The sequence below is a fragment of the Talpa occidentalis genome, unplaced genomic scaffold (assembly GCF_014898055.3).
Source record: "Talpa occidentalis isolate TD23 unplaced genomic scaffold, MPIMG_talOcc4v2.1 talOcc4.9, whole genome shotgun sequence".
NCBI lineage: Eukaryota > Metazoa > Chordata > Mammalia > Eulipotyphla > Talpidae > Talpa > Talpa occidentalis.
Window position 1 is genome coordinate 62,568,620 of NW_023605305.1, and position 72,089 is coordinate 62,640,708.

Genomic DNA, 72,089 nt, shown 5'->3' on the forward strand with positions numbered 1-72,089 from the left:
ATCATAAAAAAAACCTGAGCAAAGGAACTGAATAGACATTTTGGTAAAGACAACATACAAAGGGCCTGCAGGTATGTGAAAAGGCCTGGGACATCACTAATCTTCAGGGAAATGAAAACCAAAACTACTATGAGATACCACCTCAGGTCTCTTAGGATGGTTATCATCAATAGCACAGATAATATGTATCATGGAGCATGAGAAGAAAAGGGAACAACTGTGCACTCTTAGTGGAAACATAAATTGGTGCAATTACTATGGAACACAGTATGGAAGGTCCTCAAAAAATTAAAAACAGAACTACATTATGATTCAGCAATTCCTCTTCTATGTATATTTTCAAAGGAAATGAAAACACTATGTTAAAGAGGTATCTGTACCTCCATGTTTATTGTAACATCATTCATAATATGGAAACAACCTAAGTGTCCACCAACAGAGGAATATGTTTTAAAAATCAGGAGACTGTATATCTATATACACGTGTATAATATTTGTGTACATTTATGTATGTGTAAGTTTTCTCCCTATAATAAATGGAATATTATTCAGCCATGAGAAAGAATGACATCCTGCCATTTGTCATAACGTAGGTCAATCTTGAGAGTATTGTGCTAAGTGAAATAAGTCAGACATAGAAAGACAAATACTAGATGATATCCCAGGTAAAATCTAAAAGAAAAAGCTGAACTCAGCAAAATAGAGTGGAGTAGTGCTTATCAAAGGCAGTGGGTATGGGAGAAATCAGGAGATGATGATGAAAGGGAAAAAATTACAGTTTTAAGATTAAAAAGTTCTGGGGAATCTAAGTACAGTGATTATAGCTGATAATACTGTATTATATACAAAAAGTTGCTAAAAGAATATACCTTAAATGTTCTCACCACAAAAAAAGATAATTATATAACAAGATGGAGATGTTAGCTGATGCTGTGGTAATAGTCATTGCAATATATAAATGTAACTAGTAACACACTCTACACATTAAAATTATACAATGTTAATTGTCAGTGATATCTCAGTAAATCAGGAAAAATTAAAATTAAAAATCCCTACTAAACCTTAAAGCTAAATAAATAAATAAGCAAACAAATTGTGATGAGGGATACACAAACCTATGACTACGATTTAAGAGTGAATTGTACGGGCCTCCCCGGTGGTGCAGCGATTGAGCGCTGGGTTGCCAGGCTGCCCGAAGCCTCTGCAGCGCCGGCTTGATCCCCAGCTGCTCCCTGGCCACTGGAGGAGGATCCCACATGGCGCGCAGACCTCTCCTGCCGCCCGCTGCTCCCCTCAGCAGTGTACTTCGGCCCTTCTGCCTACTCTGCTCCCTGCTCTGGCTCTGGTGAATTCTCTCACCCTCCCGCGCTTCTGACTGTACCCAGTGCTTGTATAAATGAATAAATAAATCTTTGGGAAAAAAAAAAAGTGAATTGTACATTTCAAAGAGTGAATTTTATGGTATGTGAATTATGTCTCAGTAAAGTTGTCATTAAAAATTAACAAAACTCTAACTGGGAAAACAAAAAATAAGGAGATACTAGTAGTCTAATAATATATAGACAAAAAGCAGGTGCTATGAACTGAATATTTGTGTCCCTTCAAAATTCTAATGTTGAAGGCCTAGCCACTGGTGTGAAGCTGGAGCATTTGGGAGGTAATTGATATTAGGTCATGAGAGCGGGACCCTCTAGATGGGATTAATGCAGGAGCAAGCACAAGGAAGGGCCACGTGAGGACACAGTGAGGTGACTGCAAGCTAGGAAGCAATTCTCATCAGGCTCCTAATCTGCCACTTTGATCTTGAGCTTCCCTACCTCCGGAACTGTGAAAAATAAATGCCCGTTGTTTAAGTCACCTAGTCTATGATATATTGGTATGGGAGCAGAAGCTAGGATAGTAGGATATATAATTCAATACAGTTAGATCTATGTAACACAAGAGTAGAAAACAAGAAAAAAAAAAAAAAACAAAGAAAAAAAAGGCCTAGCATGCTCATTCTGTTCTAAGTGATAAAATATTTTGAAAAATTTTTCTAAAATGTTTACAAAACATATCTTAGATCTTCCAAGTGTTCATGGACAAGATTTATTAAGCACTTGCTCCAAGCCAAGAACCATAGTATCAGCAGGTCCTCACAGCCACTTGATGGGATAGGAACTATAAGCCCCTCTATTTTACATATGGGAAAAGTGAAGCCCAGAGAGGTTAAGTCATTTGTTAAAAGTCACACAGCTAGGGCCTCCCTGGTGAAACAGCGGGTTGAGCCCAGCGCTGTGAAGCTGTCTGCAGCACCAGTTTGATTCCTGGCTGGCCAGGGAGATTCCCCACATGGCAAGGCAGACCTCTCTTGTCTCGCCCGCTGCTCCCCTCAGCAGTGTATTTCAGTCCTTCTGCCTGTTCTGCTCCCTGCTCTGTCTCTGGTGAATTCTCTCACTCTCCCATGCCTCTGGCCTGTACCCCAGTGCTTATAAAAATAAATAAGTCTTTAAAAAAAAAATCAAACAGCTAGTACTTGACAAAGTAGGTATTCAACATTTAGTCTATTTGACTCTACAACTCATACCTCCAAGTTCCAAAAGTAATAAGCTTTATGTTCTTTCTTGCCCTCATCCTATATTTGGACTGCAATTAATGTTAAGGTACTGCAAAATATTAACCTTTGTTTGTGTACTTGCAACTTGCTGCTGATATGAAGACAATATGCCTGCAGCAGTGGCTAAATGTCCAGACCACCCTTAGGGAATGAATTCCTCAGTCTGAGGACATGAATGAATTCTTAGATATTATTTAGTAACTTGTTTCATCCAAGGGGCTTCCTTCATCGCTTCTGACTTTTGCTATTATCTTTCTCATTGGCTGATCCACTGAATCATAGAACCCCAAGACTGAAAGAACAACAAAGACCTCCTAGTCCAATTCCCCCAAGTGATGCTAGAGAGCTTTAACCTCCCCAGCAAGGATACTCTATTCCTTGAACAGCTGAGGCAATTGCTGCCCCCAGCATAATGATCCCAGCATGACCTAAGAATTACTTTCAGGGGATTTATTACTAACCTATTATCTGCAAAAATAAAAGGAAGAAAATATTGTGCTGTTCTTACTTTTCTCATGAAAAAGGAATTTCAGTGTGCTGCAATAAATTGCTATCCTACGTATTCAAGATATGGGTAGAAAACATCACCAATACTCAGCCAACAAGCATCCTGCCTCAGGTCAGCATCCCTCTGACCATAGGATTCTTCCTCAGTCTGTTCCTGCTCTAGCCCTCACATCTCAGCAAATAGCACCTGCATTCCATGCATTGCTCAAGCCAGAAACCCAGGAGTTATTCTTGTTGCCTCCCTCTTTCTCACCCCCACAGCCAATCTGTTACCAAATCCTGTTGATCATACCTCCAAAATACATCTCAATTCCATCTACTTCTCTCTATTGCCACTATTCATGTCCAAATAGCTATCTTTTCCCATCTGGATCCCTGAACTCTCCATTTTCACAATACTCCCTCCTAAACACACACGCACACTCACACACACACACACACACACACACACCCACCCATCCATTAATCATCCCATACCAAGGTGATTTTTTTAAAAGATTTACTTTATTTATTTATGCATACAAGAGCTGGGATATAGGCCAGAGGTGCTGGGGACTGGGGAGTGAGACGATTCACCAGAGACAGTGGGGAGCAGAACAGGCAGACTGACTGAAATATACTGCTGCGGGGAGCAGTGGGCAAGACAGCAGAAGTCTGCTGTGCCATGTGGGCAGCTCCCTGCCTGGGGACAGAACTTGTGCTGCTGTGGCTGCAGACAGCTTCATAGTGCTGAGACTTAACCCCTTGCTCCACCAGGGAGGCCCAAGTGATTTTATTTTTTTTAGAAATAAATGCTTAATAAATGCTTAAATGCTCTAATGATATCACCTACCTCCTTCCACCTGCTTCCAAGGCCCATTATGATCTGGTTTGAGATACTTCTTGGCTTCATTTCACACCTCTCTCCCTCTTTCATCAGATTTCAGCCTCAACAGACAGCTTTTGATCCTTGCCTGTCTCCGAGCTGCCATCACCTACTGTCCTGAAATACATTACTGGCTCTGTCCATCCCCTCCTTGATTTTGCTTTGGCCAATCCTAGTCATCCTTCAAGCATCAGCTTCAATATCACTTCCTCAGTGGGGTTTTATGTGATTTCTCATTCTATATCAGCTCCCTTTGGAATCCAGGGATCTTTTCTTGCAAAAAGCAAAAATCTAAATTTAACTGATTAAAATAGTTTTCCTTAATTAAATAAACAAGCAAGAAGTTATTTAATTTGTTATTTAATAAACAAGCAAGAAGTTATTTAATTTTCCTTAATTAAATAAACAAGCAAGAAGTTATTTAGTTATATAACCTAACTATATACATATAACTATATATATAATTATAACTATACTCAGCAGGTAGACACAGTATTTGAATCATCTTTGTATCCACATCTCCTATATCTTCAGCACAGTGCTCAGCAGCCAAAGGTGTTTAGTAGATATCTGATTAATGAAGTTACAAATGCTTGAAAAAGTGAAAACCAGGGCCTCCCCTGGTGGCACAGTGGTTGAGCACTGGGCTGCAAATCTGCCCGCAGCCTCTGCAGCGCCGGTTCGATCCCCGGCCTCCAGCGAGAGTCCCACATGGCACGCAGACCTCTCCTGCCATGCCCGCTGCTCCCCTCAGCAGTGTATTTCGTCAGTCTACCTGTTCTGTTCCCCGCTCTGGCTCTGGTGAATTCTCTCACCCTCCCACGCTTCTGACTGTGCCCAGTGCTTGTATAAATAAATAAATCTAAAAAGAAAAGAAAAAATGAAAACCATAGTTCCCCCATTGTTAAGACAGAAAATAAAAATCTCTTCTCTCTCCAGGTTGCTTGGCTTCTAAGGGATGAGCGTGGAAAGCTATGTACTCTTCAGATTTTACCAGAAGTATAGGGGGAGCAGTGGAAAAACGGAAAGGGTAGGTGAGATAGGGGTAGAGGGCAAAAACCTAATGGAAAGGAAAAAAAGAAAGCAAACAAAGGGTGACAAACAGAGACCCTATCTCTTTTCTGGGCTATATTGTCTGAAAGGAAGCGAGAGTGCATGTGGGTCCCTCCTTCTAAGCCCTCAGTGGCGCATGGCTGCTACAGTAAAACCCCATCAGTGTCTCAACCTGTCCGGAAGCCACCTGGGAACACCCAGCAGAGCAGGCTCTCTGCCATTGGAACCCCAGATCTTCTATGAGTCGTTTTCATGCTGGCAGATCCCTTACACAGACACTCTCTTTGAGTAATGGATCCTTCAGTCAATTAATACCCTTTAGGAAACCAGACCAACATAACATCAGCTGCTTGCATTTACTCGAAAAGAAAGGAGCGTGCTTTTATGTGGTTCTAAGGCTTCCTGTTTGCACAACCTGGAGGGAAATTATTAGACCCCCCCTTTTTTTTTAATCATGTTGTAGTTTTAGAGTCTGCCAACTCATTGAGCAGGGGAGGATGTGGGCATAGCGGATGATCTCAGCCGTAAAGTGAGCGGTGAGACCTTGCTATTATCTCAGGCTCCAAGTGGCCAACAAAGGGCCCTGCTGTCTAGAAATCACAGACACGTCCTCCCTGGACAGGCAGCCAATGTCTTCTCAGCTGCACCTCCCAGACAGAGCTAGTGTCCATTCGAAGGAGGGCTTTTCGCACAAGGACCTACAGCAGATGTTATGGTGAAAACCTGAGGCAGTGAGTACAGAGCTCTGCCTTGGTCAAGAGCAGCTGTTGCCCGAGGCGGTCAAGAGCAGCTGTTTGCCCTGTGCAAACCTATCAGAGTACAATTTATTAAGGTTAAAAACTAAGCCTCAACTCCTGACCCAGCAGGCAGGTTTGGGAGGCTTGAATAGATAGGGAAATGAATAAGGTTGCCTCGGGGACAAGGCCATGAGGACAGACCGCCATGTTCAGAAAAACCAGCCCAGCTCCAGGAATGCAGAAACAGAGACCATATTTCCGTGTCAAAGGCAAGCGCCCCAGACCAGACATCCCAGCAGAGAACTGGTGCAAACTGGCACCCTAAGTTAGAAAGCCCATGAAAGCAGAGTATAAGAACCTCGAATCCTCCTTCGGGCTCAGACCTCACCTGTCTCACCTTAGCAGTGTTTTTCAATAAATCCACATTTTCTGTTCTCCACTCTGTCTCTGGTGAATTCTATCACCCTCGTGCCTCTGGTTTCACCCTGATATTTCTCCCCACTACAAGACCCTGGACTAGACCTTCCCATGTGCATCACCTGTTTCATTTATTTCATATTATTTCAGCCTTCCAATAGCCTTCTGTCACCTTGATCTTTACCTACCATTGAGATGGTAAAACTGAGATACAGTGTAGACAAGCACCACTGAAAAGCAAAGCCAGCATTCCATCCTGCTCACTTTTTGCTTCACCATTCGCTCCATCATGCGAGCAAACATCACCTTTTCCATTCTGAGAATCCACCTAAGCTATTAAGTTAGGATAAGTCATGAGCAAACAGCATGGAAATAGGAAATCCCTGCAGCTAGTGTATAAGTTATGGGGTGTCAACACTCTCTGGGTGGCACCTCAAGGTTCTGGGCTGCCTTCCTGAGGCCCAGGACAGGATGGGAAGATGTGGATCTCTAGGGAGAGGGGGAAATGGAGTCCCTGTTTTGGGGCTAATGAAGTGTAACCACTGCACCCCAGGCAGTGGGGCCTTCCAAGGTCTTGATTCCTTTTATGCCAGGTCCAGACTAAGGCCGAAAATTCCTAGTGGTCATAGTAAATTTTCAAAGGCTTAGTCGGATCAGTAAAAAGAATGCCTCAGAATCTTCACTAATGCAGCGAGGTCTGTTTCCAAGACATGGGGCTTAGAGGCCAAGAATCTTACTGAATATCATCTGGGTTGCTTAACAGAGGGAAATCACAGCAAGTTCAAGGTGTCGGTGACTGTGATGGAAATGGGCTTCAGTGAGCATGAAATTAAATCAAATAAAAGCGTGGAAAACCTTGAAAAATCCCTTCCTTTCTTAAATGAAAACCACAGAAAATGCATATGAATAATTCCTTGATGTTTAATTTTTTCTCTCAAAGTAAATCCTTTCAAAGGGTTAGAAGATTTAAGGGCAGCATTTGGCCTTCCAGACACACCCCACGTGTAAATAATTAAGCCAGTATCTATACTTTCAAAATTATTTTTACTACCATGTTTACCTAAACAATGACTTTTCAAAAGTGACCCTTGGTTTTCTTATAAATGTGATAGAACATGATCTATGGCATAAAGACAAACATACATAAAACATTGTGGAAATATTCCTATACTTTAACTTCTTGAGTTAGTTTGAGCCTGGTTAATATATTTTGTTGATACTGAATATTAGTAGGTCCATTCCATAATACTATGCAGGGCTCTAAAATGAATGCTGAAATTCTCATCCAATGAAACATTCTATGTCTGAGGAAGAATATTACAAGTTATATTTACGTGGGTAAAGAGAAAGATCTGCTCAGTTCAAAAAATTGTATTTGCTGAACACCTATGAGTCACACAGGTGCCAGGAATTGGATCAAATATTAGAAATAGTCAAAGCTGAACAAGTTAAAATACTGCCTGTTGTGCTCCCCAACTTCTGTCCTCCAAGCTCAGGCAGGAAGAGGAAATGACATTTTAGGCAATGATTTTCTTTTTAAAGATTTATTTATTTATTCATACAAGAGCTGAGTTACAGGCCAGAAGTGTGGGAGGTGACAGGATTCACCAGAGACAGAGTGGGGAACAGAACAGGCAGACTGACTGAAATACACTGCTGAGGGGAGCAGCGGGCTAGTCAGGGGAGGTCTTTTGTGCCACATGGGTAGCTCCCTGGCTGGGGATTGAACTCGTACTGCTGAGGCTGTGGCTAGTTTCATAGGTTGCATCTTAACCCTTTGTGCCACTAGGGAGGCCCTTAGGCAATGATTTTAAGTTGCACATTTTTTCAAATTTCTGAAATCAGGGCACATCCTACAACTGACAATATGTCAAAATGTAACTGACTGTGTTTCTTAGTGGCACATGAAATAATAAAATAACTTACTCTCCATTACAAGGAATAGATAAAATATGGTAATTACTGCATAAGACAGAACATCTACAGTGTTAAAATAGAGAGGTCCCAAATCCCCCTTTCAAACCTAAATGAACTACTCCTCCCTTGGAAGAGGATTTGTAGTGGAAGACTACAGATCATAATGGGTAAATAAGGTGGGAATGATTATACAAACATTTATGAAATATTTTTGATAATAATAAAACAATGAGATATAATGTACTTTCTATAACTTTAATGAATATAATGGATATTACGTGATTTGTTTTCATTTACTTTGTTGAAAAATTTCAGGAGCCCCTCTATGGGTCACAACAAGGTAGGTGTGAATTTGATTCACATACCTGCAGATAATATGCACATTGAGAGTATTTTATTTTTTGGAATTTGCTCTTTGACCCAAATATTCAATATCATTGCATGGTTCAAAGTTATGATCCTGTCCATACGCCACTGATTTCCCAGAGAGGATGAACAATGTAAAGGCTTACAATGAAAAGCAAACAAAGACAATGTGGGGAAAACATTTTTTCAGTGTTCTAAATTTAGGGTATCTGATAGGCATTTCCCAGTCAACATGTTTTTCCATCATACAAAGTTACAAATTTTTTTCTTGAGATGAGAACTTTTAAGATCTACCCTCTTAGCAACTTTCAAATACGCAATACAATATTATTAACTATAGTCACTATGCTGTACATTATATTGCCACTTAGAATCTATGCAGAATGAACTCTTTCCTTTAACTTAGATATTGTCTTCTGCCTTCTCTTATGTTCACCCAAATGTATAAACTCTAAATAAGTAGGCAGGCAGTAAACCTGGGTGTTCTGCTCCCTCAAAAATGGGAAAGGGCTTTAGGAGTCTACGGATTTATAATTTTTCCCTCCCTTACTAGGTTGTGTATTTTTTGGTAAGAATTATAATTCAAGTTACTTTTTTTTTTTAAACTTTCTCAAAGGAAGGGAAAATTTATTGTGCCCCATGGTGAGTTTCTCGGACCCAAGGTGGGGTTCTGTGAAGTTGCACCCGTTGTGGGGGGAGATGTCCTTTTATAGGGTGAGGAGAGGTTAGGCATCGACCTTTCAGTTTTATTTCTATTTTTCATATTTTGGAGTGAGTTGGCTTTGCAGGTGAGGAAGGGGCGCTGCTTTCCTCTCTTCTCCTCTTCTTTTATTGCAACTTTCTTCTTCAGGCAGCTTGCCAGCATCAAAGGTTTTTCTTAGGTGTCCCGGTTTTGTTTTTTGTTTTTTTATTCCCCATACAATTGCAACCCCCTTATTTTGACCCCAATCCCTCCCCTCCCCGCCCCCCACTCCCCATAGTGTCTCTGGTTCATAGTTGTTTGCTGATTTTGGTTTTTACTTTCTTATAGTTATTCTTTTTCCTGGTGCCTTATTTAAGTTTTCTAGATTCCTGCTATGAGTGAGACCATCCGGTATTTTTCTTGTTCTTTCTGGCCTATTTCGCTGAGCTTGATCCCTTCCAGCTCCATCCATGTTGCTGCAAATTGCATGTGTTTATCTTTTTTGAATGCTGAGTAATATTCCATGGTATATATGTACCACATCTTCTTGATCCAGTCACCTATTTTGGGCATTTGGGTTGTTTCCAAAGCTTAGCTATTGTAAATAGTGCTGCTATAAACATAGGGGTGTAGGTGCTCTTTGGAATTGATGTTTCTGTGTCCTTTGGGTAAATACCTAGGAGTGGAATTGCTGGATCATATGGAAGCTCTATGTTTAGTAGGTCCAGAAATCTCAACACAGCTCTCCATAGTGGTTGGACCAGTTTGCACTCCCACCAATAGTGCAGGAGAGTTCCTTTTTCTCCACAACCTCGCCAACATTTGTTGTTGCTAGTTTTTTTAATATGTGCCATTCTCACTGGTGTGAGATGGTATCTCATGGTAGTTTTGATTTGCATTTCCCTTATTACAAGTGATGTTGAACATTTTTTCATATGCCTGTTGGCCATTTGCATTTCCTCTTCAGAGAAGTTTCTTTTTAGCTCTTCTGCCCATTTTTTGACTGGATTATTTTCTTTGTTTTTGTTGAGTCTCATCAGCTCTTTGTAGATTTTTGTGATCAGTCCTCTATCATTAGTGTTGTGTGCAAAAATGTTCTCCCAGTCGGTGGGGTTTCTCTTATAATTCAAGTTACTTTTAAATCTCTCTTTGCATGTATTTTTTTTTTTTCATTTGAAGCAGCCATTTGTTATGGGCTTATAAAGTAAGTTTTCTGTTTTTTAAAATTTGGGCCTTATTTTTCCAGGTGATTCACTCATTCATTAAACAAGCAGTTAAGTGTATATACCAGGCATATCCACAGGTATTGGGGATAAAAAGAACACAAGCACGTTGCCTGACCTTAAAAAATGTTGAATAGTAGGACAGGCAGATATGTGAAAACATAAGAACACAAAAGCGTTGCATATGGTGTGAGAGAAGGATTCAGGGCAACAGCCACAAATTCCAGATCAGATGTAACCCACACAGTGTCTGTTTAGTACAATAGGGTTTTTGAAAATCATGAATTGGTTTTTACAAATTAATCTTGATTTCTGGCTTCTCTTACAAGAAAAAACCAGAAGATCTGGCAACTCTGAGCCAGTGTTCCAAAATGGCAACAGTAGGCTAGAGCTGAGTCAGAAGCCACCCTTCAGCCCTTTCAGAGGGAAGGTGGGAAGGAGAGGAGGGAGACAGAATTGCTCTAAGAATGTGGAAATGGGAGAAGCAATGCAGAGGAATATTTTGTTTGTGGTCCATGCTTAACTAACCAGCTAACCATATACAAACCCATCAAGTGCCGACACTTCCATCCCCTCGTTCTGCCCAGAACAATGGTCAATCAATGTGAGATGCATTAGAACATTCTCAAAGAGTTTACCATTGGAGGAGACTATTATATAGGTCATTTTACAAATGAGGAAGCAGGAGTCTAGAGAGGGTGAGTAATTTGCCTGATGCTAACTCAAGTCTATAGTGGCTGACAGGTCATATTAAAGGCTGGGGGAGGAAGGGGCATTGTGACACAGAGCAGTATAGTGGGCATCTGTTGTTTGCCTGCCCAGAATCCATTTCTCCTCTCTCTGGAGACAGTACCTTTATTTCACCTGGGGAGCCTCCTCTCTTTCTTATTCTGTTTTGGTCCTGGTGAAATGGAGTTCACTTGTTTCTGGGATGGCATGTGACCCAGGCCTGGCCATCTTTACCCATCCTCCTGCAGTTATTGAGGAGATGGGGGTTGAGAAGACAAGATGCATTTCCGAATGATGCTGTTGATACCCAACCTAAGGTAGCACAATGTAAAGAAAAGCTTTTTCTTTTTCAATTCCTTGAGTAAATTTCTTAACTACTTTGAACTTCAGTTACCACATCTGTAAATGGAAACAGCATCTTTATCACAAAGAGCTGTAACAAAATAATATATGTAAAATGCCTGGTACACAGTGGGAGCTCATTAATGTTGGCGTCCTTTCTTTTTCTTCCAAATAAAGTCAGATGGATGTAGCATTACTGTAATTAAAATGTAAGAAGTGCATTGGCAGACTTTCCTTACAACATATTGAGAACAGCTTTTTCAGTAGCTACCTTATGTGATTTCAGGGAATTGGGGAGGGAAAATAAAATAAAAAATGTGGCCTGCTTTCCTGGAACAATTCAAGCCCTACCCAGTGCCTGCCAAGCCTAGCCCATAAGTCTATGTCTGCACCATCTATTATCTCACCTCTCTATAGATAAAGTGGTTTTTTTCCCCACTCACTGGCCATTTTATTTTTAAAACTGTTACTCTTTTAAATCCTTGGCAACCATTAGCTGACAGTTTGGATCATAACGTAATAATAGCGTTAGTGAGTACTTGCATGACACTTCCCTCTTTTAAAGCACTTTACAAATCTGAGCTAATTAGCATGAATGCAAACACGCCAGCTTTTTATGGATTAATATTTCGATTATACTTTGCTTTTTCAATAAAAATTCAGTGATCTTTTTTCACCAGAATTGGGGAAAAACGAGAAATGGATAAGATGCCTATCCAATGAATTCAAACACAATGTAGTTGAAATAAGAGACATTGTATTGACTCAGTGATCCTCTAGCATCCTCTGGTTTGTAAGGATTTGCAGGTATGACATCTCCTCCTAATTCTGTTTTTAAGATCAACAAAGGAAATACAGTGTATTAATGGGAAATGGAAAAGGAATATGTAAACCCAAAACAAGGTTCCAACCTTTAATATACACTTTCTATCATTTTTAAACTTAAGAATGTCAAAGCAATCAAAAAATTGTCTTCTTGTGATTTATCCTTAAACCAAATGAGAAAGTACAAAGTTGGCTCACACTACCTGAAAGGCTTATAAGATTGATGTGGCCACCAGCCAGTCCCATATTTCCTTACCTTGAGAATTACAACCACCACATGTCTATAAAGCTCACATCAGTGTAATCAGTTCATTCATTTTCTTCTATGGAAAGATAATTCACAAAATGTGAAGGTTACTTTGTGCATGTGGAGTTTGAACAAGGAGAGTCAGAAACTTTCCAATGTAATAACTTGGTGCTATTAGTCATGGTTTTTTGTGACCATATATTCAACAGATATTTGAGTGCCTGCTATGCAGCCAGTGCTGTTATGGACATAGGAATAGAGCAATGAAAAAAACAAAATAAAAATCTCTTCTTTCATGGAGTTTACCTTATCATGGTATAAGTAGTTTAGCTAGTGGGATAGAAAATATTAGAAACTTTTCTCTACTTCTATTGGAACCAGAAATCTGTAATACTTCCTTCTTCTTAGACATTGCTTGGGAAGGCACAACCACTGTGAATTTAGATGGGTGAATTCATTCAGGCCTGAATATTCTCCCATTTCTTTCAGTCTACTTGGCTATCTCTGCTGTGACGAAGTGATTTCATCAAATTCAGAAGACAAGCTGATGTTCTTTATTTACAAGTCATGAAGGTCAACTATATATAACCCTAAGAGTATAAAACATATATAATACATACAAAAACTAGATAGACTGTCTGATATGGGAAAAATAGCACTAGTTTTGATGCTGTCTTTGGTGTGACCTCTTGCTTCATTAATTCTAATCTAATTTTATATATGTCCTTTAGCAAGTTAGTGAAACCTCTCCTTTCTTTGCTTTAAAAAAAAGTAGTACAAATAATACACGAATAAACTTTCATTGTTCACAACTGCTATTTTGGTGATTACTTTAGAGTTTGTAGTATACATTTTTAATATATTACAGTGACAACAAATTTAAGTAATATTATACCACTTAGTATATAGCAAATGAATAAAATAACCTGGTAAAACATGTTTATGTTTCTCCCTTTCCAGAAATTGTGTTATTATTGTCATATATATTTCTTATGCATTATAAATCTCATGTTATATTATTATTATTTTTGTTTAAATAATCAATTTCCTTTTAAAGAAATTTAAATATAAAAATAAAAATCTTGATATCTATTTACCATGTAATTATATTTTCTTGAGCCTTTTCTTCTTTTATGCAGATTCAGCTTTCCATCTGACATCATTTCATTCTAAAGGAAGGACAAAGAAGATGAATGTCCTTTAACATTTCCTGTAGTAACTATAGGTTGATGATGAGTTCTTTCCAATGATGTATATTAAAAGGTTTAATTTGGTCTTTATTTTAGGAAGATTTTTTACTAAATAATTATAATTCTCTATGTTGACTGAATGTTTCAGATGTGTGAATAATTTTTAAATGTTGACTTAATGGTTTTATTGCTTCCTCTTCATCTTCCACCATCACTTTCATCATACAGCTGATCTTACGTCCTGAGTACAAACAAAGGTGAGATAGGACAAAGTAAGGACAGGTGGCACGTGATCTCATTTCATTCAAAAATACGTTGGTCTCTTCTGGTAGCTCCTGGCATAAAGTCCGTAAAATCCTTGCAATTTTCTATGATAAGAGCACTAGGAGCATCTCTTGTTCTAATATTAGGTCTTTGATCATGTCCCTGACACAGAGTTCCTAAAACCCTTGTAAATTCCTAAGTATCTGATAAGAACACTAGGAGCATCTTTTGTTTGGAGGCAACTCTGGATAGGATCCTGGATGGGGACTAGTCACCAGAAATACCAAACCATGATTAGAAACTTGAAAATTTTCAGTTATGCTGCCCACACTTCTAGAGAAGGGAGAGAGACTGGAAATCGACCTAATAGTTGGTTATGGCTATATGCTGAAATGTCCATAAAAATCCCAAAAGTATAGGATTGGGAGAGCTTCTAGGTTGTGAACACATGCAACTCCACAGGGGTAGAAGACCCTGTGCTTGAGGCCCCCCAAGACCTTGACTCATGTATCTCTTCATCCGTATCCTTTATCATATCTTTCAATAAACCCTTCAGTGTGTTTCCCTAAGTTCTATGGCCTGCTCTTATAACTTAATCAAACCCAAGGAGGGAGACATGAGAACTTCCAATTTGCAGTCAAGTTTAATAGAAATTGTGGGTAACCTGCTCCTGTGTGTGGCATCTGAAGTGCAGTTGGAACAGTTTCGTTAGGCTAAACCCTTAACCTATAAATTCTGACACTCTCCAACTTGACAGTGTCAGAACTGAATTAAAATAGGACAGCCACATGGTGTAATGGATGTCATGGAGAATTGTGTGGTCACCAGAAGTGTCTGAAGTAAAGTACCCTATGAGAAAATAAAGAAGAAAACAAGGGAGTAAGTGCTGGATTTTCCCCACATCAAAGGAAAAACTGGGTTTTTCCTATTACAGGCACCATGCATAATGTTTGTAATATACAGGCTAACAGTAGTCTTCATCCTTAAAGAATTCACTGTCCAGTGCTGAAGACAGACAAGGAAACAGTTAAAATAATATAAGTAATAGATGCTAGGGTAAAATAATCCAGAAGGCAGATATCTAAAATCTTGAGATAATAAATTCTCTAAAAGAAGTGGCACTTATCTTTCACAGTTTCCAACAACACAATTTGTAGAAGATGAGTGCTCAGTGAAAAGTCAAAAAAGGCTGTGTCCTTTGACAGACATTTCAGCCTCCTGAGCCTCAATTTCTCTCTCTCTCTCTTTTTTAAAGATTTATTTATTTATGCATACAAGAGCTAGGGTACAGGCCAGAGATGCGAGGGGGTGGTGAGAGGATTCACCAGAGACAGTGGGGAACAGAACAGGGGAGCAGCGGGCAAGACCGGAGAGGTCTGCTTCGCCATGTGGGGAATCAAACACGTGCTGCAGAGACTGAGGATTGCTTCTTAGTGCTGTGCTTAACTCCTTGAGCCACTAGGGAGGCCCATGAGCCTCAGTTTCTTCATCTGTAAAGTGTGACTGATGATACCAGCCCTGACTATTTCACTGGGTTAGCGTATAAACCAATGGTCATGAGAGTGATTTTTAAAATTCATTGTAAAGATCTCTAAAAATAAAATATGCTAACACAAGTTATTCATAAATGCCTGTTAAATTTTAAAATAGAAGTTGTTCAGCAGTCTACGTAAGTTCCTTTTCTTTTTTTTTTTTTATTTCATACATTTTTTACATTATTTTTCATTTTTGCACAATGTATGCATTTTCATGTTGGTTATAGTCCCCATACAATTCCCACCCCCCTTGTTTTGATCCTACTCCCTCTTCCCCCCTCTCCCTACAGGAGTGTCTCTGGTTTATAGTTGCTTGTTAAGTTTGCTTTTTACTTTATTATAATTAGGTTTTTTTCCTGATCCCTTATTTAGGTTTTCTAAATTCCTGCTATGAGTGAGACCAAGGGAAGGGAGGGAAGGAGGGGAAAGACCTTTCTAGAGTTCCAGGAATATATTTTCCATTATCCCTATTTCACAAATGCGAGAAATGAAGCGCCAAAGAACTTGCCGAAGAGCACGATCTCTCCCAAAGCCCAAGACAGGGACACGCAACAAGTCTCTACCTGCCGGCTAAAGTCAAAAGGACGTGCCGCTGGGGACTACGTACCCCCGGAAGCCCCGCCTCCCCGCCAAGGGAAGGGTTGAACCAGTGTTCAGCCCCGCCCCGTGACGTTTAGGCCCCGCCCCCAGGCCTTCCACCTCTCGCGGGAACTCTCGGGAGGACGGATGGGGTCAGGTCCCATCATGGCGGCTGAAGAGGCGGATGTAGATATCGAAGGGGACGTGGTGCCCGCGGCGGCACAGTCTGGGTGAGGCGTGGAGACCGGGTCGCAGGGACGGGGAGGGGTGTTTGTGCGAGGAGCTTACCCCAGAAAGGCAGCGGGTCGGGCAGGTGACAAGGGAGTGGAAGCCTATTCTCTGGGCCAGGATCTTCTGACGGCCTGGGAGGTGTCGCGCCCGTCTGGCCTGCCGGCTACTTCCTCTGCCTAGCAGGCGGGGATCCGGGCTAGTATCTCGTACATCTTTCACCTTTGCCTGGATGCTGTGAGAGTGCCGACTTCACCTAGCACGTTACAGTTTCTAACAGTTAGACTCCTCCTTCCGTTATCTCCACCCCAGAATCCGCCCCCCTGCCCCCGCCAGACAATAACTAGAAATAGGGCGGCTCCTGGACGGGACCACAGCTCAGGGATCCTTGTTACCTCGCTCGCAAGCCTTGTGTCCTTCGGCGAATCGTTTCTTCCCTACTGGCCATAGGTGTACTCTTCCTGCTATGGACAATTGTGAACAACTTGTGAAAGGCAGTTCAGCTGAAAGTGAAAGGACAGGACTTGAGAGTTGGACAGTTCTCGGTTCTCAGGTATTGGCTGGCTGTGCCAGTTGCTGTCAGTGTCACTTTGTGCCAGACATTTAGCTCGTCAGAGCCTCAGATCGTACATGTATAAACTGAGAATCGGGACGTGTATCTCATGGTGGTTGTAAGGATGAAATGAAATAATTATGGGATTTATTTTAGCTTATAGTAGGTGCTCTGTAAATGTTTTATTTTATAATCTGTTACTCTCCGGGGTGTTGTTAGGACCCAGTGAGGGGGGTCACAATTTATTTAATATCAATTAAGTAAAGCCAGTGTGGTTTTAAAGAACAACCTCCAGCTTAAGAGATCTAGTCCTTTGACTTCTTGCCTTCTGAGTAAGAAATTGTTATATACCACTTTTACAGTGTACTTCCAGAATCACCTTTTCGTCTAGACTGTTTGGGAACAGAAGGCCCCAGTTCTAAATTCAGTTGACTGTGTTACTTGTAGCTATGAACAACTCCATTAGAACTCTGTTAGTTTGAACCATGTAAAATTGCCAATCTGGGACCATTTTTGACCTATAAAATGGCAATTTCATATGGTTTAACCTAATAACAAGGCCTCTTTAAATTATGGAAAAGAGTACCAACCCTGCCCTTGAGAGACTAAAGTAAGGGATTTAAAGTTCTCCTAAACTCTAAAGCACTATAAGGATGTGAAGTGTAACTCAAATAGTTTCTTGAGGCAAAGCTTCCAAAAGCTATATAGAGAGTAGAAAGCCTGTAATAGCAATCATTGTTCACATTTGTGTAGCTGAAATTAATTTTGACCAACCACTTTTGCATAAATGATATAATTTACTTTTCCCAACAAGTCTATGAGGTAAGTAGGCAGGAATACTTATCTGCAGTCCAGAGAGAAATAAATTGGTCTTGAAAACACTAAAGATCACTGGAAAGCATTAACTCTATCCCTTTTTCATAATTTGGTTGTAATTTTTCTAATTGTGTATAAATTTTCTTCCTTTTCTTCCTTCCCCTCCTATTGAGGTCTCTGGTTATACCTGTGATCATGTTAATCTCATTCAGTCAGTTTCACCAAAGTTATTCGTCCCTGATCTTCAGAGCCATTGCCTTATACAAGTCCAAAGATCATCATTAACTTTATTTTGGTGAATGGCACCCTGTGATGTTGAGCTTATAGAATTTAGTGTAACTGGTGTTCCCTGAAGTATGGTGTTACAGATTATAGCAATTGTGGAGACCCTTGAAGGTTGTTTTAAAGAACACTTTTAAAACAAGAACATACTTGCTGAGTTCTCAGTACCAAAACTAGAAGATGGCCTTGAAACTTAAGTTTCCCTTTTACTTTGACCATTCCTTGTCATCTGCCTTTTCTTCTGTTTATTCTTTAAATCATAGTTTCCAAAGGATGTTGTCATAAGACTTTTACTAGCACATACAGTCCCTGGTGATACTACCTCTCAGGACTTAAATTTCCATCTGTTAGCTCGAACCATATGAAAATTTGCCAATATTTGATCCTTTTTTACCTACAAAAATGGCAGTTTCATAAATACCACCTAACACATGCTGTTTCTCAAATCTGTCAACACCCAACTCTCCGAAATTTTAGGATCGATTTTTCCAACTCTTTAGTCTGTCTGTACTTGGATGTTAACACTGGTACCTCAATCTCAGCTTATAAATTTTCCCCAGCAAACCTGTTACTCCTACTCCCCTAATTCAGTAAATGGCACTATCCAGGCAGTCACCCAAGATAGAGACCTAGACTCTATCCCTTTCCTTGCCTTTCTCTTTCCATTCCTTTTATCCTATCAGTTATTTAGGATTTGTTTATTCTAGGTATTCTTTAAAAATAAATTTACTTCTTCCTATTCGCGCTACTGATCCACAGGTCTAATGTCCCTGCAGTTTTATGTCTCTATTCCTTATTTAATTACTTGCTCTTAACTGCTCCTTTGTCTCTTTGCCCCCTTTCTACTCTTTCTGGAAGTTAGAGCATTCTTCTTTACATTCAGATATGATCATGATATTTCTTTCAATCCTCAAATGGTTTTAGGATAAAATCCTTATTACTTAACTCCTAGAGACCTATGTGATCCTTGCCAGTCTACATCATTCATTCAATTATTCAACAAGTATTGATTAAGTACCTTTTAAATGTCAAACCTTACATATATAGAAGTTTTCAAAACTAAGTCCTTTCTCCCTAGAAGTAATGTTCTTATTGAATGAGACAGTACCTTTAGATATATGTCAAATGGAGGTAAGTGGAAAAGATAAAGGAGGAAGGTAAGATAGCTTGTTAGCTTTTATCTCTATACTTACATAGGAAAATCTTAAGTTCTGAAACTACAGGACCTCAGATGTCAGTGTGAATATAGTGGAAGGACTTGATTTGAAAAGGGGAAAAGCCACAAGATTGGCAACAAATTGAATGTGCCTGGGGGCCAGGGGCGAGGGGAGGGCAGGCTTAGATTCCTGGCATGAGCATCTAGAGGGCTGGAGATGTTATTGAGTGAGACAGGAAACAGTGGAAGAGTAGCAGTGTTGAGAGGAAAGATGATCCCAGTCTGAAGCACGTTAATATGTGGTACCTATGGCGATTCAGGTATACAGAAGCATGCACCAAAGGTATGCATGTTGCCAATCCTTATTGAGGAACACTATCTAGAAATATTTCTGCAGTAAACTTGAGGTAATACTAGTCCCACCCTGTGTACTCTTGGCAGACTTACTTAGTTGAACAAAGGTTTCTTTCTGCTAGTATAAGTCTCAGTTCTTTATTTAGCATTTCTGGTAGCCTCTACCAAATCAAAATGTTAGAATCTTTTTGCCATCAGCAATTGAGGGAAATTATTGCTTTTAGCCCATTAACCCTACAATTTATTACCACTTTAGGACTAATTGAAGATTCAAAAGTGTAAACCTATTGATAGGTTTTTGCAGTTTAGAAATACAGAATTTAAGTCAGTAACTTAAATAGGAAACTTTAGAAATTCAGAATATATAAAAGCAAATATTAAATTAAATTATGATAGATTGGGCCTCTCAAAACTTCAGCTTTTTTGCATATAAGGTAAACATTGTGACTTTAGAGAGTTCTTACTCAGTGAAAGGAGCCGGAGAATTAACAAAGTTCAATACCCTTAGGCATAGAAAAGCCCCCAAATAACTCCTTTTTTTATTATATGAATTGTTATTAAAATGTTGCATTTTCTTATCTCTAGTCTGTATTATCCTTCAAGTATTTTCTCTTTTAGTTATATCATTTGTCTTCATTTTCAGGGTAATACGATTGATGATGGCTTTTATGCTTTAGATATAGCTAAAGGAATGTGTTGTAAAGTTGAATTTCTGTGTACATAAGAATACTCATCCAAAAAGAAAAATAATTAAAAAAAAATACTCATCAAAAGAAATCTGAAGTGGGCCTCCCCTGGTGGCTCAGCGGTTGAGCGCTAGGGTGCGAGGCTGCCCACAGCCTCTGCAGCACCGGTTCAATCCCCGATCCCCAGCCGCCGCCAGCGAGGGTCCCACATGGCGTGCAGACCTCTCCTGCCGCACAGTGCCCCCTGCTCCCCTCAGCAGTGTGTTTCGTCAGTCTGCCTGTTCTGTTCCCGCTCTTGCTCTGGTGAATTCTCTCACCCTCCCATGCTTCTGACTGTACCCAGTGCTTGTATAAATAAATAAGTAAATCTTAAAAAAAAAAAAAAAAAGAAATCTGAAGTGTTAGCTCATGGGCATAGATGATATTATGGTTGCTACTGTGAGCTGTGGGAGTTTTTTTCTCATGAAGTTGTTTATTCTTGGGAAGCATAAGTGAGCTGTCAGTCTTGATGTTTACCAATTGAGACAGGGATGATTTAGAGCCCCTATATAGTTCACAGACCATAGAGGTAGTAGAGCAAACATCTTTGCGATACTAAATATGTTTGTTAAGGGGAAAAGGGAACTAAATATTATTTTAACATCTATAACTTGCCAATCACTGTGCTTTGTAAATTATATCCATTAATGATATGATATATATCGGTTTCATACCCAATTTCTTAATTATTACAGAAGTGATGAAAATACAGCATCTGTTCTACAAGATCACTATCTTGATTCATCATGGAAAACTGAGAATGGCCTCATTGTGAGTATGTTATGAAAATGCCTGGTGCATTAAGTTATTATTTATTGCCCAAAGTACTTTTTTTTTTTTTTTTTTTGATTCTGGGTCTCAGCAGTCACAGGTAAATATTGAACATTTTTCTTACTATAAAAACAAAAGAGAAGAAACTTAGTCTTCTTTTGACTTGAAAGATGGTCTGTTGGGGAAAACACTTGGAGCCAGCCAAATTTAGATACAAATCTTTTCTCTACCACTTAACAGACTTGTGAACTTCAGTCTCTTCAAATGCAGGGTTCATTTCTTCATTTAGTAGCTAAGTACTTACTGTGTGCCAGACACTAGGCCAGGCTTGGTGGGGAACAACTATAACCGAAATAAGCATGGTCCTGCTCTAAATATGTTTCTATTTTAAGGGAGTCAGTTATGTTCTAAGGGAATCAGGCAATGAACAAGTATACGAACAGATTCTATAAGATGAAGTGCATAAGCAGGATACTGACTAAGAGTAACAGGATAGGGAACCTGCTTTAGATAAAGCTGTCATTAAGGAAACTAAGGAGGGGACATGTAACTTGAAAAGTAAAAGAAAGGACTAAGTATGTGAAGAATTGAGGAGAAAGTATTCTTTGCCAAAGGAATTGCAGCATCAAGTCTCTTTTAATAGCCAGTCTAGAATGTAGTGGGAAAGGAGGGAAAGATGCTGTGACAAGTTTGCAAAAGCAAATGAAAGCTCTATTATACTCGTAGGAAGCCAGGGTAAAATTAGATCTGTTTAGAAACATTTGTAGTAATCCAAGCAAGATTTGGTGGTAAATTGGCCTGAAGTTGTGACAGAAGAGGTAGGGGTGACCAGACTTGGATTACATTTTTGAGGTAGAACTGTTTTGTAGATTGGATTTGGGGATTGAAGAGAAAAGAAAAGGACCCAGGATGATGCCAAGCTTCTAGCTGGAATAAAGTGATAATAAGTAATGCCATTTATAAAGTTGGGAAGGCAGAGGGAGAAGCAGGTAAAGATACAGGATGGCGAATTCTATTTTAAATATATTAGGTTGAGAAACCTAGTAGATAGGTAAATGGAATTTTGAGTGGGTGATTGGATTTAACAGTCTAGAGCCTGGAGAAGGGACCTAAACTCAAAAGTTTGAAGTTTTGATAGTTGAAAAATGAGTGTGGTCATTCAAAGAGATTATCACTTGAGGGGAAAAAGTAAATTGTGAGTTTTGGAAATTGATAAAGTATCTGGCAAAATGCCTGATGTCTAATAGTTCTTCATCCATAATAACCATTATTACTTTATCATGAGAGGGAGCCTGAGTGTTCGAATTAAACAAACTCGAGGTTCTGTCTCTCTGCTTTTCTACTTAAGACTCTAGTAGTGCTATAGAGACATCTGTGAATTAATAATGCCATCTTGGTGTTATTGTGGGAATCAAGGATATGTTTGTGCGTTGAGTAAATTGTAGCTGTTATTTGGACTTATATTATGTATTTTCATTTAAGAAAGCACAAAAGATAATTTCAAAGACAGGAAAATATATTATTCTCTCTTTTTTTAAATAGCCTTGGACTCTGGATAGCACCATCAGCGAAGAGAACAGAGCTGTCATTGAGAAAATGTTGTTGGAAGAAGAGTATCCTTAATAATTATAAGGAAAGTAATGATTTCAGGATTGTAAATCAATACATGCAAAAATAGAATGTTACTAGATTGACTTAATTGGCCCCAGACTGCTATTACATAATATGTTGTCCCTGTAGACAAAAAACAGCATTTTATTCCTCTGCTTCTATTTTACTACTAAGTTTGAGATATGGTTCAATGTTTTTGAGTTTCTGTTGTCAACCAATTCTTTATACAGTCTGAGTAAGTAGAAATTACAGTGTTTTAACCTTCAAGCTTTAGTTCAAGCCCAAGATCATTTATTTAATCCAAGCTTCCATTTTCAGTTATATAAGCTGAAACCCAGCAATGTCATTTTGTCAAGGATACAGAATAGAATATGAAAAAGTTCTTACTTTTTACTCCACCAGTTTACAAGTGTTATGTGGGAGGACGCTAAGTTAAATGCACTAAACAAATATTATAGGATGAATATTCTCACCCCTCCCCCCCCCCGCCAGAAGTTGTGAATCCTTATCCTTGATTCAACCAAAGGCCTCCTTTTTCTTCTGTATGGGATGTAGGCAACTTAGCTTCTTTGGGATTCAGTTTTCCTTTATGTAAAATGAGAGAATTGAACAAAATAAGTTCTGAGGTTTTATTTTTGATGATGTATTTTTAATTCTTTGTTTCATACTAAGTCTTTGCAATCTGATGTATATTTAAAACCCACAGTCCATCTTAGTTTGTGCTAGCCACATTTCAAGTACTTAGTGGTTGTACATGGGATGTCAGTTAATGTATTGAACAGTACAGTTGTGGATTAAGGTACACTTAAGTGGTCACTGGTTTACTTCGAGGTTTGGAGGCAGAAATAATGAGTATATTAATGAGAGCTGTGTGAGTTCTTAGAGGACAGGGATAACATTTTCTTGTGTCTTTGTCCTCAGCACTTAGCACTGAGCATTGTGCATGATATACACAGTATACAGTCATAATTTAAGTAAAGGAAATGTCAGATGAATAAGAGTATTCCATAGGCTGTTTTTGATAAGTTTGAGAGGGATGCTTCCTGGTAGATTTGATCTAAGTGTTACTTTTATTTGGGTATAGAATAATCCTGAATTCTTCTGTTACATTTTGAAATATGAAAACAGATACTCCTAAACTACCGTGGGCAACCAATCAAATTCATCTGTTATATTTTCCATATGTTTTAGGAAAAAATATTTATATAAAACATTGAAGGTATTTCTTTTTTTAGCCACTTCTAATAGGGAAGATAAGATACTGGTGTTTATGTAGCACACATTTTTGGGGGGGCACTGTGCCGTGTGATTTCGCATATAATATTGAATCTTTTTAACCATGCTGTCAGATATACACATTTTTGTCATAATTTTTGTATACTTGGAAAGAACTTTGAGAGGAATTGGTTTAGCTGGAATTCATGTGATTTTCATGAGTAGATGATTGCCTCCCTATATAAGTTGTATAAAAATTATGACTATTATTAAAAATTTCCTTAATAATTACACAGGTATTACTTATCTAAAAAATCACTTCCAGAAAAATTCTGGCTTGAACAGAGGGAAGATGATAAAAAATACATGAAGAGGTAAAATCAATTTAAAATACTTTTGAACATTTGATTATATTTTTTAAAACTTCTTCTCAAGCTTCCTTGTTTTCTTTTTTTCATGTGGTGCAGTCTACAGAAAACAGCAAAAATCATGTATGTACTTATGTTTTATATTTAAAAACCCTTTTAATTAGCAAACATTATGGGAGACTTAAACAAAAATATAAAATTGAATTATGGAAAACATAAGTACCAAAGTATAAAATCAAAATTTTTGTTCATATGTTGGAATGCTACAACATAATTTTATGATGTTATTTATTTGTAAGACTTTCTTTCATGCCCCTACATAGGCAATTCCATTAGATTATGGAAAAGATGGCTTTGTGGGAAAATTTTAAAAAGCTACTATCTTTTAAGAATTGACTTGATTTCTATTGCCCTGCCACTTAATTTTCAGTCATTTTAAATAGAATTTGTATTTGTGGGTTTCAAAAATTAACAGGTTGATATAATATGCTTTCCCTACAATAGGAGAAAATATGATGTTATATAGTATTGTTTTATAAATAGTTTTGGGGTTTTTCTGTGTGTAGAAGAACTGGGATGTAGGATTAGAGGGTAGGGTGAGAGAATTCACCCGTGGCAGTGTGGGAAGAAGAAAAGACGGATTTACTGAAATGCACATGTAAGGGGAACAGCGGACGAGACAGAAGAGATCTGCTATGCCATATGTGGCTTAGCTCCCATTGGTGGATTGAACTCAGGCCAGAGCAGTGATAATGTTGAGACTCAACTCCTAGGCCACTGGGGAGGCCCTATATAGTTTCTAAAACTGCAAGTTTATAGGGTTCCTTAAAAAGGCAGATTTACAGATTTACAATTGCCACGAACCTGAGCCCTGAGCAAACTTTAACTTTTACATTTTGCTAAATAAACAACCAAAAAATGAAGTTGATGGGAAGATTAATGCCTCGCTTGAATTAAATTATTGAGCTTTGACACTATTTAATTTAGTTTCTTAAAGCAGTGAACATAGCATATATCTTTTTTGTTTCATTTTTACTTTTTTGGCTTAATATATACATGGATTTACATGCAAGTATCAGATGGTATTTCTGAAACCAACTTAAACTTTTATATGTCTTTCAGTATTTGGAAGGTATTAACGTCTGTTTCTTTATTGACTTCCTTTGGTGTTTTTTAGTGTTATCTTCACTCAGACCTAAGGATTATGTCTTTTTGGGCTCCTGTCATCCTGAGCTAGAAAAGTATAGGAGACAGTATGAATTTGTTCCCCCACTACCCCCCAACCGCTACCATAGTAGAGGCTGCAGCCTTCTTCCTGTCCTTCCTTTTTTAATTCTTAGACTCAAAGTATTGATTTTAGCCCATGGCTATCTATAACCTTTAGCTGCATATATATAGAATGTTCCATTTCAGAAATTTTTTTGCCATTCCTTTTTTTCCCCTCAGGGTACACTCTCCTACAAAACCAGCCAGTTACTCAGTAAAGTGGACGATAGAAGAAAAAGAGCTGTTTGAACAAGGGCTGGTAAATAGAGCAATTTTTTAATTCATAGAAAATAATTCTGGAAACAAATATTGATAAAATTATATGGTTAAATTAATCTGGAGACTGGAAACTTTTTTAATTATAATGATCACACCTATAGCTTTTCTGTAGTTAAAGTGATGATGTTTTAGTGTAATATAAGAGAATTCTTTTTAACTCATATTAGGTCACTATAATATTAAAGAAATTTGGATCTGTATATTAGATGTCAAACTTTTTTTGTTGTTTTTATTAAAACCCAGGAAATTGAGCTATATATCATGTCATGTTTACTTGACACCAATTAAAAGTGAAAATGATCTGTTTTTTATCAAAGGAAAATCATATATATTTGAAACTGGGTGATTAGCTGAATTTATTTTTATTCAGATATTTGCCCTCTAAATATTTAAGTCAAAATATGTTAGTGAATTCAGTTGAACACTATAAACATTTCAATGCATAAATGTTTCACTGAGCTCTGTTTAAGAGTCTGTAAGCTACATAATGGAAAAAAAATAAGTATGCCAATTTCTAATAATTCTAAAAATACCCTTAACAGAAGAAATCTTTAATAAAATTTTTTTTTTAATATCAAGAGTAGGTTATATATTTTCCTTTAAGGTGCATGTTACCTAATATTGCAGTAGTTAATTTTGAAATTATGCAAATTATATATAGAATATATCATATTTATATAGGATTCATCAGTGCTAATTGAAATAATTGCTTTCTAAAAATAGTGGGAAATACAATTTGTATTTTTGTAGTTCATCATCATTATGACATGTGTATTCTTGATGTTATATAAATGCACAAACTATATTGAAGGTTTTATCTTTTCCTGAGTTTTTTTTCCCTTAACTGTTGATGGTTTTATATTGGTTTTTCAGTTTTCTGACTTTAATCAGTCATTTGTATAAGATAACTGACAGCTTTGGAGATTTACTCTTATCACAACCCAGATCTCTCTCTCCCTCTCCCTCTCCCTCCCTCTTTCTCTCTCCCTCTCCCTCCCTGCCTTCTCCCAGACACACAGATACACATACATATGTTTACAAATTGCTTGTGAAATTTTAGGTAATTTTAGTGGCAGTTATGGTAGTTATAGGAGCCCCATTTGCATGATTCAAAAGGTACCTAAAGTAATAGGTTCTTAAGTCCTTCTCTTACTCTTATCTCAGCCTTCAGTGTCATCTGTTTTACATGTATCCTTCTAAAGAGGTATTTTGTTTGTACAAGCAAATGTATTTATTTATATATCATTATCTGTCTGTATACCTAAACAGACATTTTAAATTTTCACCCCCCAAAAAAAACAAAACTTGTTTTTAACTTTATAACTCTGGTGTAGTTTGCTTATAAAATTAATTCCTCAGATTTGAGGGAACTATGTAATACTGAGATTTTTTTCTTTACTTTCTTGGTCATAGAACTGTCCCTTTGCTCTATTTTGAAATTGTGAATGCTTTCTTTGCTCCTCTCGTTTGTGTCCTTTCCCAATTTTGTAAAGTCCATACCTTTACAAGCCCGACTGGTCACACTTTATGCAGATCTGTCCTGTCTACAAAAGTGTTCCATGTTGCCATTATCCCACTATAAGGATAAGTAATTTTTAGTTATCCTCACCGAGGTATTAGTTAAGAACAATCAAATAGCTAATTTACATTTACTGTTAATTTTTCAAGAAGTACTTTCAGTTTTACAGTTATCCATAAGAATGCCGGAGTATCTGAGATAGTATATAAATTAAGGTTTATCAGATGAGTGAGGTCTTTGAAGTGATATGCTACTAAAGGCCTGTAAACCTGGCCTACAGGTGTCAGCTTCCCTGAGTTGTGGCCCTTTTTTCCCTAATAGTTTTGAGAATTCTAAAAAAGTAAAGTTGTTGAGCTTTGTGAAGTAAAAGTTGGAGATACTGTAAAGTAGATTTAGGTATCAAACAATAGACTTAACAGGCAAAAATCCTTTTTCTCTTTCAAATTAATGTGCACTCCTTTTTGTACTTTAGAACACACAGGCACTCCCTCAGTTTGTCATTTTTTTCCACCACAGCTTCAATGTTAACAGGTATAACCTTTGACAGTAGTGGGATATAGGGAGATGTTAGTTCCAAATCACTCCACTTGTGAGTCAGTCTTCTAAATCAGTTCACTGTGATAACTATTGAGAGTGGAACTACCTTCTGTGGTGCATGTAGTGTATGTTTTGTAACAGATGGCATCTGGATTTAAAAATACAATTTTGAAGTTAGTGTCAAACATTTCCAGTTGCTTCTATAAATGGAAAATATAATATGCCTCCCTTTTAGGCTCATTGTCTTAGATTTGTAACATAGAAAACAATATACATATGTACTGTTAGGTAATGGAAGTGATACATCTTCTTTTAGATAGCTATTTATATTTTTTTTTAAAAAAGCTAATTTCTATATTGTACTGGTCAGTTTTCAAAATTTCAGATTCCAGAAGAATGTGAGTTTTGATTTTAAGAGTTTTAGCTATGTAGGAGGCCTTATTGTGTGTTTTAGAAAATAAATAAGATGCATTTTTTTAAATATGGCAATTACTTGGAATATTAATGAGTAAGTTAATGAAAAACTATTTCTTTTCCACTTTGATAACAGGCTAAATTTGGCCGAAGGTGGACCAAAATTGCAAAACTAATTGGAAGTCGCACTGTTTTACAAGTGAAGAGTTATGCCAGACAGTACTTCAAAAATAAAGTAAGCAAAATATAATTACAAACTTAATAATTATAACATTTACAGTAAGTAAAACTAGTAAACAGATAGTTTTTTAATTCAGAGATTGAAGTGTTAATATTAAGCATTTTTACAGTGAAACTTTTGTATCCATTAATTACTGTCTTGATATTTATCTTTTAAAATCTCAAAGCATAGCTTCAGTATTTTAAGTGTTGCTATTAAATAGGTATTATGTTATTATTCCACTTAATTTCTAACAGTTAAGTAGAAGGAGAAAATACTAATGGCTCAGGATTATCCTATAAAGCAAGGAGTATTTCGAAGAGAAAATCATGTTTTATTGTTTTGAGGAAAATACCTTTTATTTTTAAATATTTGTATTATAGAAACTTTTTAAGAATTATCAGGGCTTAAGACCATGAATACTAGCATGATTCTGAAATCTGTTTAATAACAATGAAACTTTTATGGTTTGGAAGAATTAATCTGAATACTTTATATTCTATATCCTTAATATGTTCTGTTTAAACTCTATTATTATAAAATTTGGAAATGTATTAGATGAAGTTTGGTGTTTTGATAGATTTATTTATATACAAGATTTATCTAACTTAACAGCCTTTGGGACTATGTAGTAAGTAAAGGAATGGATACATCATATGTCAATCATCTTTTAACCAAGCGAAGGCATTTTCATGACAGCTTACCAAGATTAAGATGTTATAGGACAGAATAAAGCTTAACTTGGTTACTTTTACCCCCATGTTTCTCATGTCAGTTTTTTTGTAAGACTAGGGGGTGGGAGGGTAATTTTTAATATTAAAACATTATTATGAATTATAATGCAAAATTTTATCTTAATTCTTAGGGTTAAAACATTAGACTTAATTATTAGCAAGGTTGTTAAAAGTTGTTCTAGGGCCTCCCCGGTGGCGCAGCGGTTGAGCGCTGGGTTGTGAAGCTACCCGCAGCCTCTGCAGCGCTGGTTCGATCCCCGGCTGCTCCCTGGCCATTGGAGGAGGGTCCCAGTTGGCCCGCAGACCTCTCCTGCTGCCTGCTCTGCTCCCCGCTCTGGCTCTGGTGAATTCTCTCACCCTCCCACACTTCTGACTGTACCCAGTGCTTGTATAAATAAATAAACAAACAAACAAATAAATAAATAAATCTTTAAAAAAAAGAAAAAAGTTGTTCTAGACTATATGCACAATTCCTCTTTTTCCTCCTGCTACACTCTAGTTTTCTACATAGTAAGCCAGTTAACCCCAAATACATGTTCTGGGATTGTGTTGTGATACATGATCTATAAATAATCCCTTGGGGGAGCTGTCCTGTTTGTGAATATATCAGTCATGAATAAGATTTCTCTGAAACTTTGTATATAAAGATTTTATTTCAAGTCTTATGTATTTAGTGATTTTCACTCTCTTCTTCTAACTACATTACCAAATACAGCTGTAATTAACAAATATGGAAGAAATTGCATGCATTAAATTATAAACTTTATATTGGAGCGACATTAAATAAATCTGCAAAAAAATTATTTCTATTGTTAATGTACTTAAGTGAAAGATGATTTTAATTTCCTAAGATATATGAGATAGATTCCTTTAAATAAAGGCTATTTTAACATTATAAAATATAATCAGTTTGCTTAGGTATCAGATAGTCTGAGAAATAAGCCTTTAAAATATTTTAATATCCTAGAGAATACTTTACTATGGCAGTTACTGGTTCATTCTTTATGGCTGTTCTGAACTGAGATGAAATTTTAAACTTACTGTTGAAAAATATGTAGCATTTCTATGCAATTAATGATTATTTTGATTAATAAAAATCACCAAGCCTTGAATAAATCATTTGTTTATAGAAATTTGAAATGGTGACTTTTCACATTTAAAGTGAGTTGCAGGCATTTAAAGAAAAGCAAAATACAAATATAATACACCATTGACATATATAGTATTGTATTTTCTCTGTGTGTGTGTGCACCAATGATTAAATCTTAATATTATGAAATTTTCATTTTGGTTCTTAAGGTAAAATTAGATGGTCCAGAGAAAGAAACTGCAAATCAGAAGAGCAGCAGTGATCTTCAGGTTAAAAATGAAGTTGTGGGGACAAAGTCATGGACACCATCAAATTTAAGGGGACATGCTGATCCCAACTTGAATGCTATAAAAATTGAGAAGTTATCTGATGATGAAGAAGTAGACATCACAGATGAGACAGATGAGTTGAATTCTCAAGTACCCCAAAAGAATCCTAGCAGTGATCTCTCAATAGGAATCCCTAATAATAAATTGCACAGAATCAATCAAGGAGAATTCATCGCTTCTCACAGCTGGGAACATCCCATTCCTAAATCTTCCAAGGAATGTCTTCAGAATGTAAAGCATGGTGAAATGGAAACCCTTTCAAGTTCAGGAGTTACATTTTGTGTTGAAGAGCAGATTACCACTGACAAAAAATCAGTTGAATTAAATGACCAGAAATCTAATAAACTGGCAAAAAACTGTGACAAGCAGGATGGAAATGATGCCAGCCAGTTGCCTTCTCCAGAGCTTTGTGAAGTTCAGAAAGCTTTGAGTGATAATGCAATGTTTTCTCATTCGTCTTGCCAAGTAGAAGAAGAGAACCATGAGGAAGAAGAGCTTAAACCACCAGAACAAGAAATAGAAATAGATAGAAATATCATTCAAGAAGAAGAAAAACAAGCAATTCCTGAGTTTTTTGAGGGACGCCAAGCTAAAACACCTGAACGATATTTGAAAATTAGAAACTACATTTTGGATCAGTGGTAAGAAAGAATTATATGTTAGATGCTGTTTTAAAATTTATACTCAATAGTATTTTAATTAGACCCTTGCAGAATTTAGTATTTTATGTTGCTGGTGGTAAAGGAAGCTTTAACATATTAATATATTTCAGTAGGCAAGACTCAAGACTTATTAGTGAAACTTTTTTTGAAAGTTAGGAACATTATCATTTGCTCTTACCATAACCTATCTGAATATTCATTAATAGTGTTTAGTCCTGAAATAATAGATGATTGCCCTAAGAAGCAACTTCTTAGGACAATTTTAGGAAGATACAGAAAACCCTAATGTACTAGAAGAGGAGGAGAGTGTTTTCCTTAGTATATCACGTACTTTGAAGTATGAAGACAACAGGGATTATAGAATGCTAGTTTTAGTAAATAGCTATATTGCAGGAATCAATATGTAGCTCATAGTGCAGCATCTGGCATAAGTATTCAGTAATTTGTTGCTACTATTAGTTCTGTTAAAGTTTGTATTGTACCATCTAGCACGGTGCCTTAAGTATATTAGGTAAACATTATTTTTTAAATCCCTCGTTTCTTTCAAATAGTCTCAGTATTTCATGATATCTTTGGAATCCCCTATGTTTCTGTTTTCCACTTAATATTGATTGGCATAATCATTAGAATTAATATAAAAAGTTTTAAACATTTCTAAGATAGCTTATAATTGATACTTTCCCGCCAAGCAAAAACTGATGAACCTAAGTAATATATTAAAAATTGGCAAAGTCTAATAACAAATACAATGTATTGTCAAAGTGTCCTTTTTAGTCAGATTCCTTCTTGAATTTGCATCTGTAGATAAATGAGCTTCTGACTTCACAATCCTGAGATAACTGGAATCTACTGAATTAAATATTAGGGAAGAAGTAATACTTAAAGAAATCACACTATACTTTTATATTTTTGCACCATTTAAATGTTTGTTATTTCAGAAAAAACTACACTTGAATATCGTGAATTATTAGCATTGTATTTACTACACATTTACACATTGAGAAGGGGTAATTCTTTAAGATATTTCAAATATTTAAAGTTTTCCCCAGAAATCTTTTTTCATGTTTATATTTATCCAAAATAATTGTATTTCCATCTCTTAACTAGGGAGCTATGCAAACCGAAATACTTAAATAAGACCTCAGTACGTCCTGGCCTGAAGAATTGTGGTGATGTTAATTGTATTGGACGGATTCACACATACCTCGAGTTGATAGGAGCAATCAATTTTGGATGTGGTAAAAATAAAAACTCAAAACCTCTTTTACTCAACATTTTTATCGTTATAAGCATCCATTAATTTCTTTGATGGTTAGCATTCAATAGATTTTAAGAAAAGATATAGAATTCAGATGCTACAACATTAAATAATATAATATTGAGATTGTGAACCAGTTTTTGTTGATTAGACTATATTACTTTTTACCTACAGTGAAATTGATTGTGTAATTTTAAAGGAAACATATTTGGTATAAGTAGTTGAAATAATATAAGGATGAAGTTCTTTGTCAGGTGAAAGTAAGATTACTTTATAAAAATCTAATAATAGCCCATTTAATTTTTAAATACTGCTAGAAATACTCTGTAACAATGTTTAGATAAGGGAAATGATTTATGAACCTCTACATTTAAATGTAAGAAGTGCCAAAATATTTTTCATGAAAAAAACTTCTCTCACCTTAGTTTTTCTCACATTTAAAGTTAAGGAAATATAATATTCACAGATAGAAATTGTAAGGTAATTAGAACTTTGTAATCCATGGTTTGAGAAGAGTATGTTCTATATTCTGTATCTGAAATGAAAAGTAACTAGGAAACTTGTCAGATAATTTCATTATATACAGAGATAGAATTTACAGTCTGCCCTGAGGTCTGACCTTCACGTTGGTGTCTGTTTGGCCAAAGCACTCTATGCTGGGACTGGCATTATAAGAAAACTAAAGTGTCATAGCTTGTTTAGTCACTAAAAGAAAAATGAAATCATGTTTTCTGTATTAGACTTCCAAAGTTAGCAAAATTAGCTTAGTACTCATTAAATCAGAAATTAAATGTATTATCTACTTCCTAATTATCCCATTTTATAAATTTTTCCTTGTAATAATAGCATTGCTTTCATTGTAAGATCTACCAACTAGCACAATAAATCTGGATTAACAGGATAAGAGAATCATAAAAGTTCAGGTATAAAGAAACTTAGAAATTAGCTTACAATTTATAATCAATGTAATCTTCCTATTTAACAAATTAGTTTCATAAAATAATAGATTGTTTTGTTTTTCCTGAATTCCCATAGAACAGGCCATATATAACAGGCCACAACCAGTTGATAAAGTACGAATCAGAGACAGAAAAGATACAGTAGAAGCGTACCAACTTGCCCAGCGTCTGCAATCTGTGGTAAGCTGTCTTTCTCACTAAATGATTGTTCCTAATTGTTGACACCCTGTTAAGGTGGCTCTATAAGGCAAAAGAAAGAAACGAAAACTCAAAATTCACTGATAAACTATACAATACTATAATGTTTTGCTAAAGTTGTCTTAGACTGCTTGGTTTTTATTTCTAAATTTAATGTATCTTTTAAAAGTATTATACAGTGAGGCTGTTTTTTCTTTTTGGTTATTGTTTAAAATTCTTACCTTGAGATTCTACTTTTTGGAAGAGCTATTCAAAACATTTTAGCCTTTATTTTTTAATACTTGAGGTTAGTGAATTTGACAATATTTTAAAGTTCATGAGTTTTATTTAAAAAAATAAGTGTGTCAACAAATCTCCTAAGAGGCAAAGTCATACAGTGATCCTTTTGGTTTTACTGATAATATAGGTCAATCTGGTGATGGGTAAGTAACATGAAATCAGTGAGGATGATGGTGTAGGTATCTTTCTCAGTATTTAGAAGTGGTGTAAACCACTTCTGCTTAGATTTATTAAAAAAGATGTTTTCAAATACAATAGCTAGAGATGGTGCTACTCATAGACTGACATCTAACAGCCATTTTAAAGGCTTCAGTATTGGGCCTCCCTGGTGGCGCAAGGAGTTGGGCACAGCACTGTGAAGCTACCTGTAGCCTCTACAACACAAGTTCAATCCCTGGCCAGGGATCTACCCACATGGCGCAGCATACCTCTCCTGTCTTGCCTGCTGGTCCCCTCAGCAGTGTATTTCAGTCAGTCTGCCTGTTCTGCTCCCCACTCTGTCTCTGGTGAATCCTCTCACCTCCGCACCTCTGGCCTGTACCCCAGTTCTTGTATGCATAAATAAATCTTTAAAAAAAAAAAGGCTTCAGTATTGAGGTTTGTAAAACTTAGTATTAAGAATTCAATCAACCAACTTGTAGTTTTTACTTTTTGTGTTAACTTGGCAATCTTTTCCATTTTAAGACTGAGATATAATTATTTTGCCTCTAATTACCACTCTTGTATCTTTTGTTGTGTATTCTTGCAGGTTCTAGCAATATAAGTTTTCTACCACAGGTAGTTGAAAGTAAAATTATTTTATTGTTGTGGACTTTTTGATTTTGAAAGTATTTTTGTCCTAGTGTTTTAGCTCCCAAATCGTAAAAGGAAGTGAAAATTTAAAAAGAAATCCAAGTAAAATACAGAAAATCATCACTGATTTATTTTTGAATGGGTGCTAACTGTTGAACGTAAAGTAGTAAAATTTAGTCAGATATTGCAATCAGGGGTTATAATCTTTTAATAAAGAAATTTTTAGAAAATTACTATTTTGGTTTAGTGTATTAATGTGCTGTGATTCCTTAAGAGTTAATCTTGCCACCTTTTGCTTTATTTTAATCCCATCACAGCGCACAAGGAGACGTAGAGTCAGAGACCCTTGGGGAAATTGGTGTGATGCAAAAGAGTTAGAAGGACAAACATTTGAGGTAATTTGAACTTTTTCAAATTGTTTATTAGTGAAGGTTTTATCAATACGTGTTTAATATCAATGTGACAGATACTATACATTGTGTGTGTGTGTGTGTGTGTGTGTGTGTACGTATCTCAACCTGTGTTAATCTTTTTTGTTTAGAAGTCACCAGTAAACAACAGAATAGCAAGTGCTAATGGTGCAGTTAACTAAGTGTTTGACTCATTTTCTGAACATTGATTGTCTTTGCATTCTGATTTCCAGCTCAAGAATATGTGCCAGGTGCCAGGAAGTTGGTATGCCCAATTCATTTTAGTGAACATTTATTGAATGATATTCTGATATACCAGTTAAAATACTGTCCCAACAGTAGATATAAATTACAAATAATGAAACATTTCTCTATTAAAAACTGTAGCCCTTAAAGGAAACATAGGCAATGAATGTGTGTATACATACACATATTTCTGAAAGAACTGGCTTTGTTACCTTGAGCAACTACTTAACCTCACTACAGCTCAGATTTTTTTTTCTTAAAATGTGGATAATAATACCTCCTGCAAAAATTAAGTGAAATAAATGAAATTAAAATTTGTGAACATCTTTGTATTAGGTACTCAAAAGCCTTGCTTGTACCAGATACTCAATACATGTTATCTTCTTCCTCTCCTCTCCATTCCTTCCCCCAACCGCATACCTGAGCAGTATTCTAAGCACAACAATTAGTAAAATATAAGTTACTGCCTAGAAGGAACTTCTATTTCTAGTAGGAAAGATAAAACCTGTGGTAAGTTCCATGTGATTCGTCCCAAGAAATAAAAAGGTTATCCCAAAGAGTGATCAGGGATAGTTTCTCATAAGATAAGATCTTTTATGTGGGACTTGAAGGATGAACAGGAGAATCCCAAAATGTAGAAAACTAGATAAGGGCATTCCAGACTGAGAGAAAACATAAGCAAGGATATAGATGTGGAAAAATATCAAGCATATTCTTGAAAAAGTACATAGTGCATTTGGGCTAGAGTGTAAGATTGGTAATAGAAATGGAAAGAAAAAGCTATATAATTAGATTTGACTTACTAAGTGTTAAAACACTATTGTCTGTATTTTACAAACATTAACTCAATCTTCACAATAACACCATAACATTATTAATATTACTATTGTTGTTTCCATTTTAAAAATGAGGATAGACGCATAGAAGCTTTTAGTAACTTACCCACGGTCGCTCAGCTAGTAAGCAGCAAAACCAGGCATTTCCTTCCAGAATCTGTGCTCTTTGTCATTATACTTCATTGTTTCAATCGTGAAAGAAAATTCAACACAGCAGAACGTGGTGACTAAAATTGGCAAATAATAGGAAAGATTCAGGTGATTCTAAGTTTTTGAACCTGGATGACTGCTATCATTAATCAAAATGAAAATTTCAGCAGAAAGGGTAAATTTTAAGTTTGGTATGGCTGGGTATTTTGGAATAAATTGATACATTATTCAGCATCTCTGTTAGCAGGGAGGAGGAGACACTTCCACACCAACTTAGTCTGTCTTATTCTCACATGCCACCAAATCTGACTTTAAAAGAATATTTTTATTCTACCTCTCAGTGGTCTACGGACTCTGATCCACTGTTGTTTTGTTTTAGCATCTCTCTGCTGAGGAGTTGGCAAGAAGAGGAGAAGAGGAAAAATGCAAACCTGTTAAATCTTCAAAAGTGCCAAGATCAACAAAAAGGTATAGTGGTGTTACATATTGATAAATGTGCATTTTTTTTTTTTTAGCTACAGATAATTAGAAAATATGCAGACAAAGTATAAGCTATGACTGCATTCAGTAAGAAATGCAGCTAAAATTTTTGAAATGTTTTATTTCACTGATTATCAGTTTGGGAGACCTTAAGCAAAAGTTTTGTCAGGTACAGTGAATATAGGATCCAACCTGTGTTGTAAAGGGGGCCTTATTTATGACAGGTAATTGTTCAGCTCCTTAGATTTTATGAATAAATACCTCATGAAATAACTGGTTCTCTCTTTGGGTGGTGCTGATTGTTAGCAAGATTTTTTTTTAAATATAAAATTTGTGACATATCATTAAGGGCTCCCAAATAATGTAAATGTCTTGATTTTCTAGATCTTCATACGCCTTTCAAATGCTCTGTTAAAGGGACTATAGTTATCTCAGTGTCCCTTTATAAAGAGATATCCAAAAATACCATTAGATCATTTTCAATGGAATTAACCTCGATTATTACCAGTTATCTGTCCCTGAATATATTACTTAAATATTTTATAAGCCTTGGGTTCTCATTTATAAAATAGTAACTGTAACAGCTAATATACATTAAAATTTACATACATGAACTCATTTCATTATAACAACCAAATGCAATAGGTAATATTCCCATTTTGAGGAAACTAAGGAGATTTTCTAACCATTACATTATCTATATCAACTTCTCTAAAATAATTAAAAGTTACAGGTATGAAAATATATTAAATGAGATAAGCAGTGTAAAAAATACAGTCATCCATAAGCTGTGATTCCTCATCTACTATTTAGACATTTTATTTCCTGAATCTAAATATGAGATTTCTATTGTGATTTCCAAGTCACTGTTCTAGTTGGTCACACTCTTTGAATTCACATTCACTTTCCTTATATTAGTCTTTATAGCTTTGAATCATCAACATTTCAGTAAGCTTGCTTTTCTGCCTCTAGTTACTAGTAAAAGTGTCTAACGGGGATAAGTATAAACCTCAGACATCTTTCAGCCAGCTGTATAATACCAGTTAGCCTATATTTCTTCATCTTAGTGTGCAGAAGTAAAATTATTGAAGATGTCTTGCTTGCATTCAAATAAAGTATATCTGAGTTTATGTAATTTGCTAGTTTCTACCATCATTCCTATAAAAATGAAATCTAGGTCTACTTAATGGCTTGTATTTCATAAACCCATAATTGTTCTTAGTAGTCACCTCTTCACTTACTGAAGGCTCACTAACCAACTTTTCTAGAATTTCCTCAATATTAAACATTTAATTACTTTGCCTCCGAAATCTGCTTTTGTGTGTGTTTTGAAAACAAGCTCAGTAATTACCTATTTCTAATCTTCCATCAGTGTTCTCATTCTCTGCAGCTCCTCAAAAAATGTTGACAGTGGGTTTATATCATGTGCTCTCTTTCTGTTTTCTGTTGTATTTCTTACTGTATTTTCTTCTCTTTCTACTTTCTCATCTGTCTGGCCTTTAGTTTATTTGAATTAAGTACTTTTTAACTTAAAGATCTTACTTCATTCAAAAGATGTTTTTTGAGTGCCTGTACTATGCGTCAAGCACTTGTAGGAATACAGTATTCAAAAGTCTTTCCTGGAGCTGTCTTGTTTCCAACAGGAACTAAATAGTCCTGCTCTTTTTTATTTGCATTAATGTGAAAAAACATTGTTTTTTGCTCTCTAAACATTTCCTTAAAAAAGCCTTTCATTTTTCTTGATAGATTTCTCATACTTCAGTTCTTCACCAGCCCAGACCTTTTTAACATTTCTGAGATTTACACATGCTTTATATCTCAACTTGCTTAGGTGACCCCTTCCCATCTTTTTTTGTTGTTGTTTACTTTTTTGTTTTAAAGTGGTCATAAAACTTTCTATGTACATTAATGTCTTTGGTAGATCTCTGTCATTTATTCATTCAGCAATTATTTATTAAATCCATAATCTGTGCTGAATACATTTTATTGTACTGGAAAATATTTTTGAAAAACTTAATCTTTCTTAAAATTTTTCCTCTCCATTCAGGGAAGTAGTTAAACATTTCATTGAACTTTTTGAAACATATTTATAATGTAGGACACTGACTAGCCACTTGTAATGTTCTTACAGTTAAAAGAAGTTAAAAAGAAATTAAGACAATAACTGCTTTCTTCCAAAGGTCCTGTCATTTCCTCTCCTTCCTTTTTTATCAAATCCAAAGGAACCGTGCTTCTTTCAAAAGGGTCATGGTGGAATGTCTAAGAGATTCTTCTAGTTTATTATTTTTTCTCATTCTACAAAATTTAGGTTTGGATTGATATATATATTTAGACTTATGAATAAATGTTATTTTCCTAATCCTAGTATTGAATTTACATTAGAAATGGATTTTTTTTTCTTTTTCAGCTCATTTGATCCCTTCCAACTGATACCTTGTAATTTTTTCAGTGAAGAAAAGCAGGTACTACTTAATGCATCACTGAATGATCATGAATAATACCCTCCTGTCAGACATGAAATACTTCTTCTTTATATCCTTGTTTGAGGCATATGTATATGAAGGATTGGACTAGGCAGGGTATATTAAGGGTTAGAGGAATGATACGATGGAAAATAAGAGGGAATTTTCCCCCTGTTAGGGTTTTAAATGGTAATTTTAAGAAGTCTGGCTTGTGCTGAACCTTGATTGGTAATGAGACAGTAGGTAAAGGAGAAAAGGGTGGACAGCTCAGTGAGGGAGAACAAAATCTCTATTTTTATGCTCCCCCATTTTTTTTTTTTTATATTTCAGGAACCATTTCAGGTGAAAGTAGCTTCAGAAGCACTTTTAATAATGGATTTGGTAAGGATAATCTATTGTGTTTACTTAGTTATTCTGATTTCTATTCTTGTGTATTTTTATTGCAGGCATAAGAGAAAAGTATGGAAGACCTGTATTTTGGATCTTAACTATCCTCTTTTACAAGGAATCTAAAAATAAGTCTTTTCTTTTGGAGAAAAGCCAAACAATTGCATGTTTCCATATTTTAGAGAAAATAAATTAATGTGAGTTTTTGCAGACTGTTTATCATCATTAACCCTGTTTTCATTTTCTAGTATCCTTTGTCTGCTACCTTCTAGATAACTGCAAGAAAGCACAACTTCTGTAATTTGGAGTTTCCTTTTTTGCACTAAACTACTGAGACTTCCAATAGTTGTGTGTTTGTTCATGGAGTTTTTCTGTAGGAGAACCAAAAATGATTTTTATTTTGTACCCTTATAATTCCTTCCCTAAAAAGGGAGAGCACATGGTATCTTAGAGTCTGTGAATGTTTGGTTCAAAGTTCTTAACTACCATCAAGGTAGATCTGAACTCTTAAAAGTCACTGCGCAATGGGCAGAGCATCTAGTTCCTCTACTATGCTATTTTATTTTACAAAAGCATAGTTACCATACTTGTGAATGACTCTCCTATGATAAGTGAGTTTTATTCTGATTTTTTGTCAGGTGGGTTTGTTTGTAGGACTAAATCTGTTTTGTATTTCTTTTAGCATGCTCATGTTTCCATGGCAGAAGTGATTGGTCTGTTAGGAGGAAGATACTCAGAAGTTGATAAGATAGTTGAAGTAAGTTTTCTCTTTAAACATTTTTGAAAATTACTTATTCCTCTTCCATATGATTTCAGTGACTATAATTAAAATACAGATTTTACCTGGGATAAAAATAAGAATGTGCAAATGTAGAGACTTTACTCCCAAAAGTGACTTAAAGTTCCATATATTGAGCTGAGGCCTTGCTGTCTCATTGCCTTCACCAATAAAATGTTACAACTCCTAAGATATCAGGAAGCATGTCCTGACCTTATTCTTAAACTTTAGTATGCATCATTCTGTTGAAATTATTATCATAAGTAATAGGGGTCATTCAAAGTGTATGTTTGTACAAGTATTTTATGAACTGACCTGGAAAACCAACAATTCTTACAGTCTTGTTTGAGTGAAAAATTAGATTCTGAGTACCTAGCTTAGTTGTAAGTTTTTAGCTTACTGGCCGCCTATCATATAGGCAAATAAAAGGGTGGGCTTTGAAAGGTTTCTGTATCTATATATGAGAGAACTAAAGCATTAAGGTAATAGAATTAACAGGATTTTGGTTATCATGTAAGGATTAATCCTTTATAGGTTTTTGCTGCAGAACCATGTAACAGTCTGAGTACAGGACTACAGTGTGAGATGGATCCTGTCTCACAGACACAGGCCTCGGAAACCTTGGCTATAAGAGGCTATAGTGTCATTGGATGGTATCACTCTCATCCTGCCTTTGATCCTAATCCTTCCTTACGAGATATTGACACTCAAGCCAAATACCAGGTGTGTTCATAGGTCTTACATGTATGTATTCTGCAAATAGTTGTTTTCTCTCCCCTCTCATTGCTTTCTATTAAATATACTTTTAACTTTTCTAGCAAAGTACTGCATTTCTGATATCTTTACATCTGGAGCTTTTCAATAATTTGCATTTTTTCCTGACTACAATAATAATAATATGTTTATTTAAGCATTTAAAAAATCAATTATTTTGTTTAATACTAACAAGCTATCAAAGTAACCGTGATGATTTCTCCAGAGCCTTTAAAAAGTAATATGGACAAGTAGAATAGGGAGTGGCTATAATTGAAATAATCAGAAACATAATATATATTTTGCCTTTTTAGAAAAAAACAGTTTTGTTTTATATAGGTGAATGTTTTGCTCTAGGCAGCAGTTTGTAAATTATCACCATATTGATAAAGATTATAGCTGAAGGGTACTGAATATATTTTGTAAATATATTCGTGGCAAATGTGGAATTTTGCAGGCCAGGTTATCTTTTTAAGGGTCATTTCAGGCTAGGATAAACATATTTTGGCCTGAAAAATTTAGAGTCTGGGATGAAGATACTCAACATTTCATTTGGTTGCTACTTAAATGTGAAAATTCTAACATCATTTTGTTCTCTTTTGTTCTCTTCATCAGTAGATGTTTAAAATTTTGGTATGGATAAATACTGACTTTGAGGTTTATGTAGTTGAAGCTAATTACACTTTTCCTTTAATTGTAGAGTTACTTCTCCAGAGGTGGCGCAAAGTTCATTGGAATGATTATTAGTCCTTACAATCACAACAATCCTTTACCTTATTCCCAGATAACCTGCCTGGTTATAAGTGATGAAATTAGCCCAGATGGCTCTTATCGTAAGTTTTCAACAAAACAACTTCACCGTGTTTTTGCTTTTACTTCTTTCAACTTACAAATCAAAGAATTTACAGCTGTGAAAAACTATTTGATGGAAAAATTTGTGCCCTCAACTAGGAAATCACTGTTTGCATACCATATAGTACAGCCACTGTCTTCCCTTTTATGATATACTTTCAAATTCAAATCTCCACTGTTACTACCACGACCACTGGGCATAAGGCTTACAGTGTGGAGAAAAATTATGGCCAAGCAGTGTGTGTTTTAGGTACTGGAGACACTGCCATAAACAATTTAGACAAAGACTCTGTTCTCATAAAAATTGCAGACTGGCGTTCTTTGTGATGACATTCAAATGAAATGTAAAGAAAGATTACCACCTTACCACCAAGTCCATGACCTCAAATTTAGACTTAACAATGCCTGACTCTATTTTTAAATCTCTTAGTTTCCATTCTGTCTGAAGAAGTTGGTTTCACCTATCATATGATTTGATTCCTTTGGAATTTATGCCTGCTTGTGGTCCTGTCACCTCTGTCTGGATAGGAAATTAGTATAGCAGACTAGGAAAAGAAAGAGATAAGATCGATCAGTGGATGGAAAGGAAGAATGGGAGAAAACTATTGGCATCCCTAGTATGTATATACTCTCTTCTCCAGTCTTACTAGAACTACTCTAGTTCATTGTCCTTTCTGCATACTGTTACTGCACATTGTATTCCTCCTAATGAGCTCCTTGAAGGCAAATATTTTATTGTTCTCATTATTCTACCTTCAGTTTCTAGCACAAAACCTGACATAAAATAGGTACTAATAAATGGAGCATTGGTTTTCTCTTTATTCTCAATGATGTCACTCAGATACGCTCTCTTTGGTAAAGACTTCCCAGTGCTACCCCATGTTATTTACTGTTGCTTTTGTACTTTGTGCATCTGCAACAGTTGCTTTCCTGCCTTCATGGTCACTTTTGTTTTTACTGTAGTATCTCTTTAGTTTGTCTTGCTAAACTGTGAGCCCCACAGAATAGGAACTATGGCTTCTTCGACTTAGTATCTAGTGACTCGTTATCAGTTGCATTGCACCTAAGAGGCTTTCAGTGCTTTGTGGGGTTTTATTGAATGAATAGAGTATTGGTAATAACTTTAATTGAAGTGCCCACGTTAAGTATAGCATGTAATATCAATGTTCATTAGTATGCTTTTGCAAAAAGTTATAAAAGGAAGAATTCATTAACTTGTGCTCAATTTAATTTAATATTTTCAATCTGCTGGATTTGTGGAGTTAGTGTCTATTCTGATGCTGTCCAGTACAATAGTTACTAATTACATGGGTCTGTTTAAATTAATTTGAATGAAATGAAATGTATAATTCAGTTACTGGAATTCTGCTCTGGTCAAAATGAAGTACTAAGGACTATCTGAAACAAGCAAAACTGGATAATATATATATATATGTATAAAGAGCATGGTTGTTAGGACATAACATCAACCAATGAAGGAATATGATTGCTGAGAAATGGGAAATATATTGTGACACCAGATCACTAGTTTACTGACTTAAGAGTTTCCAGGTGTAGAAATCTACCCAAGAGACTGCACACTGTGAGTTGAGGTCATAAAGATAAGACCAAGAAGACTGAGGCAGCTAAATTTGTGGGACTAGGTACCCAAATCCAGAAGCCAACATAGAGAGCAAACTCAAACTGATTTATAGAAGGTACACATTTAGTATTTAGCAAAATACAGCTCTGCGTACTTTTGTGAAGAAACTGCATCATGCCTGGAAAAGACTCATTTGAAAGGATTAGAGGGAACATTCCTTGGTGCTCACATAACCTGCCCATTGGACAGCACACAAGCATTCAGTGTTATGGTCATTGCAGAAAGTTCTGTTGGGCAGAGTTGCCTCTTAAATGACTTGAGCATTATTAATACTGCTTATTAGGTCATAATCCTAGGACCTTTATTTTACTCCTCTAGGAAACCCTCTTGTTTAGAAATTAAGGTTTTTTAGAAGATGCGGGATACCTTGTGGTACAGTACTTTTAACTCGGGTTATTCACATATTCATTCAGTTTCCACTCATTCATTCAGTCTGTTAGGTATTTGCCCAAATCCTATCTTTAAAATGTCTCCAATGGTTAAGCATTTTCTATTCTTATAATGGGCAGGGAATTAATTTTGTTCTGATATTTTAGAGGAAAAATGTCCAGTATAAAAGGAAATTTTTACTGGTTTTAGTGCCCTTTTTTTAGCTTAGAAAAATATTCTTTATATCAATTAGAGCTGTGTATCATTTGAGTGTGTGGTTACCCCTCAGCATGGACTAAAAATACATTTATCTGTCTTTATTCTCAAGAGTCTCTCATCTGTATTTAGATTCCAGCTCTATCATTTATTGGTTATTTTACCTTGAGCAAAATATATATTAATATATCATTCTCTTTTGATATATCATTCTCCTTAGACCCTTCAGGTAGGTTGTAATGTGAAGTGTGTGGCAAATAATAGGTCTTCAATAGGTAGTTAGAGTTATAGCTGTTGTCTATGCTTGGTAGGTTATTAAAACATCAAGTAATAGAAGATTGTTACCAACAAACAGTGTTTAACAGCTCATGTAGTGTAATGTATTGTTCTTCTTAAGTTTTTGGAGGGAAGAAATGAAAAAGATTATTAGACTTGCTGTTCCCTCCTTTCATACATTTGAAAAAAATAGATGGGGGAGTAACATTTTTAGAGCATATGAACAATTAAACTGCACTTTTATTGTAAGGAAATGTAGTTACATGTTTTGTTTTGTTTTTTCCATTTATTCTGACCTGCTGGCTTTTTTTTTGTTAATAAATTTTATTTTTATATACCCCATACAATTGCAACCCCCTTATTTTGACCCCAATCCCTCCCCTCCCCGCCCCCTATCCTCCATAGAGTGTCTCTGGTTCACATTTTTTTGTTGTTGATTTTGATTTTCACTTTCTTATAGTTATTCATTTTCTTGGTCCCTTACTTAAGTTTTCTAGATTCCTGCTATGAGTGAGACCATCCGGTATTTTTCTTTTTCTTTCTGGCTTATTTCGCTGAGCATGATCCCTTCCAGCGCCATCCATGTTGCTGCAAATTGCATGTGTTTATCTTTTTTGAATGCTGAGTAATATTCCATGGTGTATATGTACCACATTTTCTTGATCCAGTCATCTATTTTTGGGCATTTGGGTTGTTTCCAAAGCTTAGCTATTGTAAACAGTGCTGCTATAAACATAGGGGTGCAGGTGCTCTTTGGAATTGATGTTTCTGTGTCCTTTGGGTAAATACCTAGGAGTGGAATTGCTGGATCATATGGAAGCTCTATGTTTAGTAGGTCCAGAAATCTCCACACAGCTCTCCATAGTGGTTGGACCAGTTTGCACTCCCACCAACAGTGCAGAAGAGTTCCTTTTTCTCCACATCCTCCCCAATATTCATTGTTGCTAGTTTTTTTAATATGTGCCATTCTCACTGGTGTAAGATGGTATCTCATTGTAGTTTTGATTTGCATTTCCCTGATTACAAGTGATGTTGAACATTTTTTCATATGCTTGTTGGCCATTTGCATTTCCTCTTCAGAAAAGTTTCTTTTTAGCTCTTCTGCCCATTTTTTGACTGGATTATTTTCTTTGTTGTTGTTGAGTCTCATCAGCTCTTTGCAGATTTTGTGATCAGTCCTTTATCATTAGTGTTGTGTGCAAAAATGTTCTCCCAGTTGGTGGGGTTTCTCTTTGTTTTTGTTATTGTCTCTTTTGCTGTGCAGAAGCTCTTTAATTTGATGTAGTCCCAGCTGTTTATCTTTGCCTTCACTATCACTGCTTTGGGTGATATGTCTGTAAAGATGTCTTTGATATGAATATCACGTAGTATTTCGCCTATATTTCCTTCTATGTATTTTATGGTTTCAGGTCTTATGTCTAGTTCTTTAATCCATTTTGAGTTGATTTTTGTGTATGGTGTGAGGTAGTGGTCAAGCTTCATTCTTTTGCATGTAGCAATCCAGTTTTCCCAGCACCTTTTATTGAACAAACTTTCTTTGCTCCAATGTATAGTCTTTGCTCCTTTGTCAAAGATTAGTTGACCATAAATCTGTGGGTTTATTTCTGGATTTTCTATTCGATTCCATTGGTCTGTATGTCTGTTCTTGTTCCAATACCATGCAGTTTTGATGATTATGGCTTTGTAGTATAGTTTGAAGTTTGGGCGTGTGATGCCTCCATTCCCTTCTTTTTTTTTTTCAGGAGAGCTTTGGCTATTTGGGGTTTTTGGTGATTCCATATGAATTTCATCAATAATTGTTCTATTTCTTTGAAGAATGACATTGAAATTTTGATTGGAATAGCATTGAATCTGTATATTGCTTTTGGTAGGATGGCCATTTTAATAATGTTTATTCTTTCAATCCATGAGCAGGGGATGTCTTTCCATTTCTTTGTGTCTTCTTCTATTTCTTTTAACAGTGTTTTATAGTTTTCTTTGTATAGGTCCTTTACCTCTTTTGTTAGATTTATTCCCAAGTATTTGTTTTTTTTGTTTCGATAATAAAAGGGATGGGTTTTTTTTATTTCTTCTTCTTCTGATTTATTGTTTGTGTATAGGAAGGCTACTGACTTTTGCATGCTGATTTTGTATCCTGCCACTTTACTGAACTGATTGATGAGTTGAATTAGTTTTTCTGTGGCGTTTTTGGAGTTCTCTATGTATATTATCATATCATCTGCAAATAGTGATAGTTTGACTTCTTCTTTTCCTATTTGGATTCCTTGTATGTCTTTCTCTTGTCTTGTTGCTCTGGCTAGGACTTCCAGTATTATATTGAAAAGCAGTGGTGAGAGTGGACATCCTTGTCTTGTTCCAGATCTTAATGGAATTGCTTTCAGCTTTTCACCATTGAGAATGATACTGGCTGTTGGCTTGTCATATATGGCCTTTATCATGTTGAGGTATGTTCCTTGTATCCCAAGAATTTCAAGGGCTTTTATCATGAATGGGTGTTGCACTTTGTCGAAAGCTTTCTCAGCATCTATTGATATTATCATATGGTTTTTGTATTTCTTTTTGTTGATGTGTTGGATAACGTTGATTGATTTTCTGATGTTGAACCATCCTTGTGTCCCTGGAATGAATCCTACTTGATCGTGGTGAATTATCTTGTGGATACATTGTTGGATTCTGATAGCTAAAATTTTATTGAGGATTTTTGCATCAGTGTTCATTAGGGAGATTGGCCTGTAGTTTTCCTTTTTTGTGTTGTCCTTGTTTGGTTTTGGTATTAGTGTAATGTTGGCTTCATAGAACGTGTTTGGTATTGTCCCTTCCTTCTCAATTTTTTGGAAGAGTTTGTGAAGGATAGGCACCAATTAGTCTCTAAATGTTTGGTAGAATTCATTTGTAAATCCATCAGGTCCTGGGCTTTTGTTTTGGGGGAGGTTTTTGATTACCATTTCAATTTCGCTGCTTGTAATTGGTCTGTTTAGGTGTTCTATTTCTTCTTTATCTAGCTTTGGGTGATTGTAGAGTTGTAGGAATTTGTCCATCTCCTCTAGATTGTTGAACTTGTTTCCATATAACTGTTCATAGTAGTTACTGATTATTCTTTTGATTTCTGCTGTGTCCGTTGTGATTTCTCCTCTTTCATTTATGATCCTGTTTATTTGTGCTTTCTCCCTTTTTTCTTTGTGAGCCTGGCTAGGGGTTTGTCTATTTTATTGATTTTTTCAAAGAACCAGCTCTTGGTTTCATTGATCTTTTGGATTGTTTTTTTAGTTTCGATTTCATTTATTTCTGCTTTGGTTTTTATTATTTCTTTTCTTCTACTGGTTTTGGGGTTTTTTTGTTGTTCTTTTTCTAGATCTTTGAGCTTCACGATTAGGTTGTTTCTTTGAGTTCTTTCTTGTTTCTTGATGTGAGCCTCTATTGCTATATATTTTCCTCTTATTACTGCTTTTGTTGCATCCCATACATTCAGGAAATTGGTGTCCTCCTTGTCATTCAATTCAAAGAATTTTTTAATTTCTTCTTTGATCTCCTCATTAGTCCAGTGGTCTTCCAGTAGTGTGGGTTTCAATCTCCATGAGGTAGGAGAGTTCCTTGCCTTCTTTTTATGGTTTATTTCTAGTTTGATGCCTTCATGGTCAGAAAAGATGGTTGGTATGATTTCAATCTTGGTGTATCTGTTGATGTTTGTCTTGTGCCCCAGTATGTGATCGATCCTGGAGAATGATCCATGTGCGCTTGAGAAAAATGTGTACTCCGTATTTTTTTGGGTTTAGTGTTCTATAGATGTCTGTTAAGCTGGCTTTTTATTTACTCGAAAAGCCTTATGATGACAAAAACCCCGAGAGGCAGTATCCTAACTTTTATCTCTTACTAAATATAACTTCATATGCCTATAAACAGATTTTTAGTTTCTCTGTGTCTCAGTGTCATCCATAAAGAAGGGGGATGGGATAGGCTGGGGAGGCAGGGACAATAACAGTGGCTAGTTTATTTAAGTGGCCTCATATATATTCAGAACCTAAAGTCTGGCATATGGTAAGCATTATATAAGTAATGTTGTTTTTACTGTTTTGGCCTTTGGTAATGAAGCAATCAAATTTTTCTTTTAATATACTGTAAATACATATAAATGGGGATTATGAAAGATCCCCATGTGAGGAACTTCCAAGTGGATTCATCCTTTACTAGTTTTTTTTTTCCTAGTTTGTTTACATGATGTCCACCCCTTGGACTCCTTGCCTACAAAGTAGTACGACAATTTTGACTCAGGGGCAGTTGCTGCTAATCCAGAATTAATCCTACTCCCTGTCTTGTCTTAGATTGGCATTAGTAAGGAGGTAGAATGGGTGGCCCCAGGCGGGCAAGCCTGGTAGGCTAGTTTGAAAATCCAAGCTCTTCTGTTTTGTTAAAATCTAAACAGGTTATTTAACTTCTCTCAGGCTCGGTTTTCTTACCTGTTAAATATGAATAATTCCGTTCTTTATACCATTGTCTTAAGCTTAAATAGCCTACATAGAAGAGAATCAGTAGGGTAGAATTTGTATTGGTTTGTATCAGTCCCAGTTTAAACCTGTGGTTCTGACACAATTGTTAATAGTACTCCCTTTCACTCAGAAAGTCTCTTGGTTTGGATGATAAATTATGTGATCATTCTACCTCTCACATTTCCTTGCATAGAATTGTCAAGCAAAGAGCACTTTTACTTTTCTTTATTATTATTAATTGCATGGTATTAATATGCTTGGTTCAGCCAGGCAGTAAATATTTAATGAATGTCTACATGTTTAAAGTGCTGGTCAGCTGGACTGCCAAGATGTGGTGGTGAAAATACTGAAAAGAATTTTAATTGAAAGGAGATTGGATATTTAAGAAATAGTAAAAATGTACTTTATGCTTTTCTAGGTTTACCTTACAAATTTGAAGTACAACAGATGTTAGAAGAACCTCGGTGGGGATTAGTATTTGAAAAGACAAGATGGATAATAGAAAAATACAGACTCTCCCATAGGTATGTGCTGTGGTTTGAGATGGTTACATATTTGCAGCATTTCTCATTAAATTATGTTTTAGGGAAAACCCAAGTTAAAAATAAAAATTGTGATGTATGGCATCAACCATAGTTTATTACAAAACTGATTAGTTTATAGTGTTTTTTTCATTGTTTTGTTTTCATATTTCTTCCTACAGTAGTGTCCCCATGGATAAAATCTTTCGCCGGGATTCTGACCTGACTTGTTTGCAGAAAGTAAGCTGCCTTCATTTTAATTGGTTCCATTGTTCACAGATTCTAAAGCTATTCATCTTGATGTGTTTTCCCATGATGCCTAATGCTTTGTGGATACATTTTCTGTGTTTCCTTTATAGCTTTTTCCCTTCTAAAATTAATTTCTAGGAGATAATTAGTAATGTGTTTTGTTGCCCACACTTGCATATAGAAATAATACTGTTTTAGAATAAATTTGTCAGTGTTAGCTGATAAATTTCTTCACAGATTATTACTGTGCACAATGGAGAATATTTTTCTCATTTTTATTAACTTCAAAAGTACTGTGTTTCCATTTTAGCTTTAACAGTTGATCATTTTAAAAAATGGTAATATAAATCTAACAATTAAATTTAAATGGTTATTTTATTTAACTTTCTGGTAGGAAATGAGTTCTGAAATTTTTTTCAATTATAGTGCTGATACTATGATTAGTTTAATGAGTTAAGAGTTAAGTTTAACAAGTTAAGACCAATATAGACTAGCAACATGATTTTGGTTTTATTTTTGTTTTTTTGGTAGCAACTCGGGAATAGAAAATTTAAACATTCTTTTTAATATCTTTTGCCCCTTCTATGATTGTCACTCTCTATGTTCAATTGGAATGTTAATATGCATATTTCTCAGGAATAGACCAGTGTCCCAGTTTTGAAATAGTAGAGTCCTATGCTTATATGAATGTATATTTCCATCCTTCTGCATTGTGTTGTAAATGTAACTACTAAAAAAGGAAAGCAAAATCACAAAGTTGTCCATAGTAGAAAGCATCAGGTTGCTTTTATAAAAACTAGGGGAGCTAACATAAGCATTTCTCAACACTGACTTTCCTACACCCATCTGTCGGACACAATTTCAGGAGAATGTGTCCTTAACATTTAACATATAAGGAGAACATTTCTCATGTGAGGATTAGAAAGTGTGAGAACTAGAAAGGGATAAAATAATGATAGCAATGCAAACCCTTTTCCTACTTTTTATGTATTTAAATGTAAAACTTCTCTTTTCAACTAGCTTTTGGAATGTCTGAGGAAAACCCTGAGCAAAGTGGCCAATTGCTTCATTGCTGAAGAATTCTTGACGCAAATAGAAAATTTGTTTCTTTCCAATTATAAGAGCAAGCAAGAGAATGGAATGGCTGAAGAGAACTTTGCTGTGGATCCAAAGGAATAATTAATGTAATTCTTTTAAAGTAAGACATTTTAATCTTGACCTGATAGATCCTACTTTCAGGTTACAGCTTTGACATTATTGTAATTTAGCTAACACTGACACAGCTTTGATAATTTTTCTCCACTTACCAGAATTAAAACTTTCCCACCTATGTGGCAAGATGAACTTGTTTGCATAGTGACTATCAGAGTTGTGTAAACCAGGCCACTACTCTGCTGCAATCCTACTGGGGCCAGTGAGCACTGCAGTGCACTCTGAGGGGCAGTCTGCCTTACTGTTGTGTTGAGGCTGATAAGCGGAATCTGCCTGTAGTTTTTGTTTCTCCCTTATTTTTGATAGCTCATATCTCATTAGGAAACCTTGCATTTTTTCTTTCTGTTTTGGTGAGATTTCTTTATGGTTGCAAATGAGATATGAATGGTGGTCAAGAAACATTGTTAACATAGCTGAGAACTGCTGGTTTAATTAACTAAACCTAGAGATTAAGAGAAAGCATGATGAGAAAATCTTAAAAATAGAGAAGAAACAGAATCACATTACCAATTTATAAATTACAGATACTGGCTTCCATTTTATTTTATAAGATACTATAGGATATGCCATTTTATTAGCTGCCTGAAACATTTTGTATGGATTTCAGATACAGTAATCAATTTCTTCTATATGTCCACTTCCATTAATGTGTGTAGTAAAACCTCATTTAACTGGATAATGGACAAATTGCAATAATGTTTACTAAATCAGATAGTTAATTTTAATTAAAAAATAAATACTTCACGGACGTAATATTTAGCCCAGTTCATATACTTTCTGAATCTAGAACAGAGGTCAGCAAACAAACGTTTTATGTGAAGGGCCGCTTAGTAACAGGCTTTCTAGGCCACATAGTTTCATCTCTATCAGACAATACTCTCTACATATGTTATTCAACCTTTTAAAAACATAAAACCTTTCTGAGCTCATGGACCTCACAAGAAACAAGTTGTGGACCATTATTTTCCAAACTCTGCTGTAGAGAATGAAAACATTTACAATTTATTATCAGCTACATGAGCCTGAGACACTGAAAGTTCTTGCATCATCTTCAGACAATAAGAAAACTCAAAATTTGATTTACGTTTAAGTACATTTTCAAATAAGTAACCATGCTGCCTGGTGTATTCTGATGGATTTTAGCTTATTTCTATTAACTATAGAATTGGTTTATATCCATTCTTCAAATATCCTTATTAAACAGTTTTATTACATCTAAACTAAGTATGATTCTGTATTCATGTTTTTTGTTTTGGTTTTTGTTTTTTTCTCATTGTAATCAACATCCAGTTAAGAATAAACAGTATTAAAAGGAGCGACGAACCTGTTTTAGATGACCTGAATTTTGTCCAAACTTGTGATTTGTGATGGGGGGTTAATTTATCTTCTCTGGGTCTAAGTTCTCATATAATTGAGATCTAAATGATTTTCCTAGTATGCTTTCAGGTCTAAAGTCCTATGGTTCACTCCAACTGTTGATTGGATTATTCACTTAGAGCTTTATATTTTGAGAGGGTATGGTTCCCAAATTAATAATTGGGTTTTTTTTTTGTTTTGGGGGGTTTTTTTGTTTGTTTGTTTGTTTGTTTGTTTATTTTTGGTAAAGAAAGCTAGTAGTATTTCTCATGTCTCTATATGCATTTAAGACAAACCATGGAACATAGTTTATTAAAACAGTTACTTTGGGAACCATGGTCTAAGAGTTCTAGACCAAAAATCAGGAAACCTGAGTTCTTACCCTAATTCTGTTATCAACTTTGCTTTGTGTTAATGATAAAATCACCTGGTGTTATGACTGAGTATTCCCTTACAAGCACAGAGAGTTGGATGTTACAGAATACAATAATTCATGCCTTTGTGCTCTTCTTATCTTTAATTTCTTTCTGCATTGTACATCAGGAACAGATCCTTTAAAGTGGTATTAATTGACTTTCTTGATTGACATTTCCCTGTAATATTGATGAATTTGGGTGATGGAAATAGTAGAAATTGTTCAAAGTTCTATTCTCAAATCTGGCTTTCTCTATAGTGGTTAACAACATTTATGAGGAACTCAAAGATAGTCATCTTCAGAGCTTAGAGACCCCAATTTTTGAAATAATATCTTACTGAGTATTTTCTTCTGAAGACAGAATATATTCCTTATAAAACAAATTTTTAAAAACAAGTATAAATCAATTATTATAATCCTACTACCTAGAAAACCAGCTACCATTTTAGTATATGAATACGTCCCCATTTTTTAACTGTAATTTTAAATCATTAAAATCTTTGATCTTTTCCTCCCTCCCCACTCATTTATATTCTCCATACTTCCTTTTTTCTTTTATAATGTTCTTAAAATATTTTTATTTTTGTAACTAGGTGCCACATTCCTGTCACTGTCAGCTTTGGGCTACCAAGGGTAGTTGGAGCCAAGACCTTAAAGAAGCACAGAGAAAGTCTAGAACCAAGTAGTAGTGTAATATAGGAAGTTCAGGAGGCAGGATCTCAAAGGAGCCCTACTTTTAGTTGTGTTCACAGGAGTGAAGATGGGACTTGAAAACATCTAAGCCTCTTGGATGTGAGGACATCCCAATTTTGGTTCTGATTTTACCTACACTCTCTTCTACCAATAGCTTGAGACTTACTCTGGAGTCATACATGAAATTTGGAAAATTAATTTCACCCAAGTGCAAAGAAGAAAGCACATACTTTTTTATCATGAGCAGCTGCCTCATGATGGTTAATACAAAAGAAAAGTGGACTTGCACTCCAGTTTACCAGAAGTATAATATTTATATTACAAATTAATACAGTGTTTTGCAATATTTCTAGAAAGTCACAGTGAAGAATAATATGTAATGTACTTTGGTTTATTTCTGACATCTTAAGTGGTTTTATATGTGCTATTTCCTCCATGTTCTGTTTTCTCTATTTTTTTATTTAAAGTATAATTTTTGCTTTTGATATCTTCTGAATCTATTTTTAAGATACCTTAATTCCTTTCTGGAACAAGTCAGAATATGTTATCTCCCCTAAATCATGAAAATATTCCAGAGAATCTATGATTATGTCAATGGCCCTGTACCAAACTTGAGGTAAAATTCGCTTGTAATATCTGTTTTTTTGTTTTTTTTTTAACTTTCTTACTTTGATGTTGATAAATATGTTCATAAGAGCATTAATTTTAGGGGAAAATGCCTGATTTGGAATCTTTGAGATTTTCTGAAATAGTGTATTAAGAAGTATGTTAAATAAGATTTTGTAGTCTGTATTCCTGTTTCATAGGTTACTACAGAACATTTATTTCAGCCTATGAATTTTAAAATAGTATTCAGATTCTAGCATGACTTAAACAGATTGGTCATATATAAACTTGTGGATTAGATATATAAATTGTTTATTATAAATGTTTACTATGATTGATAAACCTGTTACTGTTGTTTTCCCCAAATGTTGATGTTTATGGATTTCTCTTGTTAGTTTGAATTTTGGAATGTTCTATAAGAAAACAATGATTTAAACTATTTTGTACGTTTGAATATGATGCCACATTGTGTATATCTTTAATATAGAATGTTGTAAATATTAATGTTTGTATGATTATGAAAGCTTTTCCTCAAAATGATTGAACTCTCTTCCCATACTTAACTGTGACATATATTATCTGATTTTAAGCTTTGGGATTTTATTGTGCAGTAAAAATTAAGGGGAAGCATTATGAAGATTCTATTATAAATAAAATTTTGAAAATAGAATCATTTGCTTTCTCTCTGCATTATTAACAGTGAACACATTGAATTTGCAAAAAATGTCCCATTGAATCAGCAAGCATTAGTTGAGCCTCTGTTACATTGAGCATTGAGGTGAGTAAATCTTGGCTTCTGCCCACAAGAAGCCTATTGTCTAAAAGTGGGAGACACATAAAACCCAATAAGGGTTGTTAAAATACTAAAATGCAAACTGCAATTATCAATTCCTGTAAAAGACTTCAAGGGTAATAAGTGTGTAGACAAAGGAGAAATAATTCTCTAGAATGGGAGCAGTAAAATTGATTTCTTAAAAGAGATTGTCTTTGAACAGCCTGGCAGGGTTTGCTTCAGTGACATTTGGGGGAAGGTAGTCTAGAGAGAAATTACCTTAGCCTTAATGTGAAAGTAAGGAAAGAGAAATAAATATTTAGAGAATGGTAAAGAGTCTTTAGCCAGCAGGCAGGGTATATGGAGATGTTAATTAAGAAAGAAATATACTTTCAACCAGCTATGCAGAAATATAAAGTGAATGAAAATCCACCTTAAAATCAGAATTAACTCATTAAATGGTCTTTAATTTTCCGATCTTCTTTTTCTAATCATTTTAACTCATCAATTTAAAAGCAGAATAATAACTATATATCTTTAATTTCTGTACTTTTATTGAAGACATCCTTATCAGTCCATAAACATCTGTTTTTTGCATATGCCCATGGCAGTCTGTAGTGTAGAATTGCCATGATTGATTAGTTTTCAGTTGATGAGCTTTAAGTTGTTCCCATTTTTCTATGAAAAAAATTCTTTTTTGGGGCACATTTACTGTTGCTCCCAATAGATTCCTAGAAGCTTAAGTGCTAGATCAAGATCTATGTATACTTTAAATGTTAGTAGGTGCAGAAAAATTAATTTCTACCAGCTAACTTTCCTGAAAGTCATATAGCCCCATTCATTTATTTACAAAGCCAGTTTGAATTCAGGCTTCTAAATGAAAATAATTTATGTGGCAAAGTACAATAAAAGATCCTAAGAATTGTAATTCCACGGGGCATTTATTTCTTTGGAAGTTCATTCCGCTATACAACTTGTTGTAGATTTCTTGTTAATAAGACATTTGCTATAATTTTCTAACTGTGGCACCATCATACTCTGCTCACGACTCCAGATGAGCATTGTCCCACAATCCTATTTGTACTTTAATGGTTTTTCTTACTGTTGCTGATGTGTTTCTACATCACTGATTCTCAATTATCTTTCCATAGAATGCTAGCTTAAATAAAATATTGTTGGTATTTGCTGAGATGTAGTTAAATAGAAAATTTGCCATTGCCTTCCATTTTTTTCTGTTATCTAAAACAAACCTTATCAACAACTAATTGTTACCTTATCAATAACTAATACCTGTTAACTGGGTATAATCAATGATTTCTTTCTCACCTCCCCCATTATCACCTCAAAATGCAGAAGAATTGGAGAGTTTCAGAAAGCAAGTTAACTGCATAGTTCACCTTATTGAACTTTTTATTTTGTTCCAAAACACCTAATAGGACTTAGCAGAAATTGTGGCGTCTGTGCCATCAATAAGTCACCAGAAGACTGTCCATATCAGTGGACACATCAGACTCCCTTTGTGTTGACCATTTTCAGAATAGAACTAATTTGCTAATTGCCAAAAAAAAAAAAAAAGAGTGAACTAATCTCCCACCCTGCCTCCCCCAAAGAATTTGTTTTTATGAAATTAGTTTGCTTTTATGCAATGTTTCATTAGAGTCCAGCACCATAGAATTAGAGTGTATGTAAGAATGATTAAGGTAGGTGCTTTAGTACACCATCCTTAATTTTCAGTGTGCTCACACAGCGGTTCTTTTCTCACACCAGCCCATGGCAGGTGTTCTGACTGGGTGATTTTCCTTGGCAGCTCCAGTAGGTAATTTAAGTACCCAGGTTCCTTTCACATGTGACTGCCAAGCTGTAACTCCATAGCCCAAGTGTCATCCCATCTTTCAGTACAAGATGAAAGAAAGAATGGAGCATCACACACCTATTTTGACAGTACACACTTGGATCACATACTTGAGTTGGAAGTACACACATTTTGCTCGCGTTCTTTTGGCAAAAACTAGTCATATTGTCCCACTGGAAGCAAGGCAGTGTTGCCAAATGGAATCCTGATTGAGCAGCTGCTTCTGTACAAAATTTACACATGGAAGGAGAACAAGAATTCTTGTTAATGGCTAGCCATCTCTATTGCAGATGGCTATGCTGATTGTATAAAATGTTACAAATATGTAAGTGAGCTTTAAGCTGCTTGAGACCCCAATTTCATATAGAAGAAGACATTTTTCGGGCCTCCCGGGTGGCGCAGCGGTTGAGCGCTGGGTTGCGAAGCTGCCCGCGGCCTCTGGCCTCTGCAGCGCCGGTTCGACATGGCGCGCAGACCTCTCCTGCCGCCCGCTACTCCCCTCAGCAGTGTACTTGTCTCTCTGCATGCTCTGCTCTCCCCTCCGGCTCTGGTGAATTCTCTCACCCTCCCGCGCTTCTGACTATACCCAGTGCTTGTACATATAAATAAATAAATAAATAAATCTTTAAAAAAAAAAAAAAAGAATGGACATTTTTCTAAGAAGCCAGAGCCTTAGTATTAAAAGAAATGGTTTGCTTACACCCTGAAATCAAAATATGTTGGAACTGGAAAGGACTTTGGAAATGTTCAGGCTTGAGGCAGTCTTATATTCTAATGTGAGGAAACCAAGATCCACAGAAATGAAGAAACTTAACCCAAAGTAAGAGAGCCAAAGCAGTAGCAAGGTAATCTCTGGAAATCCCCATTCTGTTGGCCAAGCATGTGAATGAGTCCAGATTATTTTCAATTTCATGGCATAAATAACTAGTCTGAAGATTTCATGTGTCATTTGAATGTAAAAAATAATTTGTTTTAAAATACAAAATGTATGTTTTAAAAATTTGTCTTTAAGAACGGCAAAATCTAATGCCCGGATATGAATTTTATTGAAACATTGACTAAGGAATTTCTGTTAGAAGTGATATAATTAATGAAATGTAACAGCTTTATCTAAAACTAATTTTATAAACTTTGAGATTAGCAACCCCCCAAATCCTTGCTGTTTTCCTTATATATTCACAAAACTCCATTTGTTCTTCAATCTTAATGAAAATGTTAATATCTAAGCCACTAGATGGTGCTCTGTCACAGTGTATGAGCAGGGAGATCTCAAACCTGTAATGTTAACTTACAAAAATCAAAAGATTGCATATATGGCTGAAATTGTAAACACTGTAAAATTGCAGTAGTTCAGCTCCTTGACATTGTGTGATCTAGTGGTAAGATTCCTTGCTTCATAAGTCTCAGTTTAGCCGTTTTCATTTTTGAAGTTACAGCATCCATTCATTTATACATAGATAAAATACTAAATACTTTATATACAGTATCACATTTAATTCCCACAGCTACCCTGCAAGAACAGTTTTATTATCCCCATTTTACTTCTTTTTTTTTTTTGTAAAGATTTATTTATACAAGAGCTGGGGCCAGAAGTGTTGGGGGGTGAGAGGATTCACCAGAGACAGAGTGGGGAGCCAAACAGGCAGATCTACCGAAATAACACTGCTGAGGGAAGCAGCGGATGAGACAGGAGAGGTCTGCTACGCCATGTGGTTTAGCTCCCTGGCTGGGGATTGAACTTGTGCTGCAGTGGCTGGTGATAGTGCTGAGACTTAACCACTGGCACCACTAGGGAGGCCCTTATTATCCCCATTTTAAACTACAGTTTTTAAGTAACTTATACAAGGTCTTGCAACCAGAAGTGGCAGACAGAATTCAAACAGGGTCATCATAAAATTCTAAAGCCAGAGCACCCATCCTCATGTTGTTGGTTTCAGAGCTGGAAGGTACCTAAGGAACAATTTAGTTCAGTCTCCTCATTTCTGCATGAAAGAACTGACCCCCAGAGATGAGAAGTACCTAGTCCAAGTCACAGCCCCAGTCAAGGCCAGACTGGAAAATCAAGTTCTTCCCATTGCCAGCACACCTGGATCACACCTCATGGGAGTCCCGGCCTTCTCAGGACAACCAAAGAAATCCTGTGCCAAAGATGCTGTGCCACGCTTTACCCTAACATGGTGGGTCGATGTTACCTAGACAATAGAAGAAATGGACCCAATATGCTTGAACGTGATTCTCTTTTTTCTCCATTACGGTCAAACCTGGGAAAGTGAATTTTTTTTTTTAAAGATTCATTTATTTATTTATACAGACACTGGGTACAGTCAGAAGAGCGGGAGGGTGAGAGGATTCACCAGAGCCAGAGCGGGGGACAGAACAGGCAGACTGACGAAATACACTGCTGAGGGGAGCAGCGGGCACGGCAGGAGAGGTCTGCTGCCATGTGGGACCCTCACCGGTGGCTGGGAATCGAACCAGCGCTGCAGAATCTGCGGCTTCGCAGCCCAGCCCTGAACCGCTTTGCCACCAGAGGAGGCCCCTGGGGAAAGTGAATTTTTAAGACACCTTGCATTTTCAAAAGTAATCTCTCTCCATTCAGGCACCGTCCGCCCTCTTTCTGTGAAGCACAAATATAATCATGCTGCTTCTCTGCTTTACATTCCTGAACAAATCAAGCTTTCTGAACCAAGCCCCACATGGAAGTTTAGAAGACCTTTATGATGTGTCTCTAGTCTCACCTCTCTCCAGCCCTCTTCCCCTCCCAGCATATTCGTGTGTGCACACGCACACACATACTTCTATCCGAACAAATCCAAACACCTGCAGTTCCACTTGTGCAGGCCTATCCACACCTTTCCATTTGCTTGGATCTCCCCTCCCTAGTTCCACCATCCTCTTCTATGTGACCTTCCAAATTCAGACTCACTTCTACTTAGAAACTCACTTTGACTCTTCACTCCAGACTGGATCTGATTTCACCCGAGCCCCTATAACACCTTCTTCTTACCTGGATCACAGCCCCAGTCACACTGGCTTTTACTTATCTGCCCTTTTCCGATGCCCTCACTGGAATTGAGTTCTTCATTAGCACAGACCCTGCCTTCTTAAACTGTATTCCCGGGACCTAATGTAATAGCCTAGATTAAGAAAGCACTTAACAGCAATTTGATGAATGAATAAATGACTGACTGAATGAAAGAAAGCAAAAAAAGACAAGGCAGATCCTCATGGGAAATCAGTTCTATTACACACGGATGCCAGATTTTCTTCTTTTCTGCTAAAAGGAGGAGAAAAGAACTAAGGCAGGACTGTTCTGAAAAAATAAGCCCCATAATGGGGTGAGAGCTGAGAGCCTCAGAGAAGCAACATCTCTTCATTAGCATAAGTGCTAGGAGAGTTGAAGCAACTGATTAGCAAGGGCAGCCTGCTCCTGAAGATGCATTCTCCTGCAATTTCTTCAAAAACACAAAGGCAGGTGAGATTATAACATTCTAAATATAATTGCATTTCCTAATCAAAAATGCAACATAACTCGGATAATTTTGCAGTTTCTGTAGCTTTACCACTTTACCCTCTGAATATTTTTCTCCCTGCGAAATGGCAGTATGTGCTCTAACATTTTGATATGCCTCCTTGTGTGCTTTTCCATGTGTAACAGGGTGGTCCCCAGGAAAGGGGGAGGTTCCAGGTTCCCTGCCCCACCCAAGGGAGGGTGGAGCTGAGCAGGGAGAGAAGAAGCTGCAGAGGAGACTGAGGAAGGAAGCAGGATGGAGCCAGAAGGAGACCTGGAGGAGGCGCATGGAGCCTAGAGACATGTGAAGAAACTGCGCTTGTCTTTTGGTCGTGGACAGGGTGACACAGATGTGGGTGAGACCCGTGGGGAGGTGACCATGGCAGCTTTTATCTTGATTTTGATTTTGCTCTTTTCCTTCTGGGCTTGTCTGGTTGTTTCTGACCCTTTTCTGTGGGTCCCCACTGGAAGATGCTTTAGACTTGTAGCAGGCTTTGGGGCCTTGCTCTGGGCCAATCCCATTTGGATGGACTTTTACCCACGAGGGGACGGGTAACTTTGGTTGCTTCATTTAGAAACTAGATTCTTTGCCTTTCCCAAGTCTGCTAAATTAGGCCTCACCTGTTTATCTGCTATTGTCACATAAGTCCACACAAAGGCACCACTTTCTCATGCTTGCTGAAGTTCCAGGGGGGCATGGAGGTGGTTAATTGTGCATGTTCAATCCGTCCTCTATAACTGAGTCCACGATGCCTTTCCTTATCAAATTCCCTTCAATGAGCACACGTAATTTTTCATAATTGGAAAAACAAGCAGGAGAAAGGTGGACATTCTTCAAGTTGAACCTGGGACCGACTGTAAACAGGTACAAGAGTGACGCGGGAGTCTGGCATGACTCAGGGAGCCGGGAGGGCGGGTGCCACCTGCAGGACTGGACGTCACCTACCAGAGCAGATCTACTGGTGCTCAGCCACAGAGTAAGTTGCGCCATTCTTAGGGAAAGGACCTGTTTTCATGCCATGGGCATTGTGCCTCTGGGGGAAGTCCGACTTCTCAGAGCAGGCAATCTGGGTGTGCAGAGTAACCCAGGGCCTGACCCAGTGCCCAGGTGCCCCTGACCTTGGACACTGGAGCTGCCTGACTCCCTCCTCCCACGCTCAGCCCTCCACTCCATTCCAGGGCTAGTTCTGACTGTCACGGGGGCGGGGTGGGATATAGGGCATCTTAATATCTAGTCAGCTACGGATTCTGCTCTGACTCACACCTCCACCCACGTCACCATCCAGTGGGGAAGGCCCCACCTTCAAGCCCAATTCTGGTACCTTCCCAAACATACTTTTTTTTTTTTAAAGATTTATGTATTCATGCATATAATAACCAGGCTATAGGCCAGATGTGCGGGAGGGTGAGAGGGTTCACCATAGACAGAGGGGGGAGCAGAACAGGCAGATCCACTGAAATATACTGCTAAGGGGAGCAGCGGGTAAGACAGGAGCGGTCTGCCATGCCACATGGGTATCTTCCCTGCCAGCTGGGATCGAACCTGCACTGCAGAGGCTGTGGACAGCTTTACAATGTTCCGCTGAACCGCCTGCGCCTCCAGGGAGGCCCCCAAACATACTTCTAAGTCAAGATTTTGTTAGGCCTGCCACCAGAGCCTGCCATCTAAGCCAGAACCCAAACCTGATAACTGGATACTCATTACCATCTGCCCATCATCCCTGACATCCCCTTTGATGTTTCTGAGACACATAAACCTGCCCACATCCACCAGAACCAAAGGGCTCTTCACCCAAGCACATTCTCGGTCAACCCTGCAACATCATCCCCACCCCTGGAGGCTTGAGGTCATGATTCAGGAGAGAAAGAAACATGTTTTACCTGAGACAGCTCTCCCAGGTTCCCAGCTTTACCCTCATCAAATAGATTTCAATCCCCAGGTTAAGAAAGACGAGGGGCCTGTCTTTCTAAAACTTTCTGGAGGACATCAAAGACTGATGATTTCTTCCCAAAGTCAATAGACACATTTTCCTGTTGCCTAATTTAGACCTGATTTGGGGAAGGCCTTAGGTAGACCTTGGTAAGCCTGTTTTGCAGTACAAATTTGGAGCGTCTGAGCCTTAATAATGGGCTTGTATTTTTCATAATCAGCTCTTACTGGCGCGACTAGTAATTAATAGAGTGCTTTATACATGTTAAAAAGGGTGGGGGGACAGGGAGCAGCAAGGCAGGTAGGGAAGACATCCAGGGAAGACACCTTCCTAGCTGCTGTTCTATTTGTGGTATTAATGCTGGGACTGCCCAGGTTTAAATCCATCTCCACCACTCAGCAGGTGTGTGACCTTGGGCAATCATTCTGTGTCTGTTTCTTCATGGCTTACTAGTACTGCCTAACATCAGCTTGTTGCAAGGATTAAATGAGTTAATACATGCAATACCTTTAGAACAGTGTCTGGAATGAAGCAGGCACTCATTAAATGTTAACAATTACCTTAGTTGATCACTACCATTATCATTCTTTTATTGAGTATACTGTTTTTAATCATTTTTAATTTTTTATTTGATTTTTCATTTATTATTGTTTTGGGTTTTTTGTTTTGTTTTGTTTTGTTTTTACATTTTAGAAGGACAGGTTTATTAGGAAAAGGAGGAAGAGAAAGTGAGGCACCTGCACAGTCACAGGCAGGCAGGGGAGTTGTCGGTGCTGCTTTGCAAAGGGAAAAGGTTTGTGAAAAGAAAAGATAGGGCAGTTGTTATTTAAAACACTGTATTAGCAAAGTTTCAGTGTGGAAAACAGAAGCCACTGTAGGTGTTTTTTTCTACTTTTTTTTTTAAAGATTTATTTATTTATGCATACAAGAGCTGGGGTACAGGCCAGAGATGCAAGGGCTGAGAGGATTCACCAGAGACAGAGTGAGGAACAGAACAGGCAGACTGAATGAAATACACTGTTGAGGAGAGCAGCGGGCGAGACAGAAGAGGTCTGCTGCGCCATGTGGGTAGCTCCCTGGCTGGCTGGGGATTGAACTTGTGCTGCAGAGGCTGCGGATTGCTTCATAAGTTGCATCTTAACCTCTTGCACCACCAGGGAGACCCCATTGTACATGTTTCCTACAGAAAGGGACTTAACACAGGAAATCAGATGCTTAAATAACCCTTGGAAAGGGGCAAATGTGTGGGCTGCAGTCAAATATCCAGAAAAGATCACCCAGGGATACTCATGGACCAATGGAGGGAGCTGATCTCTGAGGCCTCCAGAGAACCTGCTGGAATTAAGGTCCCTCAGTGCTGCAGTAAGCACCGTAATTATATTGCCTCTAAACACTGGTAAGCCTAGGGCTGTGACCACCCAGGGCCAATCAAGGATCCCTTGTCTCAAGTGGAAGGATCCTAGAAGGAAGCTATGCAGAAAAGTGTCATCTCCACAGTTAAATTTGTAACAACAGCATTAAAAGTGCAGGACGATGGTTTCCCATCATTTCTACCTTCTAGTTTCCTGAAGGAATGTCTAGATGGCAGAACCTAGTAGGCAGTGGAGCCCACGAAATAAAGTTGTTAACATTCCAAGTAGAGGGATCTATCTGGAACAGATCAGATGAAGATGGACAATTCTAGGGTAAGTGAATTGTCAGGCTTTTATGCCCAGCCTCTGTGGCTGTCACTTATGACCTTGAACACAGAAGGCATTTTGGAGCGTAGGCCCTGGGCACATATGCCTGATGGTAGACACCTGGATCATGGTGTGGGCATGTGTAAGTGGGTTCACCTGAGCCTGGAGGCTGGGGATATACTGGCGGTGTCACTCAGGCAGGAAAATGGCTATGGTGGAATGGCTATGAGAGGACGAATGACTACAGATTTGCAGGACCATGAGGCAACACCAAAAAGAGCCTAAAGAGAAAAGCATACAGATTAGCCAGCCTCCTGACCCCTACTTCGCCTTGCCAGCCTGCAGACTTGCCCCACAATAGTTGGTGTAGAAAGAGCATTAAAGCGTGAAAAAGCCACCGAGGGCTCCAGGACTTTTATCCGTCTGCCCAAATTGATACAGTCTGCCTTGTGCTTGCTGACAATACTACCTGCAATCTGATGCAAGCCTGCGTGAAGCCCCCTAAGCAGAAGGCACATCCTCTGTCTAGGGAGTGGACCCCACCTGAGGGGAGAAGTCACTTCTGATTTCTGTATCTTAAGCCTGATGAAAATAGAGAAGGGGTGACTGTCTGAGCCCAAAGAATGATCTAACTGCCTTGGGCTTCTCCATGAAATTGGGTCGCTGTAGTGAGTAGAAATACGTCAGAAAGGAAAACAAAAAACATTCTTACAATGCTTGCTTTTCAAGTGATGCAGAAAATCCAGAAGCCTCAAAGAAAAAAACCCAAACTTTTCTGTGGTAAAATAAAAATCCCAGCAACAGGTTGAGAGGAAATATTTGCAATTCAAATGAGCAGCTAATATCCATAGCTGCTGCGAGAGACAATTGAACTGAAACTCCAGCAGGTCACCTAAAAGCTTTTCGCAGGCTGGTGTGTTGTGTATGCTATAATTTCTGGTGAAAAGCTCCTTCCCCCCTCACCCACTTGGAAAACTATTAACATATTAAGAAGCTTGGTAATAAGGCCTTTCCTTGAATCATTAACTGATTTTCCTGCTGTGATGGATACTGTGGCTCAGAGTCATATATTTAGGACAGAGGCTCCCATCTACCCAGCGACAGGACAGCTAAATCTTGCACAAGAAGCAGAAGCTCCTCTGCTCCAAAATACACTGCTTCCCTGGGAGGCAGCCTATGTCCAAAACCAGTGGATACAGGAGAACACATGCCCAGCACCCTTCGGCCAGTCAGCAGAGCCATGCCAGCTCAAGACATGCTCCTGATTCTGGCCAGCGCTTCTTCAGTTTTTCTTGTATCCAAAGAATTCTGTCCACTTCACCCTTTACAAGAATTCGTCCAGAGGTTCTTCCCAGGAAACTTCCCCTGTGCAAACTTCAGAGTATTGGAGACTGTGTTTTGGGGAGCCTGAATTATGCCACTCTCCTGTTGAGGGTACATGGGTTTTTCCATAGTGATTTGTGTTGACTTAGTTCGTCCATCTTAACAGCATCCCATTGTCCAAACATAGCACAATTTAGCTATTCTTCTCTTTTATGGACCTGTAGGATATTTCCAATTATTTTGCCATTATAAACAGTGTCACTATTACCTTTTTTTTTTTTTTTCATAAATCCATGAGCCCATGTGATTTCCTTTTGAATGTATACCCAGAAGTGGAACTGTGGCGTCCAAGGGTATATACAACTATGGATTTAATTACCAAACTTCTCTTCAGCATTATATTGTTCAACAATCCTCCCACCAGCCTTCCAGCAGAGTGCCAGCTTCTTCACACCTGACCAGGTACTGTCAGACTTTTTAATTTGCAGACTTGCAAGTCAGATGGGAGGGAAATGACATTTCATTGCTGTTTTAATTGCAAACTTCTTCATGACTAGTGAGCTTCGGGATCTTTCTGTCACTGTGAAGTTGGTCCCATTGAACTCTCTAGAAATGTCTTGCTCATGTCCTTTGCCTGTTCTAAAATTAGTTGCTTGGCTTTGCTTTTTGGCTTGAGCAGTACTTTACTACCAAAGTAGTCATTTACTGGTCATACACACTGCAAAATTATCTCCCTCTCTGGTTTCTCTCTTAATATTCTTAGATTTCTTTACAAGTAAAACTTTAAAATTTTGAAATAATTAGAAATATTTTTCCTATTTATGATGTGGTTTTAGGAAAAAAAGAAACAAACCAAAAACCTGGTTGTCTACCTTAAGATGATAAATCTATATTTTACTTTCTATAAGATGTTATTTTTGTAATTACCTCATCCCATTTATTGAATAGTTGTCCTTTTCTCACTGACTTATCATGTTCCCTGGGTCATGTACGAATTTCCCATATATGTGCAGCTCTGTTTATGGCTCACCATTCTGTTCCATTTGCTGATTTATCCCTGTGACAAATCACTTCCCCTTTTATGTTCACAGCTTTGCAAACTTTCTTGTTCTACAGTCTGAATCTTCAGAGCAACACAAATTTCTTTTTTAAAGATTTGTTTGTTTATGCATACAAGAGCTGGGGTACAGACCAGAGATGCGGGGGTGAGAGGATTCACCAGAGACAGAGTGGGAACAGAACAGGCAAACTGGCTGAAATACACTGCTGAGGGGAGCAGAGGACGAGTCAGGAGAGGTCTGCCTGCGGGTTGCTCCCTGACTGGCCAGGGATTGAACTCATGCTGCCGGGACTGCAGATGGCTTTACAGTGCGATGCTTTAACCCCTTGCACCACCAGGGAGGCCCAGAGCAACACAAATTTATGTGAGGTGTGTTAGGATATTGTCCCTAATACCACTCCCCATGAGTCACTGGAGTGAGGATCAAGGGAAATTTTTAATGAAATGAGCCCATTATAACCTTGGTAATGTAGGTAAAGATGGAGAAATCTAGGCTAGCTCTGTGATAACCAGTTTTCTGTGTATTTCATATTACAGTTAATTTTACTTATAATTCTTCCTCCAGACTATGAGATGTCTTGGGTATGAGAAAATTACATATTTTGTGGTGCCCTTCCCCCCAACCCCCGCCTCTAGTGCCTAACGCAGGCACACAAATGGCTTTCCATTTGTAAATATAAAGCTGGAAGTCACTCCTACCCTAATCTGGCTCTAGTTTCCCTAGACCACACATCCCAATGCTGACAGCTTAGTTTTTACAAACACTAATTTGATGGTATCCCTGTACTCCATTTAACCATTCAATATCCTATTATCATTAGGATAAATTCCAAAATCCTTAGCTTATCACGACCCCTTCTGTTTTCAACTCAGTTTTCCTTTTTGCACTCATCACTACTCATTCCCTGTTTGCATCCTACATCCCAGCCTCACTGAACTGTGCACAATTCATAATGTATGCTATCTCTCAACATTCCATCCCCACTCATGTATCATTCTTTCTGCCTAAAATTTTGTTCCTTCTTTCTAACTAGCAGAATTAGCATCTACTTCTCCAGCAACTTTTACCTGACTTCCCCAGTCCCAACAGAGGACTAAGTCTCACAGCACTGGTTGACTTAACTCCAATGCTCTTTGGATATGATGTTGTTGTTCTCTCTCTTTCCCACTAGAGGGGGCTGAAATTGATCTCTTGCTCTAGGGTCTAGTCCAGTGACTGTCACACTGTAAGAATTTAGTAAGCGTTGAATGGGTAGATGGAGGGATGGATGATGCATAAATGGATGGAGGGCTAGGTCCTATTCCACATGGCATAACCAGCAGCTGGAGTGACAGCAACTCCACGCCAAGCTTTCTTTTCATATTCTTACTTCTGTGTTACCTATCTTTAAAACCAGTTTCCTAACCTGCCAGGTTTCCCAAATTATAACGACAACTGCAGAATGATACAAATGGTGATGATATACCCCAAGAGAACCAGTTACTCAGATGAAGGGCTCTGTGCCCAGTGTGCACAAGGCAGTAATTTGTCGAATGGGGTTTTTGTGTCCTAGACTGAATGCTGCAGAACAAGCTAATGAAATCTACATTGTAATTAGGGAAAATATTCCTGCAGCAGGTTGAGAGATAATTATTGTCTAATTGTATTTTTCCCCAGTATTTTAACCCAATGGTCTAGAAAAATAATTTAGGATTGTGATTTTTATAATTACCCTTTTTGAGAAGTCTATTCAGAATTCTACCAATCATCTAATAGGCTTGAGAGCTAACTTTAGTTTCGGCCCTATTCTAAGGGCTTTGTGAGTATTATATCACTTAATTATCTCAAAAACCCTGTGAGATAGGTCCTATTTGCCTTATTTTATACATGAGGCAAACTAAGGCTAAGTGGGTTAAGAATCTTGCCCAAAATTACCCCTGGTAATTGGGTTGAGTTGAAACAGTCTGTCTGCTACCAATGAGCATGACATTATCCACTTATCTGTCCCCACAATTCGCAAATGCTTTACTCATTCAATTAATTTAGAAACTCTTCATTGTTAAATATGCCAAACATTGTTTTAGGTGCTGAAGATACAATATGGTACAAAGCAAAGTCTCTGTTTGCATGGACCATATGCTTTAGGGTCAGAGGCAGACAAATAATGAATACAAAATATGTAATAATTAATATTTATCAGATATTGTTAGATGCTTTGAACAAAGAGAGAATGTGTAGGGAGTGTAGGGAGAACTATTTAGAGAATGGATGAAACTAGATTCTAGAGCAGTGATATCTTGCTCTAAGTGGAGCCCCACTTTGAGCCTGAGAGGACAGGCAGAAAACCTGTTGGGAAGGGCTGTCAGGAAATACACCTGTACACCTGTGAGGGAGTGAGAACAGCAGGATCTGACGATGGAGAAGTGGAGCCACATGTGATTGCATCTGAGTTCTCCATGACATACAGAAAGCTTGCGACTGAGAGGACTCTCCAGGGTTGTCAAAATTTCATTCCCATGTCAGACTTTAGCTATCACTGGAAGGACCCATGGCAGTTTCTGTAGTTAAAGACAATGCCCAGTGAAGGGCACTTTGTGGAGCCTTAGATGTTGTTTCTGGATGGTGGGTTGTCCCTGTTAATCCTCTCTTGATGGTTATTGACAGATAGCAAAGAACTGGCCTGCTAAGTCTCCATTCTTCATCTTTCAAGCCAGGAAAATGATATCTCTGCCAACAGAAGGAGAGTTGCTATAAGAATCAGAATGACTAAATGGTCATAAATGACCCTATGGAAATATAAGGGAATACACAGATTGAGGTTTAAAGCTCTACTCCAGGAATGTATATAGTATTATAAGCTAATGGCAAATCAATAAAATTTCATTAAAAAAAAGAACCATAAGGGAGAGTAAATGAAAGCAGATCATATATGCTATGGGCTTGTATAGATTGTGTGGGAAAAACAAGTGAAATGATGTGGAACAACAAGAGGTATAGAAAAACAACAAAGAAGGAGACAATATGTGTTGAATGATAGCATTTATTTTAAAAAGACCTCTGTTTGTATCTATGGAGAAAGGTAGATGGAAGCATGCTCACCAAAGTGTTGTCTGTGGATGCAGCAGCCACCAAGAGAAGAGGAGCAGCCGGGCTGCAACTGGCCTGGAGATGCGCATAGAAGGGCTTCAGGCAGATGTGATGGAGTATATGGCCTGTAGAAAACAAGTTTGAAAAGACCAGAGATTATTTGCTATCCAGACTTGCTCTTCTGCAGGAGTCAGCAAACCTGAGTTCAAACCCTTCCTCTACCACAAACTAGCTGATTGAGCTTGCCCAAGGCAAGGTCCCTGAATCTGGTCTTCATCTCTAAAATGGGATAGTAATTCCCACCTTGATGAGCTGTAGTCAAGATTAGACACAGGTGCTTTGGACACTTATTCATGGGGCCACTGTCATTAGCCCAACATGGTCACTTGACATTCCTTTTCATTCTAAGCATGGGGCAAGGAGTCAGAAGAACAGCTTCCCTGGGCCAAAATCAACACTCCAGGTTGTACCAGCTCCCACAATGAGCACGAGGTCTGCCTGCCTGCTTCCCCAGAGCTAGAGGGAAAGTTTATCCATCTAGAACTCCTCCATGCAAATCAGCAGTTCTCTTAGTTTAAAATATTCTCATCGAATACATGCACACATCTTAAAAGCAAAAAAGAATGATGAAGTGTCTAATGAAATAGAGCAAGCCCTTTTCCATGTCTTGGTGCCACATTCCAAAGGCAATCTCACTTAACTCATTGAGCTATCTTACCAGACAGCTACCTCCATATTTCTGAACAATATGCTTATTTTACTGTTTTCCTATTTTATCAAATTGTATAAAAATTAGACTTCACCTATTTATTGTATTTCTATTATGATTTGAGCATTTGATACTCTGATATCACCCTCTTGCCCCTCATTTGTCCCATAGTGTTTTTTTTAAAGACTTATTTATTTATGCATACAAGAATGGGGATACAGACCAAAGGTGTGGGGGATGAGAGGATTCACCAGAGACAGAGCAGGAAACAAAACAGGCAGACTGACCAAACACACTGCTCAGGGGAGCAGCGGGTGAGACAGGAGAGGTCTGCTGTGCCATGTGGGTAGCTCCCTGGCCAGCTGGGGATGGAACTCATGCTGCAGAGGCTGAGGATAGCTTCACAGTGCTGTGTTCAACCCCTTGTACCACCAGGGAGGCCCCCCCATAGTGTTACTGAACCTGAAAATCAGGGTTTACATGATAATGACTGTGTAAATTTAGTTCTTTAATTGTTTTCAAACTCATCAGCTCTTCCATCTACCTATTCTTTGACTGTTTTTTAATCATTCTCATATTAAATACTTTATATCATTACCTTCTTTTCTGTTTCAACTTGGAAACATCTCCCCAGGATCTTCTGGCCTCTTGTTCCCAACCAGACAGGCTCTCCAACTGCCATCTAATAGTTGCTCTACTAAGTAGAATGCTGTCATCTGAGTTTCCAGTCTTTTTTCTCCCTAGTATTTTAGGAGCACATGGCTATAAAAGGAACTTGGTGGGAGGGTGTATATTTCCTCTTTAGAGCAGCCTCTGGATTCCATATGTATTTGTGACTGGTCAAGAGCAGGAGAGCCTCCTTCCTGGTCAGGTGCTTTATACCCCTGAAGTTAAATAGGTGTAACCACAGTATCACATGCTAGTTCATGTATTTAACAGATATGGACTAGAATCAAGGTCCTGGTCCAAAGATCTGAAATCAGTAAGGCAGGGACTCTGCCCTCATATTTCACTGGGGAGAATACATAAACTGGCCATGAAATAATGTGATCAATGTTATAGTACAAACTCCATAAAGTCCTAAAAGAGCACCCAAAAAAAAGAAAATAACCCCCTCAAAAATGAAAATAAAAACAAAGGAGACTTATCCAGCTTGTAGGACTCTTAGGAGGCTTCCTAAAATTGAAACTGCTGAAACTAAATCTTAAAATGAGAATGCATATTATTGGTTTCTACACTACAGTATTAAAAAATCTAAGATACTTTGGAAAATGTCTATAATTATTCTAAGACACTAAAGTCCCTCCATGTTCTGCAACTGTGTCTAAATCTCTCTTACCCTCTGCATTTCAAAATTTTCCCCAAGGACTCGGTCAGTGGTTTCAAAATTTCCCCCAGGGACTCAGTGTCTGACATGTGGTAGGCTCTTAACAGGTAGTTGTTGAATGAACAAATGACAGAGGTAGCATTATAAATTAGTGGAGGAAGTTAGTTCTTTATAACAAACCTTTAATAAATGATCCTGGGGCTATTAAGTCCCAAAAGAAAATAACAAAATTAGTTTCTTGTTTTACCTTATTTTCAAAAATAAGTTCTTGATGGACCAAAGATAAAGATCTTTAGTTTTTGAAAACAATACAAAAGACTATCTTTATGATATCATAGTAGGGAAAGATTATTTAAATAGGAGGACACAATGCACAAATCATAATATAAAGACTGATGAAATGAACAATATCCACTAGCACTATAAAATGAAAACTTTCTGAATAACAAGATACTTTTCACAGCATATTATTGCAATTTTCTTTTTCATTACATTTTAAAGTCCATGTTTGTAGACTGGATAGACTGATTCTAGCTGGCGGCCTTTCCATTTACTGGGTATGTGAGCTTGGCCAAATCATTTAATTTCTCTGATTTCAAATTCCTCCTCTATAAAAAAAGAATGATGTCATTTTGGAGCACTAAATTATGTGATGAATGCAAAATCTTTACAGAGCACATGATCCATTTTAATTGCCCAGTTTACTGGGTTTTGGGATTTTCAGAATAAATATGTTACAATTCCGTTCTTCACCTCTTCTTCTCACCCTTGAAGAA

At 37.2% G+C, this 72,089-nt stretch overlaps 1 protein-coding gene and 1 long non-coding RNA gene across 5 annotated transcripts; one reads left to right on the forward strand and one right to left on the reverse strand.

The window, feature by feature from the left end:
• The first annotated feature begins 16,199 nt into the window (after positions 1 to 16,199).
• On the forward strand, positions 16,200 to 55,337 carry MYSM1 (Myb like, SWIRM and MPN domains 1). 4 transcript variants are annotated; one of them, XM_037498250.2, is made up of 21 exons: positions 16,200 to 16,304; positions 20,884 to 20,959; positions 22,502 to 22,572; positions 24,082 to 24,159; positions 24,253 to 24,276; positions 25,600 to 25,678; positions 28,305 to 28,403; positions 30,422 to 31,182; positions 32,311 to 32,441; positions 33,497 to 33,600; positions 35,007 to 35,084; positions 36,711 to 36,799; positions 39,219 to 39,273; positions 39,604 to 39,654; positions 40,343 to 40,417; positions 40,973 to 41,161; positions 41,892 to 42,024; positions 49,449 to 49,554; positions 49,734 to 49,791; positions 50,821 to 50,998; positions 53,377 to 55,332. In XM_037498250.2, the coding sequence occupies exons 1-20, from the start codon at positions 16,222 to 16,224 to the stop codon at positions 50,977 to 50,979; spliced, it is 2,499 nt and encodes an 832-aa protein (XP_037354147.1). In that variant the 5' UTR covers positions 16,200 to 16,221; the 3' UTR covers positions 50,980 to 50,998; positions 53,377 to 55,332. The 4 variants fall into 4 exon arrangements, with proteins under 4 accessions (XP_037354147.1, XP_054547720.1, XP_037354146.1 ...); XM_054691745.1 differs by having other exon boundaries at positions 53,524 to 55,332; XM_037498249.2 differs by having other exon boundaries at positions 50,821 to 55,337.
• Positions 16,309 to 17,192, reverse strand: LOC119235136 (uncharacterized). The gene is made up of 3 exons (XR_005122789.1): positions 17,145 to 17,192; positions 16,698 to 16,805; positions 16,309 to 16,558 (listed from the first exon to the last, which is right to left on the reverse strand). It is a non-coding gene; the product is annotated as an uncharacterized LOC119235136 (long non-coding RNA).
• Positions 55,338 to 72,089: the final 16,752 nt, after the last annotated feature.

What these genes read in the sequence shown, in the direction of transcription:
- MYSM1 (XM_037498249.2), top strand. Translation starts at nt 16,222, where the DNA reads ATGGGGTCAGGTCCCATCATGGCGGCTGAAGAGGCGGATGTAGATATC. An exon ending in CCCGCGGCGGCACAGTCTGG is followed by an intron (nt 16,305 to 20,883) that starts GTGAGGCGTGGA and finishes TAATTATTACAG; the next exon opens with AAGTGATGAAAATACAGCAT. An exon ending in GATAAAAAATACATGAAGAG is followed by an intron (nt 24,160 to 24,252) that starts GTAAAATCAATT and finishes CATGTGGTGCAG; the next exon opens with TCTACAGAAAACAGCAAAAA.